This window comes from Pleurodeles waltl, chromosome 8, assembly GCF_031143425.1.
Source record: "Pleurodeles waltl isolate 20211129_DDA chromosome 8, aPleWal1.hap1.20221129, whole genome shotgun sequence".
NCBI lineage: Eukaryota > Metazoa > Chordata > Amphibia > Caudata > Salamandridae > Pleurodeles > Pleurodeles waltl.
In genome coordinates, this window is record NC_090447.1 from 229,785,996 (window position 1) to 229,858,084 (window position 72,089).

Here is a 72,089-nt window from a genome sequence, read left to right on the forward strand (position 1 = left end):
TATTCAGCACTATTGAGAAAATTGGCTGAGACATTCCTGCTGCCAAGCCCACTGTCACTTGGAAGGAGCCAGTTATATGGAGTACTGATAGCACTTGCACAAGAGGGGGGATCCCGGTCGGGTGACGGATAGCAGTGATTAAGTCAGGCTCCAAAGCTGCACACAGCTCTGTGATTGTGGTGCTGTCCAGTCTATAGGTGAGGATAATGTTCCTGTCCTCCATTGTTGCCAAGTCCACCAGGGGTCTGTAAGCGGGAGGATGTCTCCATCTCCTATTCATCTGCAGCGGTTACAATCTATGGGGCAAAATGGTGAGCAGCTGGTCAGTATCTCTTATTTACAACCACTACACTTCAATGCATGTCGTGATTGTAAAAGTATTGTTTTGGAGAGGTCCAAATAGTGCATATATGTACTGTGACGCAGTTTGGAGCCATGGCCTACACCCCCCCTGAAATGGTGTCCGCCTGTCCTGTGTGGAGGGACAGGTGGAAATGAGGTAATTCCGCTTGCATTGTGCGTGTTTGCGACTCCTCAATGGTTAACATTGGGCCCTATGGGGAACAGTGGCCAATGGTGATGTATGCCGGCGGTGACGGTATGCACCGCCATGGCCATCACTGCTACTTTCTATCTGTTCACTCACTTGCTACCCGACCTGCAACAGGAGAGGACCTACACTGCAAGTGCTGCTGTGACCTGTGTCTGGAACTGACCATGTCTCATGTCACTGGGGAAAGGCCCCCCTCGTGGATGGGGTCCTACCCCAGTACTGAATGATGTATGGGCCTCCAGTCCAACTGGTGGGTACACCGTGAGTACGATTCATTGGATGTGAGTGCATGGAGTGCTGTTTGTTAAGGCTTCATGTAGGGGGGGGGTTGGTGGATGGGCCCTGGGCAGCGTGCTGCACGTATGGTAGGCCATGTCTGTGCTAATGGGGATTGGAAGGAGCATGGTGGGCCATTTGTGTAATAGGCAGGGCGGTCCGACTAATACCTTTCCCTGTGTCCATTTCCCTGCAGGTCAGCACCCATCAGAAAAAGGGAATATGGTGTGCCATCGCCAAGGACGTGCAGACCCTGGGGATCTACGGCAGACAGAGCACCCACTGTCGCAAACGGTGGGAGGATCTGAGATGCTGGGCACGGAAGACTGCGGATGCCCAGCTGGGGATGGCCTCTCATTGAGGAAGGGGTGCCTGTCAAACCCTGACCCCCCTGATGGCCCGCATACTGGTGGTGGCCTATCTGGAGCTGAATGGGCGTCTGGGGGCATCACAGAATCAACAAGGGGGTGAGTACAGTGCCCCAATATACATCTTGTGCCTGGTGGGGTGGTATCTAGGTGGGGGATGTGGGCCTGTGGGTGCCCCTAGGCCAGGCCTGACATTGCAGATGTTGAGCAGAGTTCTGATGTAAAATACCTTGAAAACAACCTAGTAGGCATCCACTACTGGGCAGGGGTCTGTGGGTCTCAGGTATACTGCAGTTGGCGTTAGGTGTCCCTGTCCATGGCCTGGTCACTAGCATTGTGATTGGGAGTGCATTGCCTAATGTGTAGGGCTGTTGTCTGTGTGTTTTGTGTACGCCAACGCTGGTGTTGTTGCCGCCAAGTGTATCCTTTGTCTCTTCCCCCCCTTTTTGTTTTGTCACCCTGTCCTTATGTGATTTAGAATCATCTGGCGGAGGAGTTGAGGCACCGGCGACAGAGGGAGCTGCATCCCACAGGGCACGGTAGGCCGAATCCACCGACGGTGAGGGCACCAGTGGGACAGAGGGCGAGGGGAGCATCACAGCAAAGACAGAAGGGGACAGTTCAGACACCGATTCCTCCTGTGATGGAAGCTCCCTGGTGGTGGTGGACACCTCTGTGCCCACACCAGCTACAGGTACGGCCGCCACCCTCCGTACCAGCACCTCCCTCCCAGGAGCCCCTCAGCATGTTTTCCGTGCCCGCTCACCCAGGAGGGTAGCCATTTCCTTTGCCCCAGACACCTCAGACCCTGCCCAAGTGAGCCCTGCTGCCTTGAGTGAGGAGGCTATTGACCTCCTGCGATCCATCTCTGTTGGGCGGCCAACCATTCTGAATGCCATCCAGGGGCTGGCAGCCCAAATGCACCGGACAAATGTATTCCTGGAGAACATTCACACTGGAATGGCTGCCTAACAGAGATCAATCCAGGCTCAGGCCTCCTCTATGATGGCAGCCATTGTCCCTGTTTCTAGCCTCTGCCTTCCAACTTCCTCTACCCAATCCCTCTCCCCCCAACCCCAACCTATCCCAAGCAAAAATGCAGACGAGCAGGCACCCAGGACTACACACAAGAGTGGACATGGCAAACACAAGCACCACACTTTATCACACAGGAACAAACACCCTCCAGATGCAGACATACCAATATCCACAGCCTCCACTGTGGCCCCCTCCTCCTCGTCGTCCACCTCCCTCTCAGTTTTGTCTATACTCATACCTGCATGCACTACATCCTCATCCACTATCCTCATCACCAACACACCTATCTGCCTCCACTCCCAAACCAACTCCCACTTCCCACCCCAATGTCCCTAAGAAGCTTTTCTTCTCTACCTTTGACCTCTTTCGTAGCCCTCCCCCCATCCCTCACGACAGGCTACGGTGGTCAGAATCCAGCCAAGCACCTCAGCCACCCAGTCCAGGGGCACAGTAGTGTCCACAGCTACAGTGGAAGAGGATCCCGGGCCCCAGGCAGCCACACTGATAGGGTGCCTGCACCAAGGGCTGCAAGGAAGGAGGCACCCCCAGCTGCAAAAAAAAAGAGGAAGGAGACACCCCCAACTGGTAAAAGGAAGGGCAGGGACCAGTCCCCGTCTGCTGCCAAAAGGAGCAAGCAGCCAACCCCAGCTGCAGGCAGGAAGGGCAAGGGGCCTGCACCAGCAGGCAAAAAGGACAGGAGGCCTGGTGCTGGGACTCAGTCAGAGCCACCACCACCAACCATGGTGGTGGAGCCGTACAAGGCTGCAGGGGATGGCCTGGAGCCTTCCCTCACCACTGTTAGCACCAGCATCGCCACCAGCATCGCCACCAGCACCACTGCCAGCAGCAGCAGCCTCAGTGGGCAGCTGCAGGGGATGGGCTAGAGCCTCCCCCCACCACTGCCAGCACTGCCACCAGCACCACTGCCAGCAGCCCCAGTGGGCAGCCGTCCGAGGCTGCAGGGGAAGGGCTGGAGCCTCCCCCCGCCACTGCCAGCACCGACACCAGCACCGTCACTGCAGCACTGAGCAGCCGTCACCGCCGGCAAACAGTATGTAATCCTGTGTCCAACCAAATCCTGTGTGTCTGACACTCAGGTGAGAGACTGTGACCTTGTACTCCCCAAGATCTGCATCACAGGACACAATGCCCCCTCCAGAACCAGTGGAGAAGCCATCCACTTACCCCATCCTTCCCAGGATGAAGCTCACTGGGCACAATGCCCCCTCCAAAACCAGTGGAGAAGCCATCCACTCACCCAATCCTCCACAAGATGAAGCTCACTGGGCACAATGCCCCCTCCAGAACCAGTGGAAGAAGCCATGCACTCACCCCATCTTCCACAGGATGAAGCTCACTGGGCACAATGCCCCCTCTTGAACTAGTGGAGAAGCCATCCACTCACCCTATCCTTCCCAGGATGAAGCTCACTGGGCGCAATGCCCCCTCCAGAACCAGTGGAAGAACCCATCCACTCACCCCATCCTTCCCAGGATGAAGTTCACTGGGCAGAATGCCCCCTCCAGAACCAGTGGAAGTAGTCACCCACTTGAGAGACTGTGGCCTTGCACTCCCCAGGACAAGTCAGTGGTCAAATCACCCACTTGAGAGACTGTAGCCTTGCACTCCCCAGGACAAAGTGATGGGCATGTTGTCCCCTCCAGGACCAGTGGTGTTCCATCTTCCGGCTGAGGTGCCCGCCCATTCCCCGTCCCCCTGAGGTGCCTGTCTATTTTCGACCTGATGCCCCTACAGTGTTCTCTCCATGTTGTTGCAGGAGTGAGGTTGTGCCTTGGACTTTGTAATGTGGCCAAGTGGCCCACGGACATTGAAGACTGGGCAGTTTCCCTTGCATTGTAAATATGTATATACTTTTTGATTTGGATGCACAAATGTCACCTATATTTAGCTGATTACAGCCTTTTTACACTATAGTAGTTGTCCTTGCATTATTCCTGAGGGGAACAGGGTGTATATGTTATGTTACTGCATCTGGTTGTGTGTGTGGTGTTGGGTGTGTCACTCTCTTTTTCCTCCCCCCTCCCTGTGTGCTGGGCGGCTAAACTCACCATGGTCGTCTTCGCCGGTGTTGGTGTTCGTAATGGAGCCGAAGATAGAAGAGTATGGGGAAGACATGCAACTCGGGCTCTATGGCGGATTGGTTCTTCCTTGAGTCTCCAGAGGTGAGTTGTTTCCCTTCTGTGCAGTGTTTCTGCCAGACTTTTAATGTTGTTGGTACCGCCCCGGGAAAGGAGGCAGATTGGACTGTCACTATACGATGGGTGGTACATTGTGTTCCGCCTGGCTGTTGGAGGTTCCCACCGTGGTGCCTGTTGGTTTCGCCTTGGCAGTCGGTGTGTTAAATTGGCTGTCTGTCTGAGCGGTTTTCTCTGTGGTCATAATTTCATGTTTATTACCACTGGCCTGTTGGCGGTATTACCGCTGCTTAATCACCGACCACCTGGGTTGTAATGAGGGCCTATATATTTTCACAAAGTCTTTTTTTGGCTGATTCTCTTCATGCACAACATTGTTTTATCCAGTGTTCTCATGCTGTTCATAATTAAAATAAATAGCTTCCTCTTCACAGCAAATGCCTTACCAACTACAACCTCAACATGGTAATTTTGTTTTACTACTTCTCTTCTCCTTTTATACTGCTTCATGGTTCATACCGAATTCTGAATTACTCTACCACGAAACATTCTGACAATTATTTTCTTAAATTGCGTCTGTCTTCTTGTTAAACTATCGGCTTTTTATAGGATTTATTACACTTGATGTCACTTAGGGGCAGATTTACGAAAAGTGGTGCTGCACTTAGTGAAGCGCCACTTTCCTAATGCCCCTTACTGCCCACCTAACACCACTATGGGGGTCATTCTGACCCTGGCGGCCGGTGACCGCCAGGGTCACCGACCACGGGAGCACCGCCAACAGGCTGGCGGTGCTCCCTCGAGCATTCTGACCGCGGCGGTTCAGCCGCGGTCAGAAACGGAAAGTCGGCGGTCTCCCGCCGACTTTCCGCTGCTCGGGTGAATCCTCCATGGAGCGCGCTCCGCAGCCATGGGGATTCTGACACCCCCTACCGCCATCCTGTTCCTGGCGGGTCTCCCGCCAGGAACAGGATGGCGGTAGGGGTGCCGTGGGGCCCCTGGGGGCCCCTGCAGTGCCCATGCCCATCTGCAAAGCAGACACTGAAATACGCGACGGGTGCAACTGCACCCGTCGCACCTTCCCACTACGCCGGCTCCATTCGGAGCCGGCGTCCTCGTGGGAAGGTAGATTTGCCCTGGGCTGGCGGGCGGCCTTTTTGGCGGCCGCCCGCCAGCCCAGGGCAAATCTCAAAATACCCTCAGCGGTCTTGTGACCGCGGAGCGGTATTTTGACGGGGGAACATTGGCGGGCGGCCTCCGCCGCCCGCCAATGTTAGAATGACCCCCCATGTGTCTGCCATATTTAATTTATGGTACACCATGGTGGGAGTTAGGGAACTAGCATCAGAATTGTTTACGCTTGTTCTGCGCTTTGCAGGATTAGTGTAAAAAATGTTGTTGCTAATCCTGCAAAGCCCATTAAGGGCCATTGTAAACAATGGTGTGCCTCCTTTTAATGCCTACTCTGAGCAGGTGTTAACAGTGCTGAAAAATGATCCAAAGAAATCTCTTAGATTTCTTTGCACCATTTTCTTGGCCCCCTCAATGGGGAAACGCCACCTGATGCAGGCCTAATGTAGCACAAGGGGTTACAAAGTGGCACAATGCATCCATTGCACCACTTTGCAAATGTGGTGTTGTGATTTTGACCTTGGTGGGCCACATTAGCATTAAAAAAAATGTGTTAATGTGGTGCAAGGAGACGCTAGGGCTCTTAAATCTGCCCCTTAGTTTTCCTCCTTTCTTTGCTGATTTATGACAGCAGGTCTTTTTTCTCTAATCACTTTCTCTGCATTTTCTCCCTTGTATTTCTGTATTATATGGAGAAAGTTTCCTTTCCCCTGTTTCTTTCTTGATAGTTTTTTTGTCATTATAACTCTTTATTTTTAAGTACAAGGAGATGTGTGAAAGGAAAACCAAATGAATAAGTTTAACATGTCATTATATAATATTAAATTGCATTATTTAAACATTTCAATACTTACATGCACAGGTATTTCTCTATCTTATAGCCACTCTAATTCAATTTTTTACGTTTTAAGTTTAAATCACTGTGTACCTGGGTATCTCAACATACACATCTGTGTGTGCCTGGGTGTGTCATTCTATGTATAACTGTCTGACTGTGTGTCTTTATATATGGATCAGTTTGTCACTGGGTGTGTCACTGTATGTTTCAGTGTGTGCATGGGTGTGCTACTATATGCTTTAGAACGTGTCTGTGTGTGTGCTATATATATCATTATAGCTCTGCCTATGGATTACAATAAGGGTGACTTATTGGTAGAAAAAAGGGAGTTTAAGGCTTGGCAAGGAGTTTTAAATATCTACTCTACCTATTAGAAAAAGCACTCACACAAAATATGCAGTACCAGGTCCAGCACGTGCTTAGATGGCTATGTGTCTGCATACATGATTTAGAGTATCAGCATCTAAATGACTACTAACAGTTCATGTCTAGATGTGTCACTGGATGTGTAAGTAACTATGTAGGTGTGTTACTTGCTCACTTAGTATGTATATAAGTTTGTATATATTACTTACTTGCTCTATTACTGAGTGTTGGGTTATATATCTGGGTGTGCAAGTGTCTCTGTTACTGATGGATACAGAACTGTTATATCTGTGTGCGAATGAATGTGTAAGTCCCTCTGCCTTCTACAGGGTGTGTGAGTGCCTGTTTGCTTTTGTAAATATGTATGTTAATTGTAGTATAATGGGAGACTGGATGTTACTGTATGCATCAGTGTCTATCTGGGTGTCTTGAAGCATGCATTAGTGTGTTCTTGTATGTGTTGGTGTATGCATTAGTGTGTGCCTGGGTGTATTAGGAAATGCAACGGTATATGTATAGGTGTGTCAGTGTTTGTGTCTCTGCATGCCTGGATGTGTCAGTCTATCAGTCAGTGCGTGCCTCGTATGTTAGTGTCTGTATCAGTATGTGCTTTGGTATGTTAGTGTCTGTATCAGTGTTCTCCTGGGTCTGTTTAAAGGTATACTTCTCAGGATAGGTATCTAGATTGTGTCAGTACTTGTGTATACATCTAAGTAAGTGTATCAGTCTCTCTATGGGTGTACCATTAGATGTTTAAGTAAGCATGCCGGTATATGACTGACTCTTATAGCAACTCTATGGGTCTCTAAATGTGTATGCAAATAACTGTGTGAATGTCTTACTGTCTGTGTTAGTGGGTATAGGTATATGTAACTGTGTGTGCAACTGGCTCTGATACTACTGTATACACAACTGACGTGTGAATGAATATAAAAGTGCCTCTGTCACTGTCTGACTAGGTGTATGAGTGGTTGTATGCTTTTGTAAAAAGGTATGTGATTTGCAGTATGGGTGGGAGACTGGATGTATAACTGGTCGTCTGGTCTGTAATGCACATGGAACTCAGTTAAGCCTAAAAGCACATATCGTACCTTTTAGCACAATGCACTGTGGCCTGTATCTTACTTCCAGCCTACTTCAGAGGTGACTTATGTAAGTAAAAGTAAAGCTTGGTAAAGGGTTTTTAAAAGCCAAGTTGACCTGGCAGTAAACCTGTACACACAGGCTATGCAGAAGCAAGCTCTACACATGTTTAATGGGATATTTACATGAATGGGTAACTTGGTTGAATCAGTTACTGAGTAAATATATAAGTGAGTGTATCAATCCCTCTATGGGTGTGCCGCCAGATGTTGAAGTAAATATGCTGTGTATGACTGATTCTTTTAGTAACTCAATGGGTCTCTAACTGTCTTTGCAATTGGTTGTATGAATTGCTTAGAGGGCATGTTAGTGAGCATAGGGGTATGTAATTGTGTGTGCAATTGGCTCTTATACTACTGGATACATAACTGCTGTGTGGGTATTATGTGAATTTATAAGTGCCTCTGTTGTTGTCTCACTGGTTATGGGTGTAATTCAATGATTTTTTAAACAGGTATTTAAGTTGCAGTATGGGTTTGGAGACTGGATGTACAACTGGGCCTGTGGGTCTGCAATTGCATGTGTAACTCAATCAAACTTCATAGTACATGTCTTACCTTTGAAAACATAACACGCTACCCTATGACTTGCCTACAGCCTACTTAGGAATTACTTATATGTAGTTTAAGGGGACATAAGGCTTATCAAGCAGTTTTAAATCCCAACTTGACGTGGCAGTATATTTTACCTACTGGTGGCTGCCAGTAGGTAGGTATAGTTAGGACCTAGTTTATACAGAAAATGTGTTTTTTAACTTGCCAGTATCTTTGGCACAGTTTGACGAATCTTCACAAATCTTCCCAAAAAAGTGCTCTGTAGGATCATATTGGGCATGGAAAGTTTCAGGATGACCATCATGGGGGGACCAAGAAAAAAGTGGGGTCAAAGTAAGAGTGTTTACCATGTTAATTCCCATAGCCTCGTTAGACACACCTGAAGCCTGAACGTCTGGATGGAATTGCACTAAATTTGGCAACCCCTTCCTAAATATATGTGGGGGCCTGAGCTTGGGGCACCACCACCACCCTGGGGGAATGTCTCTTGTTAAATGTATGTGGGGAGGCCTGCCTGGCCCCCTCATGCCCCATAGACCACCACCTCTCTGGAGCAATGCCTGTTGTTAAATGTATGCATGGGTCCCGTGTGGCCCCCTTTGCCCCAGAGATTGCCACCTCCCTGAAGAAATGCCTGTTGTTAAATATATGTGGGGGCCTTGTATGGCCCCCCAGCACGAGAGACTGCCAACTCCCCGGGGCAATGCCTGTTGTTGAATTTATGAGGACGGCCCATGCAGCCCCCTGTGCCCCAGGGACCACCACCTCCTGAGGAAATGATTATTAAATGTATACAGGGGGTCCCGTACAGCCCCCCTACTTGGGGGACCACAACTTTACTGGGGAAATGAATATAAATATAAGCGGGGGTCCTGTATGGCCCCACTGTAACCAGGCTACCATCACCTACCCAGTGCAAATACAATACAAGGAAGGAGTGCATATATCACTGTAAAATTTGTTGTCAATTTATCCATAAAAAACTGTGCATGGCGGGTCCCATGATATACTTACCTTATGGCATGAGTGAAAGTTACTTGAAATAGCTATAACAGGAACATTTCTATGGTTTTGTTAGTTTGAAATGTAAGCCTAACTATAACGTCCCTGTAACCTTTCGATTTTTAAGTTAATTTCTATGTTTTTCTTTTAATGCTATTTCCTAACTATAAAGACCGTGTAGCCTTTGTTTCTTTCAGTGAATTTTGTATGCTTTTTTTTAGCTTCAGGTAATTTTAATTACTTTGCTTTAAGCCAACCACTGCCACACACAGCCTTTGGCTGTGTGGGACGAGGGTTGGTTGGACAGCTTGGCCACCGGCCAGACCCTGGGCTGGAGGCAGGGCCTGGCCTGGGGTTGGGTGGTTGGCAGGGTTGGGTGGCTATAGGATGTTGACCTCAACCCAAAGATTTTGCAGGGAAAATACTTCAACGTTCCTTCACAAGGAATGTCTGACATTCAAAACACTAGTAAATAAATAGACACGCCACCATGATATAGGAGGATTTAAACCCTCAACCTTTTGATTGTCTGTTCAAGAGCTTTACCAGTAGGCCACATTTGACTTTGCTGAAGTGTTAACAAAAAAAACATAGGTGTAACATTCAAACCAGACATCTTGCTACTGTGAGACTTTGAAGTAATTGTACTGAGAGACCATTTCAATACTAATCTCTTTTTCTCTCTCTTCCATCCCATTATGGGATGGCAGAGAGAGAGAAAGGGAAAGTGAGAGGTTGAGAGGGAGAGAGACAGAGAAAGAGTTAGAAGAAGAATTTGACAAAGGGAATTTGAGAGAGAGATGTTCTAGACTTTGATGAATGATATAAACAAAATCTGATATTTTAGGACAAATTGTAAAGAAAAATGTATTTGTCAGTTAAAAAGAGTGTGATCACCTTTAAGTATGTATCTTAAACATTTGAAGCTGAAAAGAAATTCAGGTAGGGAAATGACTTCAGACACACGTCTACTAGAACCCTCAACCTTCAATGTGAGTGTCTAAGACCTTGACCACCACATTCCTGATTATGAAATCTTCAAACATTACTATGATATTCAACCCAAAGATTTTGCTTCCTCACAAGAAATATCTACCATTTAAAAAACTATTAAATAAACAGATACACTGACTTGAGATTCCAGTATTTCAACCTTCCTCCTACTGAGTCCTCCTTTTTGCCCTGGTCAACCCCAAACATTTTGGACACATACTGGTGGCTACTGACTCTTGGCTGTGCCCTGGGTACTGCTTAGCAGTCTCAGGGCCAGTGCTCTGTTTAAAGTGGATTTGCAAATTAGGCTAATTATTTTTGGCAGAATCAACCTACCTATACGTCCCTAGTATATTGTAGGGCATGTAGGTTTAGAGACCCGAGCATAGGTTGTGCACTCATAGGTGCACTGCTGAGGTTCCCAGTGTCATTTTAAAGGTAGGGCTTCCTTGATGGCTGCCTTTAAACTTAAGTTGTATGCAAATTTGACTTTGGAATTAAAAGTACTTCCATAGTCTTAAACTACCTTATTTTTACATATAAACCACACCTAAGGTGTGCCTTCTGTGCCCGTAGAGTTGGGTGCCATATAGTTATAAGCAAAGACATTATAAAATAGTTTTATAAGCCCTGGTGAAGTCAAACAGACAAATTCATTTTGTCCTCACTGTAGTGGATGGCCTCCATAGGCTAACATGGGGAGACTTTATCCTAGTCAACAAAGTCCCCATAAGAGACAGGTACATTGAGTTTGGTATCAAATGAATTGTTATAATAAATCATAAAACTTGCCATTGTTGGATTTAATATAACTAGTTCTGGTAAAGAGTTTTAAAACTCTACCTGAAAGCTGTCAACTGAAGCTCTGTAGTGCCCTTCTCTGATTGGCCAGGCTGCCTTGATGAGGAATGAAGTGGCCTGGGCTGAACACAAAGGATGTGCCTAGGGGAGGAGATCTCCTTCAGCAGATAGTGTAACAGGATGGGAAGAGCAGCCAAACTGCTCTTCAAAGGCAGGGAAGGACATTTGGAGCAGCTCAGGACCTCCCCCACTTCCAGCAACCCCAGACAATTAGGTGCCAACTTGATTAGATTAGGAGTGGGGCGTGTTTAGGATTTTTAGCCACACCAGTGGGTGGGCTCAGCCAGATGTAACCTCCAAAAATCACTTTCAGCCATGTTGGATTTTTGAAGAATGTTGCTCCCTGGGATTTATTTTTGCCACACTTGCCAGGAAGTGGTCATCAAAGGGAAAAATAGCCTGCCTGTGATTGGACCTCCAGGTCCCCCTGCTTTCCATCCCAAGAACCAGGATAAATATGGAAGAGCTGCACCCACACCTCAGATCCCTACAAGGAAGAACATCAGAAGAAAAAGGACTGCCCTTCTGGACCCCTTACCTGCATCTGACCCTGCACTGATGGACTGCACCAGCTGCATACTAGGGATTCACCACAGGAAGGTCTTTGCCTGGCTACAGGAGAAAAATAGCTAGCCAGATTCCTCTGCATCAAATCCTGGAAGAACTGACCAGCTGACCACTGTCCAGTGGCTATTTTGGAGATTGAGCTAGGGGCATTCTGGGAGTTGGAGTTCTAACGCTCAAGGAGCAACTCAGAGCTTCTTGAATCTTGGGGTGAGCTGTGGACTCCTTAAGGACCTTCAAAGACCTTCTGCAAGAAGATCCAGACGTTTGGAGAAGATTGGAGACTTTTTGGTAAACAGCTCCATAAATAGAACGACCCACCACAGAGAGACAAGATGGCTCCCCATTGATAGTAAAACAACATTGACTCAAAATCGGCTTGGGGTGGAGAGTTGTCCAACGTTAAGGTAAAAAACTTGAAAAAAGTGACTAAGTAAATGTTGACCGGAACTTCCTGCGCATCATATCTGAGAATGGCTCCAGGGATGTCGGATCAAGATCCAGCTTTAACCAAGATGAAGATTTTTATCCTGAAAAATAGTCTAAGTTTGAATGTAGAAATCTTGACTGAGGTCTCCTGTGACGCGTATCCGAAGAGGGCTCCAGGAAGGTGGGATCAGATTTGTTACTTCATCTCGCTGAAGAAAATCTTCAAGAAAATGACTAAGGAGGTCATTACGAGCTTGGCGGGCGGCTACCGCTGCCCGCCAAGCGGTAACCGCCGTGCGCCCGCCGATACGGCCGCACTCCCGCGGACCCCATTACGACATCCCCAATGGGCCGGCGGGCGCAAACCAAGTTTACGCCCACCGGCCCAGCGGGGATGAGGCCGCAACATAGGAGCCGGCTCCTAATGGAGCCGGCGTTGTTGCGGCCGTGCGACGGGTGCAGTAGCACCCATCGCCCTTTTCACTGTCTGCTATGCAGACAGTGAAAAGCTGGCCGGGGCCCTGTTAGGGGACCCCTGCACTGCCCATGCCAGTGGCATGAGCAGTGCAGGGGCCCCCAGTGGCCCCAGGACACCCCTTACCGCCAGCCTCTTCCTGGCAGTGCAAACCGCTAGAAACAGGCTGGCGGTAGGGTGGTCATAATCCCCAGGACAACGCTGCTTGCAGCGCTGCCCTGGCGGATTATCACCACCGGGGCTAAAACGGCAGGAAACTGCCAGCCCCAGCGGTGCAACCGCGGCGCTACCGCCGCGGTCGTAATACTGGTCTCCGTACCGCCAGCCTGTTGGCGGTACGGACGCCATATTACCCCTGGCGGTCTCGTAATGACCACCTAAGTCTGAAGGTAAACTTTTGACAGAGGCCTAGCACTAACTGTAGCCTGGCAAGGCTCCATCGCAGTTGGCCTGAAACATTGACTTCGTCCCGGTCGAGGTGCGACTAGAGGACCAGATAGACCCTTTTTGTTTATATAAGCTAGACAAAAATAATTCTTTAAAAATTTGTATCTCTGGTTCCCCCCATCCAATTTTATTCATTTTGGTGTCAAATTAAATCCACAAATATTAACTTTTTTCATAAATTGGTTTTAGATTTTTAAACTGTTTCCTGTGTTTTATTTATTTACTGTTTTGTGATAATTGAATGCTTTGCACACTTTGGGCCTGTTTACAACTTTGGAGGAGGTGTTAATCCGTCCCAAAAGTGAAAGTAAAGTGACGGATATAACACCAGCCGTATTACGAGTCCATTATATCCTATGGAACTCGTAATATGGCTGGTGGTATATCCGTCACTTTACCGTCACTTTTGGGACGGATTAACACCTCCTCCAAAGTTGTAATCAGGCCCTTTGTCTCCTAAGTTAAACATTGTTGATTGTTGCCAAGCTACCAAGGGTTGAGTTTGGGTTAATTTATTGAGACCTAACTGAACCTAATGGGGGTTAGTTGCCTATTGCTAAGTGTAGCACCTGCCCTTACCGATAATCTACTTTCCAATATAAATTTCAAGAACTTTACCAGTAGGCCAGAGGTGAGTCTATTCTGCTATGCATCAAAACATGACTAATACATCTGTGGCAAACATCTTGCTTGTGTGTTGCTTTTAAGTCATTCTATAGAGAGACCATTGCTAATGATATTGCAATGGTCTGCCCATACAATGACTTCAAAGTGGCACACAAGCAAAATGTTTGCTGGCAGGACCTTGGGGATAGCCTGAAGGCCACCACTGTCCTAGCCAGCTCCCCATGGTCTGAGGGAGCTGGCATTGCTCATGTAAGCAGGGACTAGCTTCAAACAGCAGCTCCCTGCTTGCAGGAGTTATTTTTACATCTCTTTCCCTGTACACATGTTTGCATGCAGGGAAAGTGATGAAAACTCCACTTTCAGCAAGCAGGAAGTGCTGGACATATTCTGCTGACGGAAAGCGGACACATGTTTGTTTTTGCTTGGTAAGAGCTGTCAGCTTTCAGCCAGCAAAAGCAAACAGCTACCTCCTTATGGTGGGCACTTTGGGATATAGCAGGAGTCGGCCCTGTGGGATGGCGGTCCTGAGCACCATCTTTGACTCCAAAGGAGGGGGGCCCCCTCCATCTTTTTAAAATGTGCCCTGGAAGATGGTGGTCCGTGGGAGTCTGACATGGTCCCTCTCTTAATTTTTTTTAGCAGCCTTGAGGAGGTGGTGATTCACAGGGCTTGGGGATCTGAAGGACCCCCATACTATTTCTATATTTTCATGCCGTGGGAAGGTAGTGGTCCCTGGTGTGTGGGGGGCCACAAGACCCCCCTACTACAATGATAACAACTTGCCCTGGTGAGGTTGTCATTTCGGGTAAGCAGGGGTGCTAAGCAGCCCCCCACTTATTATTAACAAATAGCCCCGGGTAAGATACCAAGAGCTTCTTACCCCGGGGAGGTGGTGGTCCCCAGAGTGCAGGTGCCAAAAGGGAATCCCCTGCATTCTTTATTTATTTCCCTGGAGAGGTAGCTGTCCCTGGGGTGTGGGAGTCCATGTGGCCCCCTTGATTCTTGATTGCATAGCCCCAAGCAAGTGGTGGTCCCTGTAGCTAGGGGGGCCTTCAGGACCCCCCTACCATTATAACAATATCTTGTCCCAGGGAGGTGATGGCCCATCCCCCCCAGACAAAGCTGTTTGCTTTTGCTTGCCCACCAAGCAAAAGCAAAGTCTGCTTCCTGACAGCAGGAGCTGTCAAACAGCTTCTGGGGTTAGAAAGCAAACTTTTCATCCATCTTCCTTTCACATAAATATCCGTGCAGGGAAGACAGATGAAAACATTGCTCCCACAAGCAAGGAGCTGCTATTAAAGAGCAATGCTAGCTCCAGTAGGATGTAGTGAGTCAGCTGCGACCAAGGGAGCCCTAAGGCTCTCCCTTGGTCCTGTCACCCTTACTCTCTCTCTTCCTTCCCATAATGGGATGGAAGAAAGAGAGAGAGAGAGATTGTAATTGCATGGTCTCTTCATGCAATGACTTCAAAGAGTTCATGGGAAAATGGGGGGAAGACATTGCATATCACTAATGTATATGGGATGGGGACGAAAGGGTGGGGCTTCTAGGCCATCTCACATACTTGGGGTCCTATTTACAACAATCTGATGCATCAGCTCTGATAGGTTAGATATCTTGAGCTGCTCTGTGCCCCTCTAATGATGACATAGAAGAGCTGTATTTACTATATAGTGCTGGATGGCACACATTTTCCACAGATGCATCAGAAATACCGTGGTGCAAATATGACACATTGCTGGACTAGCGTAAACAAATTACACTACTCCAGCAATGTCAGGAGGCCCCAGTTTAAAATAGACCGGCATCACTTTAACGCCTGCTCTCAGCAGGCTTTACATTTTTGATGCAGCAAAGGTGCAGAAGAAAGCAGTGATATCTTGTAGCTTTCACTGCGCAAGTTCTGAATGCCTTCTTGTGACACAAAGCTTAACAAACTGGCACAATGGTCCCATTGCACCCATTTGTATATGTGGTGCACTGTGGGAAACTGCTCTACACCACTGCTGCATGAAAAGAAAAAGACACAACGATGGAGCTTGTAAATAAGCCCCTTGGAGGAAATGGACTACCATCTCTGGTATTCACAACAGATGACAAAATAGAACCCACTTGTCACAGGCAATACATGAGATATTGCGCTAAATAAAGGATACAACACACCTCCATCAAGAATTCCAGATAACGTTTCACAGTGGAAATGATTAGAAATCACACTTGCTTTGCCTTGACCATGTCCATAAAATTAGGATGATTAATTCTTCCCAGAAGTGAAGCTTCAACTTGGGCACCTGCTTTGTTTATGTCTGTGAGTGCTTCCTGTTGAGGTCTCATTTCTATGAAATGAGCATCCTGACAGAATAAATTGAGCCTGCATATCCCCTTCTGTGCCCAGGACGTAATGGTTACGTCCTGAGGCACAGTGCTCGTGTGCCCAGGACGTAACCATTATGTCCTGGGCACAGAGCGCAGAGGGTGCACTAGCGCTCCCTCTGTGGGGTTCCCACCCATCCCCCCAAGGCAGGGACGTCACTTCGCGCGATCGCGCGCGGATTGTCACAAGGCCTCCTCACATGCGATCGGAAGAGAAATGATTTGCATTTCTCTTCCGATCACATGGAGGGGGCAGATCGGCCTATTGTTATTAGGCCGATCTGCCCCCATGGGGGGCAGAAACCTCTAGGCACCAGGGCAGTTTTTTTTTTGTTTTTTTGTTTGTTTTTTAGAGATGGGGAGCAACCCATTAGGCAAGGGTCGCTCCCCTGCGGGGCAAATTGTATTTAGACCATTTCTGCCCCCTTGGGTGCAGATCGGCTGATTTTAGGTCAATCTTCCCCCAAGGGGGGGCAGAACCAACTAGGCACTGGGGATCTTTTTTTTGCACCAATGTCACGCAGGGGGAACGACCCCATAGGCAAGGGTCGCTCCCTTGGGGGGTTGGGGGGGGAGGGGAAAATTGATTGTAGGCCGATCTGCCCCCATAGGGGGCAGAAACCGCTGGCGCATGGGCTAATTTTTTTGTGTGTTTTTTTTGTGTTTGTTTGTTTTTTTAGAGATGGGGAGCGACCCATTAGGCAAGGGTCGCTCCCCTGCGGGGGAAAATGTATTTAGACCATTTCTGCCCCCCTTAGGGGCAAATCAGCAGATTTTAGGTCAATCAGAAACAACTAGGCACGGGGGATCTTTTTTTTTGCGTCAATGTCACGCAGGGGAGGTACCCCGTAGGCAAGGGTCGCTACCCGGGGGGGTTGGGGTGGCAAATTTATTTTAGGCCATTTCTGCCCCCCCTGGGGCTGGCTGAGCTAGAGGCCAAAATCCACAGGTAGGCACTTTGCAAAAAACACCCCTGTTTTCTGTGAAAAAATGTAATGTGTCCACAGTGTGTTTTGGGCCATTTACTTTTGTGGGCGCTAGGCCTACCCACTCAAGTGAGGTACCATTTTTATCGGGAGACTTGGGGGAACACTGGGTGGAAGGAAATTTGTGGCTTGTCTCAGATTCCAGAACTTTCTGTCATCGAAATGAGAGGAAAACATTTTTGGGGGCCAAATTCTGAGGTTTGCAAAGGATTCTGGGCAACAGAACCTGGTCAGAGACCCACAAGTCACCCCATCTTGGATTCACCTAGGTGTCTAGTTTTAAAAAATGCACTGGTTTGCTAGGTTTCCCCAGGTGCCGGCTGAGCTACAGGCCAAAATCCATAGGTAGGCACTTTGTAAAAAACACCTCTGTTTTCTTTAGAAAAAATGTGATGTGCCCATGTTGTGTTTTGGGCCATTTCCTTTCGTGGGCGCTAGGCCTACCCACACCAGTGAGGTACCATTTTTATCGTGAGACTTGGGGGAACGCTGGGTGGAAGGAAATTTGGGGCTCCTCTCAGATTCCAGAATTTTCTGTCACCGAAATGAGAGGAAAAAGTGTTTTGTTGGCCAAATGTTGAGGTTTGCAAAGGATTCTGGGCAACAGAACCTGGTCAGAGCCCCACAAGTCACCCCATCTTGGATTCCCCTAGGTGTCTAGTTTTCAAAAAAGCACTGGTTTGCTAAGTTTCCTCAGGTGCCGGCTGAGCTAGAGGCCAAAATCCACAGGTAGGCACTTTGCAAAAAACACCTCTGTTTTCTGTGAAAAAATGGGATGTGTCAACGTGTGTTTTGAGCCTTTTCTTTTCGTAGGCGCTAGGCCTACCCACACAAGTGAGGTACCATTTTTATTGGGATACTTGGGGGAACGCTGGGTGGAAGGAAATTTGTGGCTCCTCTTAGATTCCAGAACTTTCTGTCACCGAAATGAGAACAAAAAGTGTTTTTTTGGTCAAATTTTGAGGTTTGCAAAGGATTCTGGGTAGCAGAACCTGGTCAGAGCCCCACAAGACACCCCATCTTGGATTCCCCTAGGTGTCTAGTTATCAGAAAAGCACTGGTTTGCTAGGTTTCCCCCAGGGCCGGCTGAGCTAGAGGCCAAAATCCACAGGTAGGCACTTTGCAAAAAACACCTCTGTTTTCTGTGAAAAATGTGATGTGTCCACGTGTGTTTTGAGCCATTTCTTTTCGTAGGCGCTAGGCCTACCCACACAAGTGAGGTACCATTTTTATCGGGATACTTGGGGGAACACAGAATAGCAAAACAAGTGTTATTGCCCCTTGTCTTTCTCTACATTTTTTTCCTTCCAAATGTAAGGCAGTGTGTAAAAAAGACGTCTATTTGAGAAATGTCCTGTAATTCACATGCTAGTATGGGCACCCCCGAATTCAGAGATGTGCAAATAACCACTGCTTCTCAACACCTTATCTTGTGGCCATTTTGGAAATACAAAGGTTTTCTTGATACCTATTTTTGACTTTTTATATTTCAGCAAATGAATTGCTGGATACCCGGTATAGAATAAAAACCCATTGCAAGGTGCAGCTCATTTATTGGCTCTGGGTACCTAGCGTTCTTGATGAACCTACAAGCCCTATATATCCCCGCAACCAGAAGAGTCCAGCTGACGTAACAGTATATTGCTTTCAAAAATCTGACATTGCAGGAAAAAGTTACAGAGTAAAACGTGGAGAAAAAAGGCAGTTTTCTTCACCTCAATTTCAATATATTTTTATTTCAGCTGTTATTTTCTGTAGGAAACACTTGTAGTATCTACGCAAATGACCCTTGCTGAATTCAGAATTGTGTCTCCTTTTCAGAAATGTTTAGCTTTCTGGGATCCAGCATTGGTTTCACACCCATTTTGGTCACTAACAGGAAGGCTGCTGAAAGCACAAAAAATAGTAAAAATAGGGTATGTCCCAGTAAAATGTCAAAATAGTATTGAAAAGTTGGGTTTTCCAATTCAAGTCTGCCTGTTCCTGAAATCTGAGTAGATGGTGATCTTGCCACCGTAAACCTTTGTTGATGACATTTTCAGGGGAAAAAACACGAGCTGCCTTCTGCAGCCCTTTTTTCCCATTTTTTTGAAAAAAATAAATTTTTCACTCTATTTTTGCTAATTTCTTGGTCTCCTTCAGGGGAACCCACAAAGTCTGGGTACCTCTAGAATTCCTACGATGTTGGAAAAAAAGGACGCCAATTTGGCTTGGGTAGCTTATGTGAACAAAAAGTTATGAGGGCCTAAGCGCAAACTGCCCCAAATAGCCAAAATAAGGCTCGGCACAGGAGGGGGAAAAGGCCTGGCAGCGAAGGGGTTAATATGCAAAATAAATGCAGTGCAGCATGCATTCATTTTTCTTTAAAGTCAGTGACCGCAGGGGGGCCCCATGTCCCAGCCAGTTCCCCACTTCCTGCTAGAGGTGGCATTGCTTGTGCATGCAGGAAGCTTCTGAAATTGCAGCCCCTTATTTATGGGAGTAATAGTTTCATCTCTTTTCCTGCCCACAGATATGCAAGATAAATACTCCACTTCCAGCAAGCAGGAGCATTTTGACAGCTCCTGCTTGCTAGAAGCGGAGTGCTTCCTTTTGCTTGTAAAGTTGTCACACCTCCCGCCAAGCAAAAGGAAACTTTCGGGATGCATCAGGAGCTGGCCCTGGGGGGATGGCAGCGTCCAGGGCCATCTATGGCTCCACAAGGGGAGGCTTTGTGGCCCTTCACCAGTGTTTATTTTAGCCCCAGGGAGGTGGTGGTCCTCGGGCCAGACTCCGTGACGGATCCCGTTAATTCATTTACTTGAGCCTCATTTTTGTAGTAGACACGGGAGCTTCAATATGCCCTACGAGGGGGGCCTTGTATCCTCCTCCTTAATATAATGTACTCCAGTATCCACCAGGGGCCAAAAACAAAAGCAAGCGCAGAATATGGCGCTTGCCTTTAAAAAAAAAAAAACACAGTGAAATTTGTAAATTATTTCATTTTTTGCCGTGAGTTAAGGAAATGTTTTTTAGCCCTTGGAAGTCACTGGGGGACCCCTGCTCAAGGCTAGAGGGTTAGGGTACTGGTACCGACCCCTTTTACTTTTTTTTGCTGCTTTTTTTTATACTTGGTTCAAGGCTGGCTGAAGTGTTCATAGCCAATAAGATAGCTGCACAAGATTTGCAGTATTTGCTAATTTGTACGACGCCACCCACGCCTGCCGCCTCACCTCCTGGACCCAAGTGGACGACGCCGAAACCCTAACAACCATGAATTCCATCCACTTAGGCTCTCCCACGGACCCATGCCCACATCACGCATTCAACAAAGCTGACGCCACCATCGCCCCCATACTCCGCAAGATCATCAACCTCTCCTTCAACACCGCCACCTTCCCGGACAGCTGGAAGCACGCAGAAATCCAACCCCTCCTCAAGAAACCCAAGGCTGACCCCAACGATCTCAAAAACTTCCGACCGATCTCTCTCCTCCCTTTTCCAGCGAAAGTCATCGAGAAGATCGCCAACGCACAGCTCGCCCACTTCCTAGAAGCCAACTCCATCCTAGACCCCTCTCAATCTGGATTCAGACGAAACCACAGTACCGAGACCGCACTCCTCGCCGCCACTGATGACATCAGACAACAAATAGACAACGGCGAAACCTCAGCCCTCATCCTCCTCGACCTATCAGCCGCCTTCGACACAGTCTGTCACCGCACCCTACTGGCCCTTCTCCACGAAGCCGGCATCCAAGACAAAGCCCTGAACTGGATCTCATCCTTCCTCTCTGACAGAACCCAGAGAGTCCGGCTCTCCCCCTTCCGCTCCAAAGCCACCAACCTCATCTGCGGCGTCCCCCAAGGCTCCTCTCTCAGTCCAACATTGTTCAACGTCTACATGGCCCCCCTTGCAAAAGTGGCCCGTCAACACAACCTCAGCATCATCTCCTACGCCGACGACGCCCAGCTCGTCCTCTCCGTGACCAAAGACCCTCTCACCGCCAAAACCAACCTCCACGAGGGACTAAAATCCATCGCCGAGTGGATGAACAACAGCCGCCTGAAGCTCAACTCTGACAAGACGGAAGTCCTCATCCTCGCAGGCCCCCCCTCGGCCTGGAACGACTCCTGGTGGCCCACTGCACTCGGACCCCCACCCACCCCAGCCAACCACGCAAGAAACCTCGGATTCATCCTCGACTCCGCTCTCACCATGTCCAAACAGGCCAACGCCGTCTCCTCTTCCTGTTACAACACCCTCCGAATGCTCCGCAGAATCTTCAAGTGGATTCCAATAGGAACCAGAAAGACGGTAACTCAAGCCCTCGTCAGTAGCAGACTTGACTACGGCAACGCACTCTACACAGGCATCCCAACAAAAGACATCAAACGACTCCAGCGCATCCAGAATGCATCCGCCCGCCTGATCCTCGACATACCCCGCCGATGCCACATCTGCCCCCACCTGAAAGACCTCCACTGGCTCCCCGTGGAAAAAAGGATCACCTTCAAACTCCTCATCCACGCTCACAAGGCTATACACAACACCGGACCCACTTACCTCAACACCAGACTCAACTTTTACGTCCCCACACGTCAACTCCGCTCTGCGAACCTCGCCCTCGCCATCGTCCCCTGAATCCAGCGCAAGACCTCTGGCGGCAGATCCTTCTCCTTCCTCGCCGCCAAGACCTGGAACTCTCTCCCCACCTCGCTACGCCAGACCCAGGACCTCCTCACCTTCAGGAGACTCCTCAAGACTTGGCTCTTCGAACGCTAGCAGCTCCCTCCCCACCCCCTCAGCGCCTCGAAACCCTGACGGGTACATAGTGCGCTTAATAAGTTCTCTGATTGATTGATTGATTGATCCTGGAAATACAACTATACTATTTACTGGCAACTTCCAGTAGATCATATATATAAATAGTCCAGTAGAAGGTGTCAGCCGAAATGCGTAGACATTTTTGTTTGGAAGCAGCATTGGCTTTGCATTGTATTTGGAATAAAACAGATGAGCACTTGTGGATGAGATATTGGGGGTCATTACGACCTTGGCGGGCGGCTACTGCAGCCCGCCAGGCGGTAACCGCCGTGCGGCCGCCAATGCGGCTGCACTCACGTGGCCCCTATTATGACATTCCCGCTGGGCCGGCGGGCGCAAACCAAGTTTGCACTCGCCGGCCCAGCGGGAATGATGCTGCAACATAGGAGCCGGCTCCTAATGGAGCCGGCGGTGTTGCGGCCGTGCGCAACCTGGTCAGAGACCCACAAGTCACCCCATCTTGGATTCACCTAGGTGTCTAGTTTTAAAAAATGCACTGGTTTGCTAGGTTTCCCCAGGTGCCGGCTGAGCTACAGGCCAAAATCCATAGGTAGGCACTTTGTAAAAAACACCTCTGTTTTCTTTAGAAAAAATGTGATGTGCCCATGTTGTGTTTTGGGCCATTTCCTTTCGTGGGCGCTAGGCCTACCCACACCAGTGAGGTACCATTTTTATCGTGAGACTTGGGGGAACGCTGGGTGGAAGGAAATTTGGGGCTCCTCTCAGATTCCAGAATTTTCTGTCACCGAAATGAGAGGAAAAAGTGTTTTGTTGGCCAAATGTTGAGGTTTGCAAAGGATTCTGGGCAACAGAACCTGGTCAGAGCCCCACAAGTCACCCCATCTTGGATTCCCCTAGGTGTCTAGTTTTCAAAAAAGCACTGGTTTGCTAAGTTTCCTCAGGTGCCGGCTGAGCTAGAGGCCAAAATCCACAGGTAGGCACTTTGCAAAAAACACCTCTGTTTTCTGTGAAAAAATGGGATGTGTCAACGTGTGTTTTGAGCCATTTCTTTTCGTAGGCGCTAGGCCTACCCACACAAGTGAGGTACCATTTTTATTGGGATACTTGGGGGAACGCTGGGTGGAAGGAAATTTGTGGCTCCTCTTAGATTCCAGAACTTTCTGTCACCGAAATGAGAACAAAAAGTGTTTTTTGGGTCAAATTTTGAGGTTTGCAAAGGATTCTGGGTAGCAGAACCTGGTCAGAGCCCCACAAGACACCCCATCTTGGATTCCCCTAGGTGTCTAGTTATCAGAAAAGCACTGGTTTGCTAGGTTTCCCCCAGGGCCGGCTGAGCTAGAGGCCAAAATCCACAGGTAGGCACTTTGCAAAAAACACCTCTGTTTTCTGTGAAAAATGTGATGTGTCCACGTGTGTTTTGAGCCATTTCTTTTCGTAGGCGCTAGGCCTACCCACACAAGTGAGGTACCATTTTTATCGGGATACTTGGGGGAACACAGAATAGCAAAACAAGTGTTATTGCCCCTTGTCTTTCTCTACATTTTTTTCCTTCCAAATGTAAGGCAGTGTGTAAAAAAGACGTCTATTTGAGAAATGTCCTGTAATTCACATGCTAGTATGGGCACCCCCGAATTCAGAGATGTGCAAATAACCACTGCTTCTCAACACCTTATCTTGTGGCCATTTTGGAAATACAAAGGTTTTCTTGATACCTATTTTTGACTTTTTATATTTCAGCAAATGAATTGCTGGATACCCGGTATAGAATAAAAACCCATTGCAAGGTGCAGCTCATTTATTGGCTCTGGGTACCTAGCGTTCTTGATGAACCTACAAGCCCTATATATCCCCGCAACCAGAAGAGTCCAGCTGACGTAACAGTATATTGCTTTCAAAAATCTGACATTGCAGGAAAAAGTTACAGAGTAAAACGTGGAGAAAAAAGGCAGTTTTCTTCTCCTCAATTTCAATATATTTTTATTTCAGCTGTTATTTTCTGTAGGAAACACTTGTAGTATCTACGCAAATGACCCTTGCTGAATTCAGAATTGTGTCTCCTTTTCAGAAATGTTTAGCTTTCTGGGATCCAGCATTGGTTTCACACCCATTTTGGTCACTAACAGGAAGGCTGCTGAAAGCACAAAAAATAGTAAAAATAGGGTATGTCCCAGTAAAATGTCAAAATAGTATTGAAAAGTTGGGTTTTCCAATTCAAGTCTGCCTGTTCCTGAAATCTGAGTAGATGGTGATCTTGCCACCGTAAACCTTTGTTGATGACATTTTCAGGGGAAAAAACACGAGCTGCCTTCTGCAGCCCTTTTTTCCCATTTTTTTGAAAAAAATAAATTTTTCACTCTATTTTTGCTAATTTCTTGGTCTCCTTCAGGGGAACCCACAAAGTCTGGGTACCTCTAGAATTCCTACGATGTTGGAAAAAAAGGACGCCAATTTGGCTTGGGTAGCTTATGTGAACAAAAAGTTATGAGGGCCTAAGCGCAAACTGCCCCAAATAGCCAAAATAAGGCTCGGCACAGGAGGGGGAAAAGGCCTGGCAGCGAAGGGGTTAATATGCAAAATAAATGCAGTGCAGCATGCATTCATTTTTCTTTAAAGTCAGTGACCGCAGGGGGGCCCCATGTCCCAGCCAGTTCCCCACTTCCTGCTAGAGGTGGCATTGCTTGTGCATGCAGGAAGCTTCTGAAATTGCAGCCCCTTATTTATGGGAGTAATAGTTTCATCTCTTTTCCTGCCCACAGATATGCAAGATAAATACTCCACTTCCAGCAAGCAGGAGCATTTTGACAGCTCCTGCTTGCTAGAAGCGGAGTGCTTCCTTTTGCTTGTAAAGTTGTCACACCTCCCGCCAAGCAAAAGAAAACTTTCGGGATGCAGCAGGAGCTGGCCCTGGGGGGATGGCAGCGTCCAGGGCCATCTATGGCTCCACAAGGGGAGGCTTTGTGGCCCTTCACCAGTGTTTATTTTAGCCCCAGGGAGGTGGTGGTCCTCGGGCCAGACTCCGTGACGGATCCCGTTAATTCATTTACTTGAGCCTCATTTTTGTAGTAGACACGGGGGCTTCAATATGCCCTACGAGGGGGGCCTTGTATCCTCCTCCTTAATATAATGTACTCCAGTATCCACCAGGGGCCAAAAACAAAAGCAAGCGCAGAATATGGCGCTTGCCTTTAAAAAAAAAAAAACACAGTGAAATTTGTAAATTATTTCATTTTTTGCCGTGAGTTAAGGAAATGTTTTTTAGCCCTTGGAAGTCACTGGGGGACCTCTGCTCAAGGCTAGAGGGTTAGGGTACTGGTACCGACCCCTTTTACTTTTTTTTGCTGCTTTTTTTTATACTTGGTTGAAGGCTGGCTGAAGTGTTCATAGCCAATAAGATAGCTGCACAAGATTTGCAGTATTTGCTAATTTGTACGACGCCGCCCACGCCTGCCGCCTCACCTCCTGGACCCAAGTGGACGACGCCGAAACCCTAACAACCATGAATTCCATCCACTTAGGCTCTCCCACGGACCCATGCCCACATCACGCATTCAACAAAGCTGACGCCACCATCGCCCCCATACTCCGCAAGATCATCAACCTCTCCTTCAACACCACCACCTTCCCGGACAGCTGGAAGCACGCAGAAATCCAACCCCTCCTCAAGAAACCCAAGGCTGACCCCAACGATCTCAAAAACTTCCGACCGATCTCTCTCCTCCCTTTTCCAGCGAAAGTCATCGAGAAGATCGCCAACGCACAGCTCGCCCACTTCCTAGAAGCCAACTCCATCCTAGACCCCTCTCAATCTGGATTCAGACGAAACCACAGTACCGAGACCGCACTCCTCGCCGCCACTGATGACATCAGACAACAAATAGACAACGGCGAAACCTCAGCCCTCATCCTCCTCGACCTATCAGCCGCCTTCGACACAGTCTGTCACCGCACCCTACTGGCCCTTCTCCACGAAGCCGGCATCCAAGACAAAGCCCTGAACTGGATCTCATCCTTCCTCTCTGACAGAACCCAGAGAGTCCGGCTCTCCCCCTTCCGCTCCAAAGCCACCAACCTCATCTGCGGCGTCCCCCAAGGCTCCTCTCTCAGTCCAACATTGTTCAACGTCTACATGGCCCCCTTGCAAAAGTGGCCCGTCAACACAACCTCAGCATCATCTCCTACGCCGACGACGCCCAGCTCGTCCTCTCCCTGACCAAAGACCCTCTCACCGCCAAAACCAACCTCCACGAGGGACTAAAATCCATCGCCGAGTGGATGAACAACAGCCGCCTGAAGCTCAACTCTGACAAGACGGAAGTCCTCATCCTCGCAGGCCCCCCCTCGGCCTGGAACGACTCCTGGTGGCCCACTGCACTCGGACCCCCACCCACCCCAGCCAACCACGCAAGAAACCTCGGATTCATCCTCGACTCCGCTCTCACCATGTCCAAACAGGTCAACGCCGTCTCCTCTTCCTGTTACAACACCCTCCGAATGCTCCGCAGAATCTTCAAGTGGATTCCAATAGGAACCAGAAAGACGGTAACTCAAGCCCTCGTCAGTAGCAGACTTGACTACGGCAACGCACTCTACACAGGCATCCCAACAAAAGACATCAAACGACTCCAGCGCATCCAGAATGCATCCGCCCGCCTGATCCTCGACATACCCCGCCGATGCCACATCTGCCCCCACCTGAAAGACCTCCACTGGCTCCCCGTGGAAAAAAGGATCACCTTCAAACTCCTCATCCACGCTCACAAGGCTATACACAACACCGGACCCACTTACCTCAACACCAGACTCAACTTTTACGTCCCCACACGTCAACTCCGCTCTGCGAACCTCGCCCTCGCCATCGTCCCCTGAATCCAGCGCAAGACCTCTGGCGGCAGATCCTTCTCCTTCCTCGCCGCCAAGACCTGGAACTCTCTCCCCACCTCGCTACGCCAGACCCAGGACCTCCTCACCTTCAGGAGACTCCTCAAGACTTGGCTCTTCGAACGCTAGCAGCTCCCTCCCCACCCCCTCAGCGCCTCGAAACCCTGACGGGTACATAGTGCGCTTAATAAGTTCTCTGATTGATTGATTGATTGATCCTGGAAATACAACTATACTATTTACTGGCAACTTCCAGTAGATCATATATATAAATAGTCCAGTAGAAGGTGTCAGCCGAAATGCGTAGACATTTTTGTTTGGAAGCAGCATTGGCTTTGCATTGTATTTGGAATAAAACAGATGAGCACTTGTGGATGAGATATTGGGGGTCATTACGACCTTGGCGGGCGGCTACCGCAGCCCGCCAGGCGGTAACCGCCGTGCGGCCGCCAATGCGGCTGCACTCACGTGGCCCCCATTATGACATTCCCGCTGGGCCGGCGGGCGCAAACCAAGTTTGCACTCGCCGGCCCAGCGGGAATGATGCTGCAACATAGGAGCCGGCTCCTAATGGAGCCGGCGGTGTTGCGGCCGTGCGACGGGAGCAGTTTTACCCGTCGCGCTTTTCACTGTCTGCTATGCAGACAGTGAAAAGCTGGTCGTAGACCTGTTAGGGGGCCCCAGGACACCCCTTACCGCCAGCCTCTTCCTGGCGGTGCAAACCACCAGAAAGAGGCTGGCGGTGGGGGGGTCGTAATCCCCAGGGCAGCGCTGCAAGCAGCGCTGCCCTGGGGGATTACATCCGCCGGGGTCATTGTGGCGGTAAACCGTCAGGGTCATAATGACCACCAGGGTCTTCTCCTTACATCCGGTCGGAGAATTTAAAAATTCATTTTTTATGGTGCAGCTGCATGGTGATTGGATTCTCATCGCTGTGGATAATTTTGACCACGCAGCTCCCATACACAGAACAGCTAGCTCTCTGACAAGAGTGCGCGTGTATTTCATACCGGGAGATACAGAGAATTGAGTTCACACACAGCACTTCACTGTATCTTTGGGAGTCCGCATTTTTTTCCAGAGGGTCAGAGGGCAACCCATGGTTAAGAGGTTACCTACCATGGACAAATTGGTTGCCATCCCAACTGACTGTATAACACGGCGTTCAGCCCAGGCATGGCCAGTGTTTGGCTTTAAAAGACTGGCATACCAAGTTTTTTAAATTTAATATATGGACAGCCGACCGGTTTGATAGATTGATGCACGTCTGCATTAATGTTGGAAAATATTACATATACTGACATGCTGTTTCTGACGAACTGTATTACTAATTTCAGCACAAGTATGTATACAACATTACGATACTTCTGAAATCTAATTTGAACACGTTGAATGATTCAAGATTTGATTATATGCAGTATACATGAGATTCACTTAACATTTAACTCTCTCAGTGATTTGATCAAGATGGTAGAGCATAGGATGTTATGGGAAAAAGCAGCAGATGAACTTTTTGATGAAACCAGTCATGGTTTGAAAGTCAATTTATCTCATGGCACACGAGTTCGTACAACATCTAATATCATCAAAGAATTGGAAAAAGTACGTATTTTTGAATTGAAAAAAATGGCGGGAGATGACTTTGTTAACCAAATACATTGAAAATGGTAGGATGCCATGAGGTTTGTGTATTTTGATACTACCGATCCTAGGTGATATTGATCCAGATTTATTAGAGGAGTGGATAACACAGACAGCTGATTGCTCTCTTAAACTTATGGGTACTCTTATTACTCAAGCAAAACAACATAGGGAAGAACAGATTAAGATCATAGAGTGTCTGACAATAGAATTAGAAAAACTATAAAATCAGCAAGAAGTGCAACACCTATTAGAGAAAATGGAGGAACAAATCAAGAAGAAAGAAGATGAGATTAAAACATGGAAGGCACATAAATTTAACAGAGATAAAACAGAATATGAACATGGCAGGATCTACACATTTGCACGTAAATATGATACATTAAGGGTGAAAGAAAAGATGAATAACGGAGGAGATGTGAGTGCAAATCACAGTACTACAGATGTGAGTTTGGATCTGGGATCCTCAGCAGATGAAGCGCCACTCAACAAATTGGGTTTTCAAGGGGAGAAGTGACAAATCGCCATGCCATAAACCGGCAGAAGTAGAGGACGAGGTCGTGGAGGCACAAGACGAGGCGGGGAAGAGGAAGAGACAACAAACACAAAGATTAGACAGACAGTCCAGCCTATGCACTGATTTGAGTAATACTAATAACATTGTAAACATTTCAAAAAGCACTTTAACTATGAATCAGGAATTAATTCTAAATTTAGGAATCAGTTTTTGTCCAACTATCAATTGGCACTATGTGAAAACACGCATTGAAGTGTACAAATTTGTCCACAAGTTATGCTTGATTAAATATTTTGCAATCAAAACCCCAGCCTCCAGATCGAATAATGAATTATGTGATGCCAAGCTTTCTGGATTTACAATCAGTGACACCTCTGAGTTGGCCATGATCAATTTTTTAGATGATGAACATCTAACAGACAATCAGATGACATATTCCAGTGAACACATGGATATAACAAAAATAAACATGATGGGTTTTACAACTGATCTTCATTCAGCCAGCTCTTTAAAACCTCCGAGCAAGTTTAACACTCAGTTACTCAGTGGAAATATTATTGATATGTTCCATGATCTGGGGGTAGGGGACATTGATACATTTCAGATGAACTTTCAAATAAACAACAAAAGATTAAGAAATGTCACTCCTAAGGATTGGGAAGATTTGAATCAGCTCAAATTAAAACATCCATCATTATTAAGCCATCAGACAAGGGTGGCAATATTGTCATCATGGATGTGGCAAATTATGTAAAAGAAGCTCATCGTCATTTGACCAATGGTGATCACTATGAGAGGCTTCAAATGAATTCCACTGCACAATATCAAAAAATCTATCATGGGATGTTGAAACAATGGTCCACAGATCAACTCATGGAATATGAAGAGTATCTATATTTAAAAATTGATTCTCCGAAAACACCATGTATCTATTCTTACCCAAAATCCATAAAAATAAACATCACCCACCTGGCAGACCGATTGTAAGCATGAACAATTCTCTCTTGGAAAACACCAGAGATATTTGGATCTCTTTTTATGCCCCTTTGTGTTACTGAGTTACCATCATATTTACATGATACCATTGACTTTCTGTCCAAAATACACAACTTTTCCGTGGCAGAAGAGTTATGTGATGGTTACAATGAATGTAGCCTCTTAATATACATTGATTAAACATCAATATGGTATGGAGGCTTGTAGGTATTTTTTGAGAATACGTCTTGTAGAATTTCTTCAACATACAGAAATGTTCATATCAATGTTGTCATTTTGTCTTATGCACAATGTCTTTCTGTTTAATAATGAGTACTATCTTCAAAAACGAGGCACGGCGATGGGGGCATCCTTTGCTCTCACCTTAGCAAATCTCTATATGGGATGGAGGGATAAAGAAGTAGCTTGGTCAGATGCCCATAGTGCCTACATGGAAAAGGTAGGATTGTGGGTACGCTATATTGATGATCTCTTTCTTATATGGGATAGTCATGAAGAGGCTTTGCCGGAATATATTCATGTGTTGAACAACAATGAGTTAAATATTCGACTTGAGACAGTTTGGAGTAGTAACACAATTGAGTTTTTGGATGTCCTGCTTCAAGTCAAGAATGACAAATTGGAGACCACAGTATATCACAAACCCACTGCATGTAATTCTATATTACATGGCAATAGTGGGCACCCGAAAGAATTAAAATGGAGTATACCATACAGTCAATTCCTGCGGGTGCCGGTTTAAGAAAGGAAATCATGGCAATGTCACAAAGATTCCTGAGGAGGGGATATCCTTATACAATTCTGATTGATGCACACAATAGAGTAAAAAGAAAAACATGAGAATAATTGCTCTTCAAGAAACAATTCACCAGTGATAATTCTACCACAAATAGATCTCCTCCAAGACTGTTTCTTGAATACAATCATCAACATGTAGCACTTAAGAACATTCTGCAACATAATTGGCATGTTTTAAAACAAGATCCACATATCAAAGGGATAGATGGTCAACATCCTCAAATCACTTATCGCAAGACTCATTCATTGGGAGATCATTTGACCAGAAGTTTATTTGCCACAAATGACAAGAAAAATAACATGTTGTGGTTGACCCAAAAAAGTCTAGGCTTCTGGAAATGTGGCCATAGTAAAATGTGCAAATATGTAGAAAACGTGCAGAGTTATCAAATATCTGATGGTAGAAAATGGGTGTTCAAAGATCGAACCACTTGTGAAACTGGATATGTTGTTTATGTTATCAAATGTGGCTGCCGGAAGAAATATGTTGGCAGTGCCATTCACAAACTTAAGATCATGTTTCTACAACATTTTAGAGCAATCAAGAATCACGAGTTAATACAAATGGAATCTAAAATGATTTTATTGCTTAGTTCAGAGAATCCGTGGGGACATAATCTAGATGCTGGACTGTATGTACATTTATGCAGAAAAGATAGAATATATCCAATATGATCATTAGAACAGTTGCTGTTATTTCCACATCTTCCTCCTTTTTGTTGAGATTCAAAATACTAAATATAATAGGCTACGGATATTGATGTTGTTCCTATATAGTTTGGATAATTGATATTTACTGAGAGAAGTTGAGAGTGCTCATCTTGATTGCTGAAAAGGAAGGGAAGGTAAGCGCGTGTGCTACGAGTTATTCCTTGTTTTTATTCAACTATTTTTATTGTTTTTTAATTGGATCTTTTGGGGGCTGAGCTCCGGGGTAGTTCCTGGAATTTGGGATTTTAACTTTGTTTTTATTTCTTGCGAGTAACGGCCGGTCAGAGCCTTACTTCCCTTTGACTACCGATCCTCCGATCGGCAGTCTAGATGCCGTGGGTCACATGAGCTCTGCTCTTCTGACCCGGCGGCAATATATTTTCACCTAATGCGGCAGTGCAGCGGAAGGTAAACGCGTGTGCCACAAGTTATTCCTTGTTTTTATTCAACTGTTTTTATTGTTTTTTAATTGGAAATTCTGATTTTTGGGGGGCTGAACTTCGGGGTATTTCTTGGAATTTGGGGTTTTAACTGTGTTTTCATTTCTTGGGAGTAAGGGCCAGTCGGAGCCCTACTTCCCTTTGTCTACCGATCCTCCTGTCGGCAGTCTGGACGCCGCAGGTCACATGAGCTCTGCTCTTCCGACCGGGCGGCAATATATTTTCACCTAATGCGGTTGCGCAGCGGAAGGTAAGCGCGTATGCCACAAGTTATTCCTTGTTTTTATTCAACTGTTTTTATTGTTTTTTAATTGGAAATTCTGATCTTTTGGGGGTTGAACTTCGGAGTATTTCCTGGAATTTGGGGTTTTAACTATGTTTTCATTTCTTGGGAGTAAGGGCCAGTCAGAGCCCTACTTCCCTTTGACTAACGATCCTCCTGTCGGCAGTCTAGACTCCGCGGGTCACGTGAGCTCTGCTCTTCTGACCTGGCGGCAATATATTTTTACCTAATGCAGCTGAAGCGTGCAGGAGGCACGCCTAGGCAAGCCCATCTGTGCCCCTCCGCACCTGACCGGATCTGGGGGCTGGGCACCATGCCGATTTTCTGAACACTCTTACCTTTTCCCCTATACTGTACATCTTTGTTCTCTTGCAGGCAGTTCCTGGCAGCACAAGATGGTATTAGATTACCCCATGGAATGGGGTTGTAAGCAGTGTAACTGGGTGATTCAAATGTCCCAGACCGTAAAGGAGGCTAGAGCCCTCAACTCGAGGTTGGATAGGACGGGGGAAAGCATACACAGGACAGGACTTCTAGTAGGGGGTCCCTAATATATGCTCTGATAAATGCCCGCTCTTAATTAAACGTAAAACAGAAATTGTGGAATTAATAGGGCTAAATAACATCGATAGCCTTTTTATTACAGAAACATGGGCAAAAATGGTCTCTAATCCTGATTTTCTTGAGGCTACTCCCCCGCGATATGCTTTTAACAGATTGGATGGGACAACTGGTAGTGGAGGAGGACTAGCGGTTATCTGTAGATCAAATCATACGTGCCAATGGATCGGATCGAACCCCCTGTAATGATATGTCAATACAGATGGAATGGAATGTGGAATGTAGAATGTGGAAGGGGACCTGGAGAGGAAGCCAGGAGAGATCTGGAGGAGTTGGAGAGAGGAAATAGCTGGGAGTTACTTGTACAGATTTTATCTACGTTTACCTGAATAAAGTATTCAAGAATACTACTGCCTCTTCGATTACTACACCCCCCCTCTGAGATATGTGAAGCCATGTATTTTAAAATCTATCAGCAAAATGTCTTACCCTTCAAAGGACTGCTAATATATCGACCACCTGGTCCTTTTTTACATTTCTTACAGAATGGGCCAGGTTTGTTAGAGCCTTTAGTTATGTCAACTAAAGCCATTATACTAGGGGATTTTAATATTCATTTCGATGAGACTCAAAACTCGCATATTAAAGAATTCATAAATCTTATGGCACCTTTAGATTGGGAGCTGAAAGTCCTTTCAGCTACACATATAGATGGACAGCTGCTAGACAGGATCTTTGCCCGCAGTAAAGATCAGCTAGCATTATCCAATGCCCCTCTATACTGGACAGATCATTTTCTCCTAACTTTTAGATTTATGGAGGGTCTTTTACCTCAGACACCAAACTGGAAAGGAAAATCGATTAGGCACTGGAATCGCATTCAGAAAGAACAGTTAGTACCTGCGTTGGATGCTGGCTGGGAAAGGTCTAAAAATTTGTCCCTGTCATCGGTAGATAGTTTTAACCAGGGAATCTCCATTGCTATTAACCAACTGGCCCCTCTTAAGTCCTTTGACTCACAGAAAACAAAAAAATCTTGCCAACTTTGGTTTACAAAGGACCTTAAGTTACTCTAAAGAAAGTGTTGCCAACAAGAGTGGTGATGGAAACTGAATTATATTCCTATTGAGAAAGAAAAAATTAAAATTGCTCTTAAAAACTATAAAGAGGCAAGCACTAAAGCTAAATCTGAATATTATACCCAAAAAATAAAAGAGGCCTCCAATTCCCCCAGAGAACATTTTAAGGTTATTAATGCATTGACTTCTCCCCCGCCTCTCCTAGAGTTGGAGAACTCAAAGGAATTTAGCAATAAAGTGGTCTCACATTTTGAAAATAACATTGTATAAACTTATGCTAGTTTTAATCATTCTGAGGAGAGGGATGGCTGCTCTGATGTAGTCAAAATTGAATCAAATATCAACTACCCCACACTAACTAATTTTCAACCCCTATTTCCTGAAAGAATAAAAAAGTTAATGTTAGAAATCAAATCAGGCTCCCCCTCCGATCCTGGCCCCCTTTTATTCTTCAACTAGCCCATGATCCTGTTTCGACAGCCTTAGCTCCGATTTTTTGTGAGGTCCTTACCTCTGAGGCCTATCCTACTTCTTGGAAGGATGCTACAGTAATTCCTTTGAAAAAGAAACCAGATGGAATTAGTCATGACCTGAATAATTTGCGACCCATTTCCTGACTTCCTTTTCTGCCCAAGATCTTTGAGAAGCATATTAATATGGAATTAGCTAACTTTTTAATGGTTTCAGGAGGGCTAGATGCCTCTCAACATGGCTTTAGGAAGGCTCATAGTACAGAATCAATCCTCATTACCTCATCTGATTCGATTCGGAGAATGGTGGATGAAGGACAAGGGGCTATATTAGTCTTATTGGACCTATCAGCGGCATTTGACACTATGGAGGTCATTCTGACTCCCGCCGGGCGCGGTCACCGCGCGCCCGGCGGGAGCCGCCAAAATACCGTACCGCGGTCGGAAGACCGCGGTGGGTATTTTGAGGTTTCCCCTGGGCTGGCGGGCGGCCTCCAAAAGGCCGCCCGCCAGCCCAGGGGAAACCGTCCTTCCCACGAGGACGCCGGCTCGTAATCGAGCCGGCGGAGTGGGAAGGTGCGACGGGTGCTGTTGCGCCCGTCGCGTATTTCACTGTCTGTCAAGCAGACAGTGAAATACTCGTAGGGGCCCTCTTACGGGGGCCCCTGCAGTGCCCATGCCAGTGGGGGGCCAGTGGGGGGCCCCGCAACCCCCCCTACCGCCATCCGGTTCCCGGCGGGAGGACCGCCGGGAACTGGATGGCGGTAGCGGGGGTCGGAATCCCCTCAGCGGCGCAGCTAGCTGCGCCGCCTTGGAGGATTCAAACGGGCGGCGGTACACCGGCGGGAGACCGCCAGTGTTGCCGGTCTGACCGCGGCTTTACCGCCGCGGTCAGAATGCCCTGCGGGGCACCGCCGGCCTGTCGCCGGTGCTCCCGCCGACCCTGGCCCAGGCGGTCTAAGACCGCCGGGGTCAGAATGACCCCCTATTTCTTCTCAGATTATGATATCCTGCTTATATCAAGCAGGGATTAGAGATGAGACTCTTAAGATGTTGGAATCTTTTCTGAAAGATAGACTGACCACGGTGAGCTGTGGTGACCTTAAGTCCCCTGCATACCACTTACCTTGTGGTATCCCCCAAGGATCATCACTTACTCCCACTTTATTTAATTTGTATGTTGCTCCTCTAGCCTAACTGATTCGTTCTTTTGGCTTTAGGCTGACTTCTCTTGCTGATGATACCCAACTGATTATACCAGTCAACAAAAACTGGTAGAAAGTGGCAGATCGCATTAACAAATGTATGCAAGAAGTCAATAGTTGGATAAACTTAAATTGGCTAAAATTAAATGGTGACAAAACTGAAATATTATGCTTTGGATCAGGAAAAGAATTGTGGAACTCTTGCTGGTGGGCGATAGACTGTGGCACTCCCCAAACTTCTATTACTGCTACAAACAATTTAGGTGTCACTTTTGACAACTGCCTCTCCTTTAGATCGCATGTCAATCATATTGTTAAAACTAGTTTTGGGACATTGAAAATGCTGAAGAAGATCTTCCCTTTTCTTCAAAGGGAATGGAGAATTACAGTGACTTTAGCATTGGTAATATCCTAATTAGACTATTGCAAAGCTTTGATGCTTAATTTGGATAAAGCATCTCTGAAGAAGCTTCAGCTGATTCAAAATACTGCTGCTCGGGCTATCTTGAACCTCCCCTGTTCAGCCTTGGCCAGTAGCAGTTTGAAACAACTGCACTGGCTTCCAGTGGCTCAGCATAATATTTTTAAGACCTTAGATCTGACTTATAAAGCAGTACATAGAAATGGTTTTAAATATTTGGCTTCCAGGCTACATTGGTATAAACCCAATCGACAACTCCGCTCGGTAGGAGCATTCAGCATTCAGGTCCCCCGTACCTATAAAGTAAAATGGGGTGACAAAGCATTTACGGTGGCTGCATCCAAATGTTGGAATTCTCTTCCTCTGGTTATCAGGAAGGAACAACATTTCTTAGCCTTTAGGCGGCTGGTCAAAACGTGCTCTTTCTGCGCTAGTGTTCCTCTTTGAATTATCTTCTACTTTGTGGGCTCCTCTCGTTACCTTCTTAGCGCTTCGAAGGCTCGACCAGAATGTGCTTTATAAATACAAAATACAAATACAAATACAAATTATATATTTTTTTTCTAACCTTTGTTTTCACATTTTTGGTTTTTAGAGTACTAATTGTTATATAGATGTTGTAGCGATTTTGCACTGGGCACTTTTTGGAATATGGTTATAATTTTATATTGTAACAGGGGTTCACTGACTCAGTCAGTTGAATCCACTGGTGTGGATTATAGAAGGTGGTCAACTGAAATTGTGGAGATGAATTATTAGATTATTTGAGTTGCACGATAGACAATAGGTCACTGTAGCTGTACACCCCACATCAGAAATGATGAGGTCTATTTTCAATGAGATATCAGGGTAGCAGATGCATTCTAATATAGCGCAATACAATTTATAAGTATGATTTGTCATATGATACCCCAATGATTGACTAATTGACTTTTAAATCTTAGGAGTGCATTATGTGTCTGCTATTGCATTTTTATCACATGGGTATCTGACATACAGAATGGATAGTTGTTGTTCAGATTTGCATTGTCATCAATAGGTTTAATGCCAAAGATCTTGTGAAGATATGCTTTAATAAAATAATGAAATATTTATGAATATATTAATATATATAAATGTATATATATAAAAGTTATTTTGAATTTTCAGGGGTATATTATGCATATGTCACTTCAATCAGGATTTATGATAAAAAAAGATAAATAAGATGAAAATGGATAATGGACATCTATGAAGGCAATTGCATTTATCAATTGAACATTGTTTTTCATATGCTCCAGTACTGTTGTGATGTGTTTTTGTTTTCATTGGGGCTTTTATAAAATGTTACAGTGACTAAATGATGGACATAAATTAGTAACTTCATATTTATGATATTATTGGGTTGTTTTCCATCAAGTGAATGGTGGCAAGTAACAACCAAATATTAGATATGAAAAGTAGCAATTGGACAATTCATACATTATGAAATGGCTGCACAATTAGTCTGCACCAGTGAATAATCAAAATAGATGAGGGACTAAGATGTGTATTTGTGGAGGTCTTTGTGTGGGGTGAAAATGTCCAGTGGAAGGCGTCAGCCGAAACACGCAGACATTTTTGTTTGGAAGCAGCATTGATTTTCCATCATATTTGGAATAAAAAAGATGAGCACTTATGGATTAGATAGTGTCTTCTCCTTATATCCGGTCGGCGAATGTAAAAATTTCTTTTTGGTATGGGGCAGCCGCATGGTGAGCGGATTCTCATCGTCGTGAATAATATATATATATATATATATATATATATATATATATATATATATATATATATATATATATATATATATATATATGTATATTCCCAAAATCTTTGTCTTACTTTAAGCGAAGGATAACCACAGAGAAAAAATTAAATTCCCAGTCACAATGGCTTGCTAACGTGAGTCTTTAATCATCACAAAGTACAAATAATGACTGAGAGATTTTTGCAGAGAGGCTATAATAAATCTCCGCTTGACAAGGCGATTCATAAAGTTTCTCATTTTAAGAGAAATGACTTGTTAGTTATGAAAAATAAAAATCAAGATACAGAACAACCTATTAGGTTTATTACAACTTACTATGACAGTACCAGTGAAGTAAGAAAGATTTTGGATACATTCTGGCCAGTTTTAAAAACTGATGACATATTTTCCAGAAATGTAGGTGATTGTCCATTATTCACATTTAGGAGGAATATTTCGTGAAATGATTCCTTGAGAAGAAGCTTAGTACCACAAGAGCAAACTGATAATCCAGTGCAAGGTTTTTACATTTGTGGGAAATGTAAAGCTTGTAGGCACAGTGTAAACACAAAAAATGTAAATTTTCCTACAATTTTGAAACCATATATTATTAAGAAACATAAAACGTATTCAATAGCTAGACACTTTAAGGAGTTTCATTCACAGAAAGTCAATTTAATGAGGTTTGTAGTTCTGGATAGAAATGCAATCAGTGAAAGAGGAGGCAATAGAACTCTAATGTTGAGAAGATTGAAGGCATATTATGAGGTTCAATACACTTCATCCAATAGGTCTCAACTTGGATGAGGAATTGGCAGTACATGTAGGTGATTAGTATTTCCTAGTTGGTCACACAAATAGGTACTTTGTTGCCAAAAGTCAAATAAGGGCATATGCTAGTGTCTCTAGTTGAGAAACACGGTCCTTCTATAAGATCTGATTGTTTGCTTGCAGGTTACATTTTAAGTATGTTTTAATGTTTATAATGTCATTTGTATATTTTATATTTGTTATTTGTGGTGGTAGAACACAAAGGGATATATTGGCTGATTTCCAAGCTGGATGATTACAAGATTGATGGAAGACAAGATAACTATTATTTCCTTTTATATGGGTTGAATACATGAATCAGTAGGTCAATGTAAGAAAAATGTTTTACAGATGGTACATTTTAGTAACAATAGGTGCAAAATTGTTTAACACTGGCAAAAGATTGTTTTCCTTTTTTTTTTCTACATTATTTTGTCAATCACTGGTGTAGATAAGACGGAAGCATGTAATTGTTTGGGGGTAATATCAAGCCCACTTGAACATGATTATATAAATTATGGATGAATAATTGGTGTTATTTAAGTTGTCATTGCTAACATTTAGTGTAAGATAGTCACTTTAAGATGGCCGCCAATGTTCTACTCTCTTTTGTGGATGAATTTATAGCTTTAGTGTTATTTGGATTGTGAATCCTGACAGGGACGAAACTGTCAAAGCAATTGTTGCCAGTAACATTTAACCTTTGTAATGTTTTTTAAATGATTATAATATGAAGCCACCTGTTCCATAATGCTTTTATAGACTTTTTGAATTGCCTTTGTTATTGTTATTGTACATTAATTAACCATTGAAAGATGGGCGCAATCATTACGGTCCTGCTAGGTTTAGAAGACTATGTAGTAAATTTTTTGTGTCAATTGTAGTTTGGGGTAGTGGAATACAAACAGAAACTGTCAAGACGTTTGTTGCTCGTGAACAAGGAAATTTAGTTTCCGAATAGTGTCGAGTAATTCTGTGTGCCATTAAAGACTCACGTTAGCAAGCCATTGTGACTGGGACTTTTGTTTTTTTCTTGGTGGTTATCCATCCCTTGAAGTAAGTTGAAGATTTGGGGAATTTAAAAGAGGGTTGCTACCCCGTCCCGGTCTGCCGCGTTGTGGCTTTAGGACTAAGCAACTTATATATATACACTCACGCAGTATTTTTCCTTTTCCCTAACTTGTGACACAGCACATACATATATATATGTGTGTGTTGGACCTGGCCATTTTTGCAGGGTCATTCCAAACATTTTGCCCCCCTCCTCCTATTTTGTTTTACCTCTTGGTGATAGCTCTAGGACTCTGAGCATTTTATCACTGCTGATCATTGCTAAAGTGCAGGTGCTCTCCCTTCGAAAATTGGTATGGTTAGCTTACACCTAATTGGCACAGTTAATTTACCTGCAAGTCTCTTGTACAGTGGTATCTCTATACCCAGGGCATGTACATGTAGTGCTGCTTGCACCATCCACAGAAGTAGCCTTTCAAAATTGTCTCAGGCCTGCTAGCATGGGGCTGCATGAACAGTTTACTGTCACAGGCATCTGGCATCTAAATTTACTTGCCAGGCCCAGACCTCCCATTTTACTACATATACGCCATCACTAAGGTAGGCCCTAGCTAGCCCTATGGGCAGTGTGTTATGTATGTAAAAGTCAGGACATGTGCCTGGTTGTGTGGCCTGACCTGGTAGTGACAAACAGCCTATTTGTTTTTTACCTGTTATGAGTGGTGCCTTGCTCTTAGGATTGCATTGGAAATGCCATGTCTCATGTCTAGTGGATATTGTCTGATCTATGAGGGTTAGCTTAAGCTTACCATTATAGAAATGCCACTTCTAGAAAGTGACCATTTCTCTGTGCTTATGACTCTGGTGTTTTCAGCTTGACTTCAATCCATGTCTGGGGCAGAGTGACAGCTAGGCTTTGTGCATACATTTCAGACAGCCTATACACAGGGAGGGTGGAGATGTCACAGAAGTGGATCTGCATATTGAATTGTCTTCCTGGGCTGAGAGAAGAGGAGGTGTGGGCATACCTGCATTTGTAAAGTCTATGATCTGGCATCACACAAAAGGCTCATGTACCCACAACAGTCTGGAGCCTTTTCTGAAGGAGAGAGGGGACACTCCTACAACCAGTTAGAACTGGTTGGAACCTCTTCTGCCCTTTTTGGGAAAGCTCGTGCAAAACTGAGTAGAAGCATAGGGGGTTTTCTCCATGTTGGAGAGACACTTACAGACACTTTTGGACTATTAACGTTGACACAGAATGCTGCTGGAGGGACTCACCAGGAACCCCCTTTCACTGCCGCTGTTGTGCTGACCTGTGACCTGCTTGTTCCCTAGGAGGAACGGCCACTGACTGCCACCCCTTGCGCCGGCCCTAGAACACTACTGATCTACTAATAAGGGATAACTGGACCTGGCACAAGGTGTAAGTACCATCAGGCACCCACTATAGCAGACAATCAGCATTGCTAAGGTTCTGGTGCATCCTGTAGTTGCAGCATTGATGTAGGCTCGATTACAAGCCAGTGACAAGCAAAAGACCTTGGTTTCCGTCCATCAGCCCCACAGGAAAGTCCTAATGGGCCCAAGGCTGAGGTAACCAGCATTGCAGTAACTTACCCCATAGAAGTCTGGAGGACTGGTAATCAGGTCCACAGTTCAGTCTAAAATAATGAACATGGAACGTCAAGGCCATAAAATGATAACCACAGTGTAAGTCACTCATCATGGACAGGGCATTCTCCTCAGCTGTCAAACCGCTCAAGAACTGAATCTGATACAATTTGCTTTCTGAATCCACCACACCAAACTTGAAGAATTATTGGGCAGTTTCTCAAACCTGTTCAGAGGAATGCAGTACCTCAAAGGCAAGTAAATTGAATTCCACTTTTTGTCCTATGGTCTAGTATGCAGCACTGCATCAAAGAAGGGTGGTACCTACCTCCTCCCAAGGTGGAGTAAAAAACTCAAGACAATAGAGGAAGAGAACATCATAGCAATGGTAGAAGGACTCATTCCGTGGATGTTGCATTCATAATAACTCCAAGGCCCAAACAGACAGAAGGGGTATGCACCTGTGTAGATATGTGCCTTCCAAATGTTCTGATTAAAAACAAACAACACGTAACCCCACTGACAATGATATTGTAGGGGAACTCAGTGGAGTGTGTTAGTCCTCCAAGAATGACCTGTGCTCATCACATCTTGTTAGCTCTGAGGTTGAGGTTCCTCACCTTTGTCTCACATGTGTGACTTTGGTGGTACAAACAACTATACATCTCCATTTTAGGCATATTAGAAATGGGGTCTCTGGTTGCACTCTGTCCAAGTAGGGACTCTCACTATAGTCATGGAAATAAAGTTACACACTCAAGATAACCCCTGCTCACCCCCTTGGTAGCTTGGCACAAGCAGTCAGACTTATCTCAAAGGCAATGTGTAAAGTATTTGTAACAACACACACTGTAATACAGCAAAAACACTACAAAATGGGCACCACACCAGTTTAGAAAAATAGGCAATATTTATCTAAAACAAACAAGACCAAAACAACAAAAATCCAACATACATAATGCAAGATATGAATTTTCAATAGAATAAGGCCCTCATTTCAACCCTGGCGGTCGGCGTTAAAGTGCCGGTAATACCGCCAACAGGCCGGCGGAAAAAACAATGAAATCATGACCATGGTGGAAACCGCCAAAATAGACAACCACTTTAACACTCAGACTGCCACGGCGGTAGAAACAAACACTGCAGCGGTAACTGCCAACAGACAGGCGGAAGACAAAGTACCGCCCACAGTATTTCAACACGCCTATCCGACACCTTTTCCGGGGCGGAACCAATGCTATCAAAAGCACGGTGGAAACAGTACACAGAAGAGAAAACACTCACCTCTCGACACCCAACGAGGAACCAGGAAGCCATGGAGCCAGAACTACAGGTGTTACCTATGCTGCTCTTCCTCCTGCTCTTTCAGGAGCAGGACAGATGCCGTCGATGACCACAGTGAATACGGCACCTACAACACAGGGGAGGGGGGGAAAGAGAGTGACACACACATGCAACACGCAATACCCCCACCCCCACGCTCACCCACAACAGCATACACACAAATACATGCAGTAACATAACATATACACACCCCACCCCCTGGAAGAACGCAAGGACAAAAGGAAATTATTGTAACCAGTGTAATCATGAAAAATCTGATATTCAAAAATCTGAATTCACTATATACAAATATGTACACCAAATAAACAAGTCCGGATAGTGTACCAATCATTGTCCGTGGTCCACTGGGCCCAAAATGCATGGGCGAAGCCCACACTAGATACCTGACTGGAAACGGAGAGAACACTGCTGGGGCATCAGACCGAAAATATACAGGCACCTCAGGGGGAGTGGGAGGGGGAACCTCAGCCGGATGAATGCACTACACCACTGCTGCACGAGGGGGCTCCATGCCCATTGCTGTATCCTGGGGAGTGCAAAGCCACAGTCTCTCAAGTCTCTCCAGTGGGTGGGTTGCCCACTGCTTTATCCTGGAGAGTGCAAAGCCACAGTCTCTCAAGTATCTCCAGTGGGTGGTTTTCCCACTGCTTTATCCTGGGGAGTGCAAAACCACAGTCTCTCAAGTCTCTCCAGTGGGTGGTTTGCCCACTGCTTTATCCTGGGGAGTGCAAAGCCACAGTCTCTCAAGTGAGTGCCATTCTCCACTGGTTCTGGAGCGGGCCTGATGCCCAGAGTGATTCATCCTGCCTAGGACTGAGGTAGTGGATGTATCTGGCTTCATCCTGCCAAGGACTGAGGTAGTGGATGGTTCTGTCTTCATCCTGCCAAGGACTGAGGTAGTGGATGTATCTCTCCACTGGTTCTGGAGGGGGCCTGGTGTCCAGAGTGCTTCATGCTGCCAAGGTCTGAGGTAGTGGATGTATCTCTCCCCTGGTTCTGGAGGGGGCATGGTGCCCAGAGTGCTCCACGTGCAGTGTGGCCGATACAATTCACTCACCTGGGTGTGTGTGCCATGAGATTGGCGAGGTACAGGTAGCAGATACGCCATGAAGTCAGCGATATACCCCACACTGCTGCGGCTTCGCCTTTCACCTGCAGGTGCAAACCGTGATGGAAGTCATGCCTCATGGAAGCTGCCCAGGGTCCAGGAACTCTCCTCCAGCCTTGGACGACTGACCACTGAGGATGGTAGCCATGTCAGTGGTGGTGCCACTGTCCGAGAACATCACGGGGCCGGTGGTAGTGCTTGCGGCAGTGTCTGTGGCGTCGGTGCTTGCAGCAGTGTCTGTGGCGGCGTGGCTGGCGGCGGTGCATGGGTCAGCACCTGATGAGAGACACAGCAGGATGTCTCCTGCAGCCTCGGATGGCTGCCCACTGGGGAAGAGGCTGGGGACTGTCGCTGAGGCTGTAGACGTGCCGGTGGCAGTGTAGGTGGCGGTGCAGGTGGCGGTTGTGGTGGCAGGGCAGCTAGCTGTGCTCGCTGCCGTACAGGTTGGTGTGGTTGTGAACAAAAGGTGTGACACTGGTCCCTCAGTCGGTGCCACCATGCCCTCTCCTGACCTGCTCTTCTGCTTTTGGCCCTTCCCCACCTTTGATGGTGCCGCAGTTGTCTTGCCACTATCCCCTTTTATTTTGCTGAGCCCATGGTGGCTGGTAGTTTTGGCTTCTCCCTCCGGTATGTGGGCACCTTTTTCACCTTGGCAGGTGGCGGAATGTCCTGGCCCTCACTACGTGGCCCTCAGTTGCTGGTACCACTGTGCCTGGGGAGTTGGTTGCTGAGGTGCTGGGCTAGGACCTGGAAAGCCTGGCCCTAGGGGAAAGATGGGGGGGAGGTGAAGGGAAGAGGTCAAGGGTTGCCAGGAAAAGTTTTTTAGACACACTGGGACAGGAGGATGGAGGTGCATTGGGAGTGGAGGAAGAGGTAGTGGTTGTAGGAGGTGTACATCTGCTGAATTTGGGTGAAGGTGCATGGGCCGGAGGCATTTGTGAGGTAGATGGCTGTTGGGTGGGTGTGTGCCTGCATTTATGTAGTTTGGGAGGAGGGCTCACAGACACACTGGGAGAGGACACAGGGGATGTGTGAATGGTAGTGGGGGTGGTGATTGCACGTGAGTGGTGTTTGCTGATGGGCATGCTGATGATGGAGGTAGTGGCTGAGGATGTAGTGCATGCAGGTGTGAGTGGAAACGAGACAGGGAGGGAGGAGGAGGACGTGGAGGAGGGGGACACAGTGGAGGCTGCGGATGTTGCTGTGTCTGCATGGGGATGGCGCTTGTGTGAGTGCCTGTGGGATGTGTGGTGCTTATGTTTGCCTGAGCCAATCTTGTGTGTTGATGTGTGTGCATGCTGGTCTGATGGTGTGATTGGGATATGCTGAGGTAGAGGGGATTGGGTCTGGGTGGAGGAAGTTGGAGGGGGGAGGCTGGACACAGGGACAATGGCTGCCATCGGTGCTGAGGCCAGAGCCTGAAATGCTCTCTTTTTGGCCGCCTGCCCAGAATGAATGCCATCCAGGTATGCATTTGTTTGTTGCAAATGCCACTCACCACCCTGGATGGCATTCAAAAAGGTAGATTGCCCAACAATGAGGGATCTCAGGAAGTCAATAGCCTCCTCAATGAGGGCAGCAGGGCTGACTGGAGCAGGGCCTCAGGTGCCTGGGAGGAAGGAGATGCCCACCCTCCTGGGTGAGCAGGCACGTGAAACACACTGAGAGGCTGCTGGGAGGGCGGTGCTCGTGGGGGGGTGGCGGCTGTACCTGTTGATGCGGTGGGCACAGAGGTGCCCGCCACCGCAAGGGAGCTCCCATCAGAGGAGGAGTCGCTGTCACTGGTATCTGCTCCTGTCCGTGGAGCTCCCCTCGCCCTCCGTCCCACTGGTGGCTTCAGACTCCTTTGCTTCACCCTCCAGGGCCAAGTGGGTTGCAGCTCCCTCCTGCTCCGGTGCCAATGCTCCTCCGCCTGATGATGCTATTGCACACAAGAACAGGGAGACCACAAAAGGGGGGGAAGACAGAAGAAAAACATGTTCAGTGCATGCAACACCACTACCGTTGGTGGCACAACACACAGGGAGCAACCCACTGCACTACACCATGCACTAACAGTTCCTAGAAATTTCACCTGACCATGGGGTACGAGGCCTAAGCCCAATTGCTGCACACCTGGAAGTCACAGGAGCCTGACTAGGTGTAGATGGCTCTTACCACTAGTGGGGTTGGGGTGCCACATAGCCTGCCTCACAAAGGACCTTGCCTACCAAGTTCGCCCTGGCCTAGGGTAACCCACTGCCCACCCAGACGCTTCGTTATGCGTGCAGAGTCAGCTGAATGAGAGTGTACTCACCACCTTGTGGCTGCTGTGATGCCCTCAAGCGCCAATCCAACTCCGGATATGCCACTGCCAGGATCCGGTACATCAGGGGGGTTCATGGCGCGACAGGCACCCCTTCCACGTTAGGAGGCCATCTTCAGCTGGGCCTCCGCCATCTTCTTGCTCCAGTGGCGCAGGTCCTTCCATCTTTTACGGAAGTGGGTGCTCCATCTGTGGTAGACCCCGAGGGTCCAGACGTCCTTGGCGATGGCACGCCAAATACCCTTCGTTTGGTGGGCGCTGACCTAGAGGAATGGTACAGGGGGAAATGAAATTACTCAACCGTCCGGACTGTCATACTCATTGCCCACCAGTTAACCACCCAAGCCCTGACACACATACATTCAGCATCTCCACATGCAGGCCTCAGCCCCCCTTGTATTTTCCATCCACACCAGTGTACTCACCTGTTTGTGTGGAGGACTGTACAGTTGCGTGTACTGGGAGAGGACTCCATCCACTAGTTTCTCCAACTCCTCTGAAGTGAAGGCAGGGGCCCTTTCCCCAGATACTGTACCCATTGTCGCTTCCAGCCACAGGTCACAGCAGCACTTGCAGTGCTCTCCTGTTGAAGGTCAGGTATCAAGTGAGGGAAGAGACAGAAAATGGCAGTCACGTCCGCTGTGGTGCGTACCGTCACTGCCGGTATACATCGTAATTGGCTTCTGGAACCCATAGGGCCCCATGTTAACCAATGCTGAATTGCACCGCGGTCTTCGTCCGCCCACCGCAGCGGTGTACAGCGCCAGCGCAGTTACCTCATATCCCCTTGTCCCACCTTACAGGTCAAGCAGCCGCCAGTTTAAGGGGCCACATGGGATGGATTAAAACTGCGTCACACATATCTAGGTCGGGAATACAGACAGATACCGGCACATTGCGGGCTAATAACGTTTCTGCAAATAACACATTGTGGTACCTCGCTGTTCTCCTCCATAGGACATGTCTGCTGGGGCAGGTGATGAGATGGCAGCATCCTCTGGTGTGCAGACCCCTGGTGGACCTGTCGACAATGGAAGAGAGACACATCATAATCACATACAGACTTGATTGTGCAACAATCCTGGAACTGTGTGCCCAGTTGGCGCCCGACCTGATGTCAGCAATCCGCCATCCCAGAGGGATACCCTCTCTAGTGCAGGTCCTGTCTGTACTTCATTTACTGGCCAGTGGGTCTTTTCAATCAACAGTGGCCATGGCATCAGGGATGCCCCAACCAACGTTCGCTAATGTGTTGTCCCGAGAGTTGTCTGCCCTGCAGAAACACATGCGCAGCTGCATCGTTTTCCCTCAGGCGGAGGATTTGCCCACAGTGAAAGGTGACTTCTATGCCCTGGGGCATATCCCCAACATCATTGGTGCCATTGATGGGACACATGTGGCATTTGTCTCCCCTCCGCAGGAATGAACAGGTATACAGAAACCGGAAAAGCTACCATTCGAAGAATGTGCAGATGGTGTGTTTGGCAGACCAGTACATCTCCCATGTGAATGCCAAGTATCCTGGCTCTGTGCATGACACTTACATTTTGAGAAATAGCAGCATCCCTTATGTGATGGGGCAACTCCTGAGGCACCGTGTGTGGCTAATAGGTGAGGCCAAGGTCCCAACACAGTTGACATAGGTGTCTGGGTATGGGGTTGTCCCTAAGGGTTAGTGTGTGTCTAACAGTTGCCGTTGACATTTGCAGGTGACTCTGGTTACCCCAACCTGTCATGGCTACTGACCCCAGTGAGGAATCTCAGGACAAGGGCAAAGGAACGCTACAATGAGGCACATGGGTGAAATAGGAGGATAATAGAGCGCACCTTCGGCCTCCTGAAGGCCAGATTCCGGTGCCTCCATCTGACAGGTGGTTCCCTATACCACTCACCGAAGAAGGTGTGCCAGATTATCATGGCCTGCTGTATGCTGCACAACCTGGCTTTGCAACGCCTGGTGCCTTTTCTGCAGGAGGATGGGCCAGATGGTGGTCTTGTGGCAGCTGTGGAGCCTGTGAACAGTGAAGAAGAGAAGGCAGAAGAAGAGGATATCGACAACCGCAACAACATCATCATGCAATACTTCCAGTGAGACACAGGTAAGAAGATGTCACTGCTTCCCACATCTCATACTATTGTTGGAGCTAGAATAAGTCTGTCATTTTCACTCAGTGTATGGACCCTGACTTGTCACTTTGACTTTCCATTTCACAGATCTGGCTCCCACTTTGTGTCCTCTGCTATGTTTACTCCTAGCCTACAGCTGTGTTACATTGGTATGTGAACAAGCAAATTGACATTGCTATATTCCATAGATATTGCAATTACACATTTGTGAAAGCACAGACTGACTCCAGATTGTTTTGAGATTGAAGTATGTTTATTCCTGTTCAAATAAATGGAGGGGGTTGTAAAATGGGCTGGGGTGATGCTGGAGGTATTTCCATGGCAGAGTCCAGTCTATATGTTTCAATGGTGCATTAACCAAAGGGGCATATAAGTGGAGCAATGGCAGTTTAAGGATAGACAGGGTGACATAGTGGGACGCTGGGTCTCCTGAAACTTGGCCAGTACTGTGCAATGGTCTCCTGGAAATGGTGGTAAGCTCCCATGATGTTGGAGAGTGCCTCGTGAAGAGTGGGTTCCCTGGGCCTGTCCTACCCCCTGTCGCACAGCAGTCCTCCCAGCTTCCCTGTCATCCTGTGCCTCTGTCCCCTGAACCGTGTGCCCACTGCCACTGCCCCCAGGTCCCTCATCATCCTGTGTTAGTGGGTTTTCCTGGGTTCCCTGTAGTGGTGGACACACTGCTGATTGACGTGTCCTGGGGACAGAGGGATGGGCCTGCTGGGTGGGTGCTGTGCTGGTGTTTCCTGCTGGGGGAGGCTCTGTGGTGGTTTGTGACTGTGTCAGGGGAACCAACTGTCCCGAGGTCCCTGATCGGCCGGGCTGGTCATCTTGATCCAGGCGTGCAGAGCTGCTGTCATCACTGTGGGTCTCTTCTGTGAGGGGGCTGGATATGTCTGGCACCTCCTGTCCGGTGACGTTGGGTATGGGTCCTGTTGGGGTATAAATACATAGTTATTGTATGTGTGTGTGCCATCTTCTGCAGTGGGTGAGTGACCCTTTACTCCTGTGCTTGCATTATTGGCTTGGTCCTTGTGTGATTGGTGATTTTGGGGCATGAGTGAGTCTCTGTACTGGACATGCTTTAGTGATGGGTGTCCATGCATTGGTGTTACATGCAGGGCTTGGTTTTGGGATGTGTGGGTTGTGTTAGTGGGGTGTCTGTGGGTTGTTGGGGTGATGGGTGTGAGGGTAAGGGTGGCGGTATGTGATAGCATGCAGGTGGGGTGTGGGGGATAAAGTAGTAAAGATTTGCCTTACCAGAGTCCAGTCCTCCTGCTACTCCTGCGAGGCCCTCAGGATGCATAATTGCCAAGACTTGATCCTCCCATGCTGTTAGTTGTGGGGGAGGAGGTGGGGGTCCACCGCCAATCCTCTGTACAGCAATCTTGTGTCTGGATACCACAGAATGTATCTTCCCCCGTAGGTCGTTCCACCTCTTCCTGATGTCATCCCGTGTTCTTGGATGCTGTCCCACTGTGTTGACCCTGTCGACAATTCTGTGCCATAGCTCCATCTTCCTTGCAATGGATGTCTGCTGCACCTGTGATCCGAATAGCTATGGCTCTACACGGACGATTTCCTCCACCATGACCCTGAGCTCGTCCTCAGAGAACCTGGGGTGTCTTTGAGGTGCCATGGTGTGGTTTGGGTGATGTGTGAGGTGGTGTCTGTTGTGATGTGTGAGGGGATGTGTTGGTGTGTATTGTTTGAGGTGCGTGGATGTTGTGTAAATGATGGTTTTGTGTGTCTGTGGATCGCAGGTGTTGTTTTAGGTAGTCTCTCTCTCTGGGCGTCTTTCTAAATTTTGGTAGTAAGGGGTTGTGGGTGATGTGGGTGTGTGCTTTATATTGGATTGAGTGTGTGGGTGTGGTGTGTGTATGTGTATCAGGTGTGTGTATTTCGAATTGTCGAATGTGGCTGTGTTTTGTCAGTGTGTGTGTATTTTGAGCGCGACGGTGTGTAACCGCTAATGGATTACCGCGGTTGAAAGACCGCTGCGTTGATTCGTGGGTCGTGATAGTGTGGGTGTATTCCTGTTGGCGTGGCGGTGTGGGTTTTGGTATCGCCAGTTTATCACTGACCTTTGGTGTTACGGACTTGTGTGGGTGTCTGCATTGTGGGGGATTCCGAGCTGTGGCTTGTAATACCTGTAGCGGAATTCCATGGCTGCAGCAGTATGTTGGCGGTCTTCTGCATGGCGGAAAGCGGGATTTACCACCAGGGTTGTAATGAGGGCCTAAGAGTCTTACTCGATAGAAAACAATGGAAACATTGATTTTACACAAAGTACTTGGTTTGTGTCAAAAATAAAGCCGCAGGACTGAGCATATATTAGAAAAGTCAGTGAGGCCGTGTTTTGTCTTGTCTCCGGTTTGGTAGGAGATGTGTTGTTTTTTCTCCCTCGCAAAAGAGTGATGCATTGATTTCCAGACAGGGCACCTCGGAGCCACGCAAGTTCATGATGACTTTGATGCCCAGCGATGATGCATGGGAAATCTGGTCACACAGTGTTAGAAAAGTGCTCTGTGTGGGGTTTGAGTCGTTATCAGCAGCCAGAAGTGGGCGTTGCATCATTTCTCCAGCCGCGATTCATTGATCTCTCAGCTGTGCTGCAGGTGGAGAGTCGATTTTTGCCACAAAGCGGGTGGAGCATCATTTTTCAGCTGTGTCGCAGGTGGTGAATCAAAAACTTCCCTGCACGGTGTTCTGTGCATGGATTTCAGTCCTTGTTCTGCCAACTTATCCTCTCAAGGGCCCATAGACTGGATAGGGCACTACTTGGAGGGCAGGAGTCTCAGCAGAGAGTCCAGGTACTCTCAGAGGAAAATGTTGATGTCCCTGAAACTTTAAAACAGGAGGCAAACTCAGTTCAAGCCCTTGAAGATTCTTCACAAGCAGGAATATACCACAACATCAAGACCTTGTCCTCTTTCAGGCAGAAGCAGCAACTGCAGGCCAACCCAGCCAAGCACCATCACAAGCAAAGGGGGAGTACTTCTCCTCCAGATCTTCCACTCTTCTCCTTGGCAGAGGTTACTCTTGATTCCAGAAGTAATCTAAAAATCTGGGGTTTTGAGTCTACTACGTATACCCTTTTCTGCCTTTGAAGATAACAAACTTCAAAGGAAAGTCTCTGCTGTTCACAAGATCCTGCTTTGCCCAGGCCTGGCTCCAGACTCACACCAAAGGGTTGGAGATTGCATTGTGTGATATGCCCGTCATGAAAAAGCTAAATATACATAGACTTTACACAGGAGCACTTGCACTTTAGCACTGGTCAGCAGTAGTAAAGTGCCCAGAGTACCAAAAGCAGCAAAAACAGAGTTCAGCACAACGTCAAAACATGGGAAGCAAAGGCAAAAAAGGCAGGGTAGACCACGCCGAGGATGTAAGGTCTAACACTGCACAACAAAGGTGTTCCAAAATGAGATCCATGAAGTTCTAGCTTTTCTGCCTGGTGTGCTCAATGTGAGCGACAATATATTGATCCATGCTGTCCACCCTGGAAGAACACTATCAGATTTAAAGAAAGTGCCACAAAACTTACAAGGCTGTGCTTTGATTTTGCATGGGGGCCTAGTGTGAGTTGCTTGAAAACATTTTTAGGACATCAGTGCTTGGCCACAGGTGAGGCTCTGGACCCTATGAAAGTGAGGTACACAAAGACTGTGATTTCTCTGTCCTGAATAACAGAATTGGGTAGCTTCTTAAGCTTAAGCACAGTGAATTAGTGTGGACCGGCAGACACCATGTCAGCATATTTCGACTCTCCGAAACCGACTGAGGTGACGGTTTATGCTAGTTTAACTGTACTTAGGGCTGTCTTCTCTCAACAGCAGAAGTGTGGGTGGAAAATGGGCCCCAGTGGTGAATGCTAGTCCATTGCTCACTCCGGCTGAGCAGTGCTACTCACAAATCAGACATAAGGCTCTGGCCATGCATTGGAGTTGTAGCCATTTCATTGTATTTGTGTATGGGCAGTACTTTTCAATCATAAGACTCTTGTACTGCTGTTCAAAAGCTCCTGCTCCAAGACAAGTCCTTGCACAGTGGGAGTTGCAACTACAAGAATATTACTTCAACCTTCCTTATTTTCTGGGGATACAGAATCTAGTGGACTATTTATCCCAACACTCCTAAAAAGCCACAGTCGAAAATGAACCTAAAGCATGAACAACTAAAGAGTACATGAGTTTGGCCATCGAGAGATCATGACCTCTCACTGTATCGGTGGATGACATTATGGAAACCACCTGAAAAGACAACTGTCTTCAGCCAGCCCTGGCAGCCATTAAGTCTGCATTGAAGCAATCACAAATAACAACTATCCATTCAATGCCAGGAGCCCAACAAGTTCTGTGATATCGGTACAATGTGCAGCAGGAGCTAGAAACCTTGAAGAAACAATGTCTAATGCAGGGCATTGGCTTGAGACCTCCTCCAAAACTAGCACAGAAGGTGATCTTCCTAGTCTGTGGTGGACATCAAGAGATTGTGCACATAAAGAGTCATTTGAGGGCCATGCTGATGGAAGAAGGAGTGAATTTGATGGTCAAGACATGCACTATTTACTCGGCTGCTGGAATTGCTGACCCTCCCTCATATGCGATAACCCAGGAAATTCTGTAACAGTCTTGGGTGTGGGCCAGTTTTGGAAGCCTCCACAATGGTCACGATATGCTTGCTGTGATTGATGATTTCTCCATGTGTCCGGAGATGAAGAACATAAACAATAGTGGATCGCTAGTTGGCAGAGGTATGCACTATGTCCCAGTAGGGACCACAACCCTAGTCAGGGTAAGTCAAAACACAACCTAAATTATCCTGTGCTCACCGTCTGATAGTGTAGCACAGAGCAGACAGGCAGGTAGGCTTAAATTAGAAGGCAATGTGTAAAGTATTCATGCAATAACTCATACAATAACACAGTGATAACACCACAAAAGTACTCCACACCAGTTTAGACTGATGGATAATATTTATCTGAAAATAATAAGACCAGAACAACCAAAATCCAAAATGCACAAGTCAAGATATCACTTCTTAAAGGTTTAGATGAGTCTTTCTTCTTAAGAATCAGTGGTTATTTCCTTTTAACACATAGTATCTGGGATGCTTCAAAAATAAGAAAGCAGAGCGCTGTAGAGAAGGAGATGTGTCGGAAAGTAAAGCAGTGTGTCGGTTTTTCCAGTGTGGCGAAGGTGATGCATAGTTTCTTTCCACGTGGCAAGGTAATGCATCAATTTCCAGAAGGGCTGACTTGGTTCCTCACTGCAATGCGGGGATATTTTTGTGCCCAGGGATGATACGTGGAAAATTCAATGCAGGTTGTGAAGAGGCAACAGGTTCTACATCGATCTGGCAGGAGATGCAGCAATTTTTCAGCTGTGAGACAGGCACTCCATCGATTCTGCAGGCATTGTGTTGAATTTTGCAGGCGTTGTTACAGTTTTTCAGGGGATGTGGACTTTCTCATTCAGATGAAGTCTTTGGTGGCCCTCATTCTACAGAACAGTGGGCAAGTTCAGTCCAAGCCCTCGGAGAGCACTTGTGAGGGAAGGCAAAGTCCTTCCAGCAGAATCAGGGTCAGCAGACAGCCGGGCAACAAGCAGGAGAGCAGTCCTTCCAGAAAAGCAGTCCAAAGGTGTCCTTTGGGCAGCATGGCAGTCCCTTTGAGACAGTCCTGTTGTAGGTCTGGAAGGGTCTGCTTTCAGTGGTCAGAGACACAGTATATATTCACAAATTTGCCTTTGAAGTGGAGGAAAACTTCAAAGAGTGGTTTGTGGTGCACACGTTCCACTTTCAACCCAGTCCTGTCTGCCAGTATATCTCTGGGGGGTTATCAGTCTTTTGAGTGGAGTAAGGCCACTAGCCTTTAAAGGATAAGTGAGGGCCCCTCCATCCTTCCTGCTCAGGAAGACCCATCAGTATGTAGATGAATGCAGATGCAGCTGAGTGTTCTGTGCTTATGGCTGTCTTGGTGAAATGCACAAGGGGAGCTGTCAACTAGCACAGACCAGATGAGGTTTGGAGACAGACTGTAAGGCACAAAGAGCAGTAAGTGCAGAGAAATGACTACTTTCCAAAAGTGGCATTTCTAAGATAGTAATGTTAAATCCAACTTCAGCAATAAGCAGGATTTCTCACTGCCATTCTAACTATACCAAACGTGCAATGACACTCCTCTCAGATCAGAAACTACCTCTTACAGATGTGTTATGGTATTTCCAATGCTGGCCTATGAGAGAAACTAGTTTCACAGCACTGAAAAATTACTTTGTTTTGTTTTCATTATTAGGGAATTTAGAACATACAAGTACACATCAGCAGTTTCTCCATGGGAGTGGAGGAGCATCACCCCCCCAACACTATTAAGCAGATAAGTGTTAAAAATGAAATAGTAATAAGATGATTTCATTACCATTTTATTTTTAATGCTTTCTGCCAGCAAACTGAGAGTCAGGGTAGGGTGGGACCAGTGCATCACTGCTGCCAATGATTGGCAGCAGTGAGGAGTTGCCACTTCAGTTTGAAGGGTGCATGTTGGTTTGGCCAGCTACCTTACCATGGCCAAACCGACATGCGCAATTCAAACTTTTTCAAACTGTGTGTCTTGGACAGCTGAGTTGGAGAACAGGCACAGGCCTTCATTTCCTTTCGGACCATGGAACTGGCCCACTCTAGCCAATTAGGATGCTTTTTTTCATGCTGCTTAATGGCATGAAAACAGTGTCTTGATTGGATGAGGGAGTTGGCTGAGGGATTCGCACTCGGATGACGTGCAGCAGAACAATAGGGATGAGCTGCAGAACATCGAATAAGGTAAGTTATTTATTTAAAATATTTATATAAGTGTCTAGGTGATATATTAGTGTGTTATGTGTAGTGACAGTAGTGTGTTATGTGTAGTTTATTTGTGTTTGTCAATGTTTTGCAGCCCTCCAATTTGCCACCTGCCACCACTACAAGTGCATGATCTGCCTTTTACTTACATAGCACTCTGCCTTGTGGGTTACCCAGGACCTTCTTTGGGGGTGACCTATTTATAATGAAAGGGGAGTTCAAGGCTTGACAAGTAGTTTTAAATGCCAAGTTGAAGTGGCAGTGAAACCGTATACACAGGCCTTGCCAAGGCAGGCCTGATACATGATTAAGGGGCTATATCTGTGTGTGGCACAGTCAGTGCTGCAGGACCACTAGTAGCATTTAATTTACAGGCCCTGGGCACATGTAGTGCACTTTACTACTAACTTGCAGGTAAATTCAAAAAGGCAGTTTGGTATGAGCTAACGTTACCAAGTTAAGAGGAGAGGGCATAAGCACTTTAGCACGGGCCAGCATTGGTAAAGTGCACAGAGTCCTAAAACCAGCAAAAATGAGATCAGAAAAATGAAAGGAGGAAGGCAAAAGGTTTGGGGAAACCCACCCTTAGGCTGTCAGGTCTAACAAGCAACATGGAAGCAGAGGAGGTCATTTCGAAAATGGGACACGTGAAAGTGATGCCCACATGGCACCAGGCCAAATAAGAGTCAAAAACATTAATGTGCACCATTGGTTAGGTGATAAGAATTGTGTATTCCTAGAATCATCACCTTGATTGGAATGACTAAGCTTTTCTGAGGGAGTACCAGAAGACACCACATGCAACTACCAGGCGAGCTGTGTGACAATTATGCTTCAAGCAACTTGTCGAAGATGTGGTTCCACACCATGCAACATGGACTCCTGCCCCACTTGACAATGCAGACGTTGCTGCCTGACTCCACCGGTGCAATGGTGCCATGAGCGAAAAATGACAAACTCATTCATCTAATATCCAAGTGGCGGTATAGTGATCAGGCACAATTGCAGTCCAGAACCATGGAAGGTGTTGCATGTTGAAGGTAAAATGGTTTCAGCCAGCCGACAAAAGAACACAGTGGCCTGAAATGTGAGCCCTTTCAAGGAGTTTGTGCAGCCAATAAGAAGATTGTCCGAGTGTGACCTGTAGACAGCACTGGCCTGCATGAGGTTTGCGAAGGAGAAACTATACTTTCAGATGGAGGACTACCCTTTGACTCGGCGTGAGGAGGACTTGGCTGGGTTAGATGGAGAGTCCCCTTCCTGAGAAGAAAGGCAAGGGAAAGGCTGGCAGGGGCACTTGGAACTGTTAACGCGTCCCAATCTAGTTAATTTACTCTCTCTGGGACTCGTTTTTAGGCCAATTAATCTTTTGACCCTGATTGAAGACACCTTAGGATGAGATAACTAATCAACATGTCAATCAATAAGTCAATAACGTTATCAATAAAACTTGGAAACCACCATGAACTTTCAGTCATTAATAACCACACCAGTTTAGTATGATTTTGTGATGTTTATTTCCTATTGATTACAATTCTATCAGTAAGTTTATTAGTCTCAGAAACATGAAACACATCAGCATTGTCATAATATAGCAACTTGAATAAGATTTCATCAAAGCAAAGATTACGAACATTAGAACATAGCACGACGTCAACATGAATTAACCTTAGCAGAGTATCATTAATGCATCATTCAACAAAGCATTGATTCAGTCATTTGTCTATTTGCGTCCGTTTAGTGAACTCCTTAACTAACCTCGAATTAGCATTAGCATGTTGGGCTTCATGCAAAACAATTTGGCAACACGAATTTGGAAAACATCTATCTATGGTCTCTGTCATAAGAAGCAGTTGGTACCTAGAAAGGAAAGGCAAACAGACAATTACAATTTCATCATCATATAGTTACCCTCCGTAATGGGTCAGCATACAGTCAGTCTTCGTCCTCAGAACATCAATTGATTCGCCATCAGCCAGGGAATTCAGCAAGACGGGTAAGAAGGGACACTTCTGTCATAAGGAGGAGAAGTATGGAACGGGCAAGATAAAGGCGAGGATGGTTTGAGGAATCAAACAGCAAAGTCTCTAGGTAGAGTGACAAAGTGTCTGGGTCATAGCAGAAGTTTGCAATGGCATCTCCTAATGGCTCCTTGTGTCAAAGGCTTTTATCCCTTTTCAGTTGTACAGTCCCCAAATTTCTGATTGGGTAGGGTTGGCACCCCACTATCTCCATCCAATGGGTTTCCAGTGGTACTATCAAAATTGTCACCCCCGTAACAGTTCTCACGTAGTTTATTGGTTCTTGTGATTGACGTCTCCATTGGGTAGAATGTCCGGTATGATTTCATACTCTTGTGGTCCTCTTGCATCCTCAGTCAGTAGGTCCATTGTCTGTACAGGTTTAGGCGACCTTGTACCTGTAACTGATCTACACTGTTGCATTCGGCAAAAATGTTTCCTTGAGCAAGTTGAATTTCATGAGAACGGATATACTATGGTTACACTCATCTTTTAGCTTTGGAAAAGTACGAGTACATGTCCTTCAGCAAGTCAGCACAAAGCACGTTAGAAAAACACATTTAATATGAAACTGGGCAGGTAGGCCTCGACTCATGCTAAGGCCTCATGATTTTTTGGGCAAATCCTTAACATATAACTCTCAATATTAGTGTAAAATCATACATTAATGTATCATTATTGCATTATTAGTCAGCTTCATTAATCATTGTATACATTGGCAGCCACTCCCCGTGGGCACATTTCAAGCACACGTTTAGCAAAAGCACATTAATACATTTTCTATGCAGCATTATTATGCGTTAGTTCATAAACATTTCATGATAGTTTTGAGTATAAGAGCTACGCTCCCTCAGTCCCTCCTCTGATGACACTTGTCATCACACAAAACCTTTCCTTCACAACCTTTCACTTCTTAGTCCGCACATTTCATATTGTTCTCCCCTTCTTGATTTTTCCCAAATTTCTTTAAGCATTTTCTTCTTTTTCTTTTCCTCTTTCCTTTTATTGCATTTTGCCAATTTTCTTTTAATTATCTTACTAATTTTGCATGATAACCATAGTCTGAATAAACAAGCTAGAACAATCAATATACCCCCTATTATTTTTACAAGTATTCCATTCCAAATACTACTAAACCAATTCCCTACTTTAGTAATTCACTTTCCAACCCTTTCCCAAACTCCATGTTCCTTCAGCTCCTTCAAATCTGTATTGTCTCTTGTTAGGTTAGTAAGCATACCCCTAATCTTCTTACTATTATCTGGAATGAATGCACAACAGTGGCGCTCATTAAGCATCTTACAGACTCCGCCACTCTTCTCTAAAAGAATGTCTAAAGCAAGCCGGTTTTGATGAGGCATAGCCCTCTCCGCAGCAAGTTCAGTATCCATCAGGAGTATAACCCCTGTGAAGTTTGTCAGCATGTTATCCACAATAGTAGACAACTTTTGAATCTTTATGGAGTTTAAGATAACCCCCACTGAAGGAATTATGGCTCCAAATATATCACCTATGACAGCAGCCGCTGTCTCTCTCTTTTGTCTAGTATGATGTCATTCAGACATTTTAGGAAGTTGCTTTAAGTCATCAATTTGGTATATCTTTGGGAAAACTATTTCCAAATAACATGTCCCATACAATCCCTTTGGAAGATGGTAATAAGCATGAAGTCCAAATATATATAATAGATCCCAGGGATCGCTAGATCCTGTCCATTTAACATGAATGTCCATTTACTCTGAAACAAAAACACATGTCTGCATTCACTCATTCCCACAAATAAAGTGTCATGATCAGATTTTGGCCTATATATACAAAGCTTTCCTACGTGTAATGCGTCTATAGCTAATTTGCCCTGCGTCTTTATTGCACTATAAGCATAATCATTTGCAAACGTTTGTTTTTGTAATCTATTTTCTAGCCTTTCCTTTAATGCTTTTCTTCTATCATCAGAGTGATCTAAGAAGCTCTTCTCTACCGCCGTTAGTAAGCAGGTTAGATTATTGAGGTAGCATAAGCTGTCCCAAATGTCAGTTTGCTCAAAGAAACCTCTAACGTTTTTTATGCTATGGGTGTCATTCTGACCCTGGCGGTCTTGGACCGCCAGGGTCACGAATGACGGAAGCACCGCCAACAGGCTGGCGGTGCTTCACATGCCATTCTGACCACGGCGGTAAAGCCGCGGTCCCCCCGCCGGGGCCGGCGGTTTTCTGCCGTTTTTGCCCCGGCTGGGAGAATCCACCAGGGCAGCGCTGCAAGCAGCGCTGCCCTGGGGATTCTGACCCCCTTACCGCCAGCCTGTTTCTGGCGGTTTACACCGCCAGGAAGAGGCTGGCGGTAAGGGGTGTCCTGGGGCCCCTACACTGGCATGGGCAGTGCAGGGGTCCCCTAACAAGGTCCCGGCCAGCGTTTCACTGTTTGCCTAGCAGACAGTGAAAAGTGCGACGGGTGCAACTGCACCCGTCGCACGCCCGCAACACCGCCGGCTCCATTCGGAGCCGGCTCCTGTGTTGCAGGCCTCATTCCCACTGGGCCGGCGGGCACTAACTTGGTTAGCGCCCGCCGGCCCAGCAGGAATGTTGAAATGGGGGCAGCGGTATTTTGGCCGCATGGCGGGCAAATGGCAGTTCCCGCCTGGCGGGCGGCTACCGCCGCCCACCAGGGTTGGAATCACCCCCTATGTTCCTGAGCTAATTTATTTAGAAACTCAATTACAGGCACTAAGGAAAACACTACATCTAGGTTAGAATAGAAGTATTGGACATGTTCTTGATCATAGAATCTTGTTATTAATAGCAAACTACAGCTTATTCCATAGGTAAGCTGCAAACTATGGTTAGAAACCCCTTCTTGTACTGACAAAGGAATCTTTGTGCACACATAGCAATTTTTTGCATCCATTGTGTCAACATACTCATTCAACAAGCGATAGAAGACATTAGTAGATAGTTCCCTTTTCAAATTAGTTCCCTCATGCAAGTACTTTGTATCCTGCTCAAACCTCTCCCATGGTGTTAGTGTAGCTGTCTCAGGAGTTGAAACATTGTTAGTCGCATTCTTATCCACCAAAGGCATTCCCACAATCAAACCTGTAATTATTATTGCACATACAATACCCAAAATAACACTCAACCAACCACACATCCTACCCCTATCATCATTATTTCTAATGTTACTCATGATCTGTAAAGAATCAGGGAGCAGAATAAAATAAAGCAATCAATCAACTTGAGGAAGATTTAAAAGCTCTTATTTTTTTTTTTTTTCGTGCAAAGTCTCTCTCTTGGCAAGTATTTACAGCGTTTCACTAACTCCCAGGACCCTTTGTCAAATCAGGTTAGCAGCTTGTCATAATCAGTTTTTCAGAGTCAATTCAGGTTAACAGTGTCACATCCGTTAATTTATCAGTCTCTTTTCCCAGGTTCTTTTCTCTATTTATTTAATTTCAGCTTTATCACAGTCTCTTTCTATGGTCGAATTCAGGTGCCGTAGTATTGACCTGGAATTTGTCAAAACAGAATGCCAAGAATTGTTTTTGCCATTCAGCTGATGTTGCATACGCCCATTCAGGACCTGCGTACCTCCTGTCTGCAACTCTCTTTCTTTTCAGTTTACGATCACTCTGTAACTCTCCTTCACTGAGATCTTCTTTCCTGGTTGTGTCGACTTCTTCCTCTATTGTTTCGTTAGGGATCACTTTCTCCCTCGCAGCTTGTGGCTCCGGCCAGTTATCTCCTTTAAGTGTTTTCCTTCCGCTTGGCCTTTCAGGATGTTGAACAGTGCCCTCCTCTTGTACTATGGTGTTTTCATTTGATGGACCTGCAAGCGGCTCAGGAAGAGTCGGAACACTTTGACCTCCTTCTGCCTCACCTTCTTCTCCTTCAGGGTCTGTTATGGGCTCAAATTCAAACCAGTATGCGTCTGCTTCTGGGAGAACCTCTCTTTGTGTCGGTTCCCCTGTTGCCTCGGCTGAGATAGGCTCACTGTCACCCCTCTGGATCTCATTTATTGTTTGAGTGACTAATCCTTCCTCAAATGGCTCTCCTTCAGTCTCAGTTCCCCTTTGATTACTCTCAGGCCCTGAGACTTCCTTCTCTGCAGCGGTTGTTTTGGACAATTCAAGTTCCTCATCAGTTGGACACATCACCTTCTTTGTGTGACTGGGATGGATCCAGTTTGGAAGTCCTGCACATTTCACAGAATGTTGGAAAATGGGTTATTGGTAAGGGCAGGTAGGTACCTACACTTAGCAATAGGCCACAAACCTCCACTAAGGTCCAGTTAGGTCTCAGTAAATTAAACCCAGCTCAACCCTTGGTAGCTTGGCAACGAGCGTAAAGGCTTTACTTAGAAGACAGAGTGTAAAGCATTCAAATATCACAAAACAGTATCTAAATAAAACACAGGAAACAGTTTAAAAATCCCAAACCAATTTATAAAAATAGATTATATTTTTATCTTTAAAATGACACCAAAACGAATAAAATCAGATAAGGGGAACTGGAGATATGAATTTTTAAAGAATTATTATTTTTTAGCGTCTAGAAACAAAAAGAGCCAATCGGGTCATCTGGTTGCACCTCGACCGGGGCAAAGTCAAAGTTTAAGGCCGACCGCGATGGAGCCCTGATCGGCTACAGGCCGCAGGAGGCCTCGGTTAAAAGTTTACCTTCACACTTAGTCTCTTTTTCGAAGATTTTCTTCAGCGGGACGAACCTGCCAGTCCAATCCGACCTCCTGGAGCCCTTCTCCGGATACGCGATGTGGGAATCCTCGGTGGAGGACTTAGTCGTTTTTTTTAGGTGAAAATCCTTCGACCGGGGTAAACCTGGATCTTGATCCGACGTCCCTGGAGCCCTCCTCTGATACGCTGGCTGGGATGTCCCGGTCAACTTTTTACCTTCGGATTTAGTCTCTTTTTCTGAGATTTTCTTTACCGGGACAAACCAGCAAATCAGGCTGGGTCGCGATTGAGGCAAGCCGGCTAGAGTTGCCGCGGCAGGTCAGTCCCTCTATGGAGCTTTTTTACAAAAGTTCTCCAAACTTCTCCAAACTTCTGGGGCTTCTCCCAGATGTCCTTGTAAGGTTCTTTTGAGGTCCACAGCTCACCCCAAGGGTCCAGAAGTTCTGAGATGGTCCTTGGGGGTGCAGACTACAACTCCCAGAATGCACCTGGCGCAAACTCCTTTTTGGCCACTGGGCAGTGGTCAGCTGGTTGATTTCTTCAGGAGTTAGTGCAGGGGACTCTGGATAGCAATTTTTCACCTGTAGCAAACAGGAAGTCCCTCCTTGAACCAGTTGAAGCCAGGCCAAGTCCTTCTTGTGGTGAAGCCCAAGTGTGCAGCTGGTGCAGTCCTTCTGAGTGCAGGTTCCAGGTGCAGGCCAGGGGTCCAGCAGGGCAGTCCTTCTTCTCCTTTGGGTCTTCCTTGTTGGAATCTGATGGGGATCTGAGGTGTGGGTGCAGGTCTGCCAGTTTTATCCTTGCTCCTGGGTGAAAAGCAGGGGGGTCCTGGTTCTCCAATCAGGTGCAAGGTCCTTCCCCCTGTGATGACCACTTCCTGGGAAGTGTGGCAAAAATCAGTCCCAGGAGGCAACATTCTCCAAAAATCCATCATGGCTGAATCTGATTTTTGGAGGTTACATCTGGCTGAGCCCACCCACCGGTGTGGCTAAAAATCATAAACACACCCCTCTCCTGCCCTCTCCTAATCTAATCAAGGGGGCACCTAGTTGTCTGGGGTCGCAGGATGTGGGGGTGTTGCTGGTTGCTCCAAATGTCCCTCTCTGCCTTTGAAGACCAGTATGGCAGCCCTCCCCCTTCCTGACTCACCATCTGCTGATGGGAGATTCCCTCCCACAGGCACACTCTTTTGTGTGAAGCCAGGCCACTTCACACCTCATCAATGCAGCCTGGCCAGGCTGCTAGAGGCTGGCCAATCAGAGCACAGCAGCAAAAACAATGCAGGGCTGAAATTGGCAACTTTTCAGGTAAAGTTTAAAGCTCTTTACCTAAACAATTTCTATTAAATCCCAGAACTGGAAGTTGTGGGATTTATTACAACAATTCATTTGATACCAATCTTGGTATCCATCATTTAAGGGGACATTAATAATTAAAATAAAGTCTCCCCATTCTAGCCTATGAAGGCCATTTACTACAATGAGGGAAAAACGAATTTGGCTGTTTTTACCTCACCAGAGCTTATAAAACTATTTTTATAAGGTCCCTGCTTATAGTTACATGGCACCCAGCCCTAGGGGCACATATGGCACACCTTAGGGGTGACTTATATGTAAAAATAAGGTAGTTTAAGACTGTGGAACTGCTTTTAATTCCAAAGTCGAATTTGCATATAACTTTAATTTAAAAGCAGCCAGCAAGGCAGGCCTGCCTTTAAAATGACACTGGGCACCTCAGCAGTGCACCTATGGGTGCACTACCTATGTTGTGGTCCCTAAACCTACATGCCCTACCATATACTAGGGACTTATAGGTAGGTTAACTTAGCCAATTATAATTAACCCAATTTGCGTATCCACTTTACACAGAGCACAGGCCCTGGGACTGGTTAGCAGTACCCAGGGCACCATCAGAGTCAGGAAAACACAAGCAAAAAGTGGAAAATGGGGGCAAAAAGTTAGGGGGCCTCTGCAATCAGCCCTGTTTTCTCACACAGCAGTAGTAGTTGTCAGTATTACTTGATATGGCCCCTTCCAACGTGGCTCCAAACACGACTTCCTCACGTGTTTCTTGACAACAACCCAGTCACAGGCTTTCAGGGTGTGACCTGGATCACTTATCGGTGGCAATGTGATAGCTTCCACCTGGTGAGAGAAAGAGCGGACCACGTCGGCCAGACCCTCGCAGTAGTCCAACACCATATCATCCGTGATGTTCACAAGAACATTTGCAGACACTGCAGGCAATCTTATAGCTCGGCCCATAAGAATCTCATGAGGAGACATTCCTGTTTTCTTGTCAGGTGTGTTTCTCATTGACATCAGCACTAAGGGCAATGCATCTGGCCATTTCAAATTGGTAGCTGCACTTTTTTTGCCATTCTCAACTTCAAAGTACCATTCATCTGCTCCACTAGTCATGATGCTTCATGGCGATAGCTACAGTGTAACTTCTGGTCAATGTTCAATGCAGCACACAAGAGCTTAATCACCTCTTTGTTGAAGTGTCTTCCCCTATCTGATTCTGAAGAGATCAGAAACCCGACGCATGGTATTAACTCTCTAAGCAGCAGCTTCGCTACTGTGAGACTGTCATTTCTACGTGTAGGGTAAGCTTCAATCCAGTGACTGAAAATGCACACAATCATCAACATGTACCTCAGGCATCCACACACAGGCATCTCAATGAAATCTATCTGCATTCTGCTAAATGGACCTCCTGTCTCCCATTGTGGCTCAAATTCACCACGGTCCCTTTCCCCGCATTCATCTGCTGACAGATGATGCACCTGTGACAGATGACTTCTGCAGCTTGTCTGAATTTTGGATTGAACCAGTCGACTTTGAATAACCTGATCATTGTGTCTCTCCCAACATGTGCTTGACCATGGTAAAACCTTGCAAACTATGACAAAAGGCTGTTTGGCAAAACCATTTTCCCCTCCTCTGAAACCCATAAATCATCAGATCTCTGTACGCATTGCATTTTGAGCCAAGAACGTTTCTCCTCTTTACTGGCACGTCCCTGCAACGATTTTAACTCATCTAGTGTGTCAACCCCCCTTAATGCATACCCTTAGCATGTTTCATTTTCAATTTCAGGTAACAATTCCCATTGGTTTTGAAACAATATAAAGTTCAATGCACAAAACCTTGCGACCTGATCTGCATATCCATTTCCCATTGACACAAAGTCTTGTGATTTAACATGAGCACTGCGTTTCACCACGGCAATTTCAAGAGGTAACTGAATTGCGTGTAACAAATCCTTAATTTTCTTGCCATTTTTCACTGGTGAACCAGAAGAGGTCAGGAAACCCCTCTGTGACCACAGCTGGTTATAATCATGTACAATTCCAAATCCGTATCTGCTGTCTGTATAAATAGTGACTTTCAGGTTCTCAGCTGCGTGGCATGACCTAGTAAGAGCAATTAATTCAGCCACTTGAGCAGAGTATACTCCTTCGAGCCAGGATGCTTCTAAGATACCAGTGATTGTACATACAGCATTTCCAGCTCTCAGTACTCCTACTGAGTCTCTCAGGCATGAACCATCAACAAAGATAATGTAATCATTTTCTTCCAAGACAATCATGTTCTACCTCCTCCGCATCATCAATGTTTGCATTTTCAATAGGAAGCAAAGTTACCGGGTTCAATACAGTATATCTTTTCAGAGACACATTTGGTGATCCCAGTATAATTGTCTCATACTTTGTCATATGCTGCGTCTTTGTTCGGGTCAACATGATTTCAACTGAATGTGGGACCATTACTGTTAAAGGATGTCCCATCACTATACCTTCACACTGATTGAGGCTTTGACCAACTGCTGCAACTGCACGCAATCAACCCAGTAAGGCTGCTGCGACTGGGTCCAAAGTAGCTGAAAAATATGCTACTGGGCGGTTTGCATCTCCATGGACCTGTGTCAGGACAGACAAAGAACAAGCATCACGTTCATGACAAAACAGCACAAAAGGCTTTGTGTAATCAGGCATAGCTAAAGCTGGTGCCCTGCACATGCTTTCCCTCAGTTCCATGAATGCCTTCATCTCTTTCTCGGACATGGTTATGGCACCCGGGCCATCCTGAATCTCCTTGACAGTCAATCTCACCAAAGGTTTAGAGATAATCGAGAAGTTGGGAATCCACTGACGACAGCAGGCCACCATTCCCAAAAACATCCTGACGTCTCTCTTGGTTGACGGGAGATTCATCTGCAATATGGCTGTTACCCTTTCTTTAGATATTTTCCTGGACCCCCTTTCAATCAAGTGACCTAAGTACTTCACCTCCTTTTGACAGTATTGCAGCTTCTTTGGGGATACTATGGGGGTCATTTTGACCCTGGTGGTACGAGACCGCCAGGGCTAAAATGACGGAAGCACCACCAACAGGCTGGCGGTGCTTCCTGGCCTATTATGATCGTGGCTAGCAGTGCTGCCCAGGGGATTACGAGCCCCCCTCCCGCCAGCCTTTTCCTGGTGGTTTGCACCACCAGGAAAGGGTGGCAGAAAGGGGAGTCACAGGGCCCCTGGGGGCCCCAGGGCCCCCCTACAGGGCCCCATGGAGCTTTTCACTGTCTGCATAGCATAGCCCGTCGCACAGCCGCAACACCGCCGGCTCCATTTGGAGCCGGCTCCTGTGTTGCGGCCGAGATCCCCGCTGGCCCGGCGGGGATCTCCTAATGGCTGCGTGGGAGTGCGGCCGCACTGGCGGCCGCCTGGCGGTCTGATCTTGGCGGGCGGCATCCTTTATGTCCATTCTTTCCCAAATGATTCAGTAAGGCAATTGTGTCATACCTTCAGTCATCTATGTTCTGGACGCAATCAACAAATCATCAATGTACTGTACTAGAGTCAAACTAAAAGGCAATTCTAATGATTCCAAATCCTTCTTCAATATCTGATTGAACATGGAAGGTGATTCAGAAAACCCTTGAGGAATTCGATACCAACTGTAAACCTTGTCCAAGAATTTGAAACTGAAAAGAAATTGCTATCCTCATGAAGAGGCACCGAAAAGTATGCTTGAGACAGGTCCACAACTGAGAACCACTCTGTATCACACGGAACCTGAAACATAATCACGGCTGGATTTGGCACTATGGGGCAACATTTTACCACAATCTCATTGATTTTTCTCAAGTCTTGAACAATTCGAACTTTTCCGCAAGGCTTTTTCAGACCCATTATTGGTGAATTACACGGGCTCATCACTTCCTTTAGAACCCCTTGCTTTATAAAGTCTGCAATTATCTGCGTCACCTGTATAAGGGCATCTTGTGGCATGTGGTACTGCAGTACCTGAGGAAACACTGCATTTGGTTTCACTTCTACCTTGACCGGTTCTACTCCTTTTATTAGTCCCACTTCCTTTCCTGTCAGATCCCACACTTTTTCTGTCACTGTTCCCTGTAATTCGGCTGTTAAGTCACTGTGAACATGGGGAATAAGGTTATCAAGGGAACTCTTCATTTGCGGTCTCTGACTCTGAGATCTGACCATCGTCCCCCTCATCATCACTGTTTGTCTGCACCTCAATCCATTCATTAGAACAGGTAATTGAACACCTCGTCTTGCACAGTAAGTCACTTCCCAGTAGGGATACGGGACTCGAGTCACAGACCACATATCTATGTAATCCCTGGAAGGTACCAATCTCAACTTGGACCGGATCTGTAATGGGATTTGTCAGGAACTGATTTGCTACTCCTACCACCCTTATGGTACGCCCTGAAAGTGGCAATTTCGGAACCTCTGCACTTCTAACTGTAGAGCGTGTAGCTCCTGTATCAACTAAGAATGAAACATTATGACCCATCACCTTTCCCTCTACATATGGTCCCCTCTGATCTACTTTTAGGGACGCTGCAAGCCTGCACCCCTCGCTATCTGAACAATCATCCAACCATTCATCGTTTATTCCATCCTCACCACTCAATGGGAACTGCTGTACTGTATTATTTTGACTCATTGTTTGACCTGTGACCTGTTGAGGAAGCATCACCTATTGCTGTCCGATTGGAGCTAATGGTATCTGCATTTGTTTTCTAGGTACCATGGGAATCTGCTGCTGTACCTGCTGAATGTGTGCTGGTTGAAGACGTGGCATTTGCATTTGTTGCATGGGTTGGAGACCCTGCATCTACACCATGTTATTCTTGAAGTTCAGATTTTGACCCCTCACTTTTGGACCCCTCACATTTTGAAATGTACTGGCATCATTGCTTTGTTGAACAACACCATCCTGCACCACCATTCGGCACTCCCGTTTCCAGTGCCCCACGCCCCCGCACACGTGACATGGTGACACCTTTTTCACCCCCTGCACATCATTTTGAACCACAACGGTATTCATATCTGGACCACCATTCACAAAACTTCCTCAACCTCGTCCTCTCAGTTGTGCCTGAAACATTCCATTTCCCTGCGGTTGCTGCTGTACCATCTGCTGTATTCCATTTCCCTGCATCCCTGCTTGCGCTGCCTTAATTTGCATCACCATCACTTTCTCCTTCAGCTTTCTCTACTTCAATTCAATCTCATCACTACAGTATTTTGCATACTGTAATACCTCATCAATTGGCTTTGATTGCCAACAGATCAAATATTTCCTAATCATCTGGCTAATCTCTGGTCTCAGCCCTTCCATGAACCTGAACACAAGGTGATTCATGTCTTTCGGTTCTATGACCTCAGTGCCACTGTAGTGTTTGAATGCCTTCAGCAACCTCTCATAGTAAGCATGTATCAACTCTTTGCCCTCCTGTGACGTTCGATCAATTTTCTGCCAATCAGTCACCTTCGGTGACACCTTCTGCTTCAAAAACTCAATCACTCTATGATAATACGGTGCTCCAGTAATCGTGTCCCTTGCCGGTTCCTCTGTCAGCCAATCCACACCCCTCTTGTATTAAGCCATAACTCAGCTGGGACTATGATCTCAAACAGGGTATTCAAGTCTTCCCAGAGACATTTTGCAAGCTTCACAAACCTGTCCGTCTGCTGGTACCATTCTATCGGCTTCTCCCTCAACCTGGGATAGTCATTTGTGAATGACAGAATGTCACCCCTGGACCACGGTACATGGACTAAAACCCCTCCAGCTGTCTCTCTCATTGGTAACATCTTTATTGTCCCCGTGTCTGGTACAGCTTTCGCCTGCTTTGGTTCCGGGCCATCACCTTTCTCTTTATCTCTCTTCTTTGCCCATCTGCCTTCCCACTTCTCTAATGCTCTCCATATTTGAGCACTCTGAAGTATCTCTTTAAGATGAGCCTTCATTCCCGTAGATCTCATATGATCGAAATCTTTAGGCTCGAAGTCTAACCTGTAGCTCCTCTTCAAAGGCTTAGGGGCATATTTATACTCTGCTTGCGCCGAATGTGCGTCAAAGATTTTGACGCACATTCGGTGCAAACCCTGCCCCATATTTATACTTTGACGCCCGACCCCGCGCATTTCAAAATCCCACCATGTGCATCATTTTTTGGAAGGGGGAACCTGCCTTGTGTTAATTATATGCAAGGTAGGCGTTCCCTTCCAAAAAATGACATTAAGGCCTGTGTGCCTTATTTATACTCTGGTGTCATTTTGATGCACAGGAGGGGGCGGGCTTAAAAAACGGCGCCCAGCCTGATGAGCGCTGTTTTTTAATGCCTGGGTCAGGGCAGGCGTTAAGGGACCTGTGGGCCTGGAAGGAGCCCAGAGGTGCCCTCCCATGCCCCCAGGGACACCCCCTGCCACCCTTGTCCACCCCAGGAGGACACTCAAGGATGGAGGGACCCATCCCAGGGAAGGAAATGTAAGTTCTGGAAAGTATATTTTTTGATTTTTTTTTAAGTGGCATAGGGGGGCCTGACTTGGGCCCCCCTACATGCCACTATGCCCAATGACCATGCCCAGGGGACATAAGTCCCCTGGGCATGGCCATTGGGCAAGGGGCATGACTCCTGTCTTTGCTATGACAGGAGTCATGTCAATGGGGATTGTGTGTAAAAAAAAATGGCGCAAGTCAAGTGCGAGTCAAATTCTTGACGCACAACTGCATTGGCGCAGTTGTGCATCAAAAAGTATAAATATGGCCCTTAGTATTTTCAATGTCTATGCCATAGTTGTCCGCTAGGTTTGCTAACCTCTGATGCACCCTGCTCACTTCTTTGGTTATTTTGGGGCACACATACCTCAATTCTGCCTTCCTGTATGACTCTAATCTGTTCACCCCCATTGTTCCTTCTACTAGTTCTGTGGCTTCTACACCCAGTCTCACAAAATTCAGATATTCTTCTCTTTCTGACCTCTCTGTGGTCACTGAAGTAGTCTGCGGAGTGTTGAGCTTGTCTAACCGCTCGTTCAATTGTTGCTCTGTTAAGCCTTGCAACAAGACATTTCCAGACTGCATCATTGGTGTCTGTGTTGTATTTGTACTCATCACCTGTGGGGTTAGTGTTCCCAACCCTGCTTGCCTCATTGTCTCCAAAGGAACCCCAATCGGACTAAAGTCCAACAAGGATCTAGACCTTTCGGCTATCTGTCCTCCCTGTGTCATTCCTTGCAAGTTTCCGGTAAACCCTCCTCTTATTGCCTCTTGGGTCATTACTCCCTGGTCACATACGCCAGGCTTACCTTGCTCATACAGCGGTACTGGTGGACCAACAGTAATAGGCAATGATATAGCAGCTGGTGACTGTCCAATTCCCAAACCCTGTTGAGCATTAACTCCCATAGCTTGATTCATCATGGGTGCTGTAGCTACCGACTGCGGTCCTGTGACGGAAGTGTAACTCGGAACCACCTGTTGCTGCGGCTGCGGCAGCAATTGTTGAGTTGGCTCAATCTGCACTAACTTTGCTCTTGTGTATACTGGATCAGGCGGCACCATCAAATTCGTAGTAGTCTCTAATACTGGAACATCAGGGTAGAGCCTCTGAATCTGTGGTAGCTGCAAATGTATCTGTGTGTCTGGTGCAGTGCGTACACTGACACCATTCTGTATCAAAACTGTATCACTTGTCTGCACTCTATTCGTAATTCCCTTATTTTGTGCCGGATCTTCAGTACCTGCATTAGTATTCTGTCCATTATCATTTATGGGATATGGTGGCGGGAGATCATGTAACAACTGATTAAGAAACTCTTCATCGGCTGAATCATCAGCATCTGCCCAAGACCTCTGAGTCTCCTTTGGCTTACTAGAGCCCTTGTCTGTCTTACAAGTGGCCTTCTTTCCCTGTGCCTCATCTTCTTGAGTTATTGCCGGAAACATCCTAATTCCGTCAACTATTCCTCTTCTCCACATCTTGGTCTCATTATCCCATTTAGCCTCCGCTAGAGTCTTTTCTGCTTTCTTCATTCTCCTCACAAATTTCTGCTGCCTATGTTGTATGGCCATTAAATCCCAGACCGGTAATGCCTCATACTGAGATGGTCTCGGGGCGGTTTTTGCTCACTTAGCACCCTTCGCAAATTTTCCAAAATCCTTATATTAAACGTTCCGTACTCCGGAAACGTCAAACATCCCTCTTTTTTATGTTATCTTGCACCACTGCTTTAGCAAAGGACATGGCATGACTCACTTCTCCTCCATTGCGATAAAAGCCGGAGTATCTTCTGGCGGTGTAGGCTCCCCCACACTCGCTGGAATGTGTGTATCTCCCCTCAAGGCACACTTTAGAGCCTTGAAAAACTTGAGAATCTAATCAGGAAGTGACTTTAATTCCCATAACACTCTTCGCCTACCTTCTCAACCAATTGCCTCTCACGGACGGCTGCCAATCCGTGCGCGACCCCTCTTGGCAACTGACTTATCCCAGCGCGGTTCCGATTACGTCACACACACTCCCACTGCGGCTGACAAAGTCTTGCGGCTTGTCCTCCTCACACAAAAATAATGCAATATATTGCAAGCACATTTAACAACAAAACCCCAAATTTGCCGGTTTACTACAGGAAGGGTAACACAATTGCTTCAGAACTTTGCAGAAATTTCACTTGAAGCCTCGGCCGCTACTCTCTCCTTCTCAGCTCCTGCACTTGCAAGCAGAATTCGACCCGCAAATCCTACTCTTGACTTGTCAATGGTTTGTTCTAGTGCACTTTAGAACTTGCCAAATCTCAATTGAAGGTTTCACTTACCCAATTGACTCAAACTCGACTTGTCAACCACGCCCAATTGACCTATTAAACTGCACAAATTACAACATAAACCAAGTGTCTCATACACTTATCAATATACTCCAGAGTCTTAGACCACGCCGGGTCCGTACATCACCAACAACCATGTGGACAATTTTTGAGCACAAAGCGCCACATTCACATGAAGTTCGCCGACTTCCCTACTCTCACACTGCGGAGTACGCCCACTCCTACTAAAACAACATTGCCTGGCCTAAATTCATACAAACTTCACAAATCACCTGCAATATGCATAAGCTGAGCAAGCGCAAATTCTATTTCACACATACTAGAATGCTGAGAACATACCCGACTCACTTTGGCAAGCTCCGAGAT